The sequence below is a fragment of the Phragmites australis genome, chromosome 4 (genome assembly GCF_958298935.1).
Source record: "Phragmites australis chromosome 4, lpPhrAust1.1, whole genome shotgun sequence".
Lineage (NCBI taxonomy): Eukaryota > Viridiplantae > Streptophyta > Magnoliopsida > Poales > Poaceae > Phragmites > Phragmites australis.
This window is the reverse complement of record NC_084924.1, coordinates 4444609-4497617: the sequence shown is the minus strand read 5'-3', so window position 1 is coordinate 4497617 and position 53009 is coordinate 4444609. Positions and strand designations below refer to the sequence as shown.

The following is a 53009-nucleotide window of genomic DNA, read 5'->3' as shown; positions in this document are numbered from 1 at the left end:
CCTTGAGCTAGCTCGCGAGCTTTGAGCTTTTCATCCGGCTCTAACAATAAATAAACAATTGAACACTTCTCGAGTTGTTTCTGCTGCAAGAGACGCATTGCCGTCAGCTTTATGTACAAGCATCCAAATTACGCTTTTGGTGATGCATTCTAGCCTGGGGAACTCCGCAGCCTAGCCTAATAGATACTTATTTCTGCATCGGATCATATAGATGAGTTTATTTATTAGTGTTATAAAATCATTTATATACGAGTAAATAATCGTAATATCAACTCTTGTATCCGTTCATAACATCTCAGATTCAGTCAACCAAACAGAAACTCACATCAGCCTATCTAGATATATACAACTAACAAAATAATTTTCTTTTAATAAATATGACTCTGTTCAACCTACTTTCGATCCGCTAGACTATACGATACAGCTATACAAAACCTCGTAAAAAAAACCAATCACACCTTATGTGTAGCTCATATAAGGTACGTAGCGGTAATATTTAACTAGCTTGGCCCAAACTTGCGGAATGGCAACATATTTTTGGGTTCTTTTTGGAATTTGAGCTCAGCTATGTATAGCTATGCATACCCTAAACAAATATGAAGCTATTTATTGCAAGGATGAATCTACCGTGGGGCAGGGACTCAAGCCCCTCTAACTTCACAGCCTACTTGCGAGCCTCCAAGCTCCCTCTCCATTTTTGTTGCAAGAAAGGAGAATAAGGGGGAAATGAGGTGGAGGAGGAGAAAGAGAATACTAACTCCTCCTCGCTTTCCCTTCCTCTTCTTGGTGTAGGGATGAACATCCAGGATTTTTCAATGGCATAAGCACAGGGTTTGCGCGTGTGATCTATGTCAATTCGTACACAGCTGGTGCAACGCAACGCACGGCATTAGCCGAGGAAGTCAGGCGCCCAGAACAGTGACGCGTTTTCATGTGTCCGTGTCAAGCTCGCATCTCCTCAGCTGATCTCGATGCGTCGGTTCCGGCAGAATTCGTGCTGCCTCGGTGGAGCGGGCACGGACGACGCGCGTACGTACGAACCGTGCTGTTCCGTGCAATTTTGTAGGACGTCCATCACATGATCGATCGCCGTCGTGTTTGGTCGTTTTCCTGTCTTGAAAGGTTCAGATGAGCCCGTTTCTAGTTCCTTGAAAGAAGGAAGGAAAAAAAAAGTGTCGCTGTTTTGAGCTCAGATCGTCCCAACCTATCAGGCGATTGCCAGTAAAATCTACGCACAAGACTGCTTACATTTTGCTGGTACTTTTCTCACGAGGTGTGCAGAACGGAAAGGGTTGCTATCGTGTCAGAAAACAGAGGGGTTTGACAAGTTCCCAGCTTAATTAGTAGAAACTAGGTAAGTGTTCGTATATTAAAATAAAAATATAAATATTAGGTGTGATAATATTAAATATAAAATAAAGTATAGAGATATAAATATATCATAGAAGTATCGTCGAACGAATACGTTACGAGTGATATCATAATTTAATTTCAGATAAAATTGATAAAAGTAGGAGACTATCGGCTAATTTTTATCCTATTTTTTTATTAATAAAACGAGTTATATATCCGTAGTCGATAACCAAATGAGAAAACTGAAGGACGAGTCTAAATAGCAAAAGTAGATAAATTATTCAAATTTTACAAATTTTTATTAATTAAAAAGAGAGTAAGAGAAAAAAAAAATAGCGCAGGAACCAACTTCTATTTTATATTATACCATAAAAAAGAGGTAGGCATCCCTCCAGGGTCAAGCCTCCAAACTTCCAAAGTGTGTTTGGTGTCTTACGTCGACAAAACTGTCAACGGAGAGGGCCCACGCATGCAGGTAGACCCTGTCGAAAAGACTGCGTGCGCGACTTTCCGCTACCAAATTTCGAGCTGGTTCTCATCCGTTCAAGTGCCCGCGGGAATCGAATTGGTTCACGTGAAATTTTTATTCGATTTCATAGAGCCTGAATATTTATTTGTTCGCACTTGTCAACCCGCCTTTGGAACTTCATGGTGGGTGGACTGGAGTGGCGCTTGCGGTTGCAGCCAATAGTCCACGCTACCGACGCATCCGAGCTCTGAATTCTGACCGAGGGTACGTGCATCCACAGGAGCGTTTCACGGATCAACAGCGGAACATCTCTGATGACCCCGGCTTCGGCCATGGGACTAAATTAAACCGGGCCGCGTTGCGTAAGAACAAGTAGTTTTTCACATTTTCTAATTATCATGTGTCTGAAAATGAGTTTGATCTTGTAGGCGAGGGTGATTTTAAAGTGGTTAGTGAGGAGGATTACCGCGCTAGGGTTTCGAAGGTTGCTAGTGTGTTTTTCAGACTTAGATGGATACCTAGGGAATCAGGTTGGCTCAATAGAGGAGACGAGAGCGATGGTGGGATGGTGAGGTGATGGAGATGCCGCCGGTCGTGGGTTGCGGAGGACGGCCGATGGACAGTGCTAGTAGTGGGGGAGCCAAGGATATGGCATGACAAAGCTGGATACCATGACGGGACAGCGGACGTGGATTCAACCATAAGAACGTTGCTGAAGACAATCGAATGTGGGATATAGGCAGAGACAAACAGAGTACAACGAGTGCAACAAGAGCTGACAACACAAGACATAAAACACACATGAGAGAGAGCACCGGAGGTTGAAGACGCGTTGCCGCTCGTCTGATAGCAATCGAACAGACTTGCAACGTCGATTGAAACAACTTTGATTTTCGGCACCTAAAATTTAGCATTGCTCTAAATTTTTTTTTTTGGGGCCAGATAATCCAATCCATGAATTGAACAGGTTCAATGTCAATCATAAACCCCGGATGTATGTCAACGCCGTGCCGCCATCAGTCGCAAAGTATAAAGAACAGGGGGGCTTGCTGGCAACTTTTTCATAATATTGTGCGGCTCTTGGTTTGCTCTGTGGCCATGTTCAGGAGGGCTTGCAACTCGCATATTGCATGATCCTCCACGTTCCAACATCAGTGTGTAAATCAGCTCCAGAAAAAAAATATTTACATATATAGGGTTATTCTGAGGATAAACCTTCTCTCAATCTCTCTTGGTGTTTGCTCTCAAAAAGCCTATTCCAGATGAGAGCTGTGTTCTTGGCGCACAAGGACGACGAGGAAACTCGGATCAAACTCCCTCGATCTACTCGTCAGTCGTCACCTACCTACTCATCCAAGAATCTCTTCGAGATCGGGGAAAACATTTTAATATGCACGACGTCAACGTTGGCGACCATGGCTGCTCGATCTCCGTATTATGCTCGATGCATCAGGGGGTCATCTTCTCGGTTTTCAAGCTTTCAAGCTTTCAAGACTGTTTGTTTCCAATTGTAAAAATTGTATTATGATCATAATTTAAAAACTGAAACGAATAGTTAGATTGGAAATACTGATTAAAAACTGAAACAAATAGCTAGTTGTAAAGGCTGTATTATTACAATCCAATGTTCATATTGTAACGATTCAACAATCTATTTTTCATCAGATTGTAACAATACACAATCCAATTTTTACAATACATATTTTACAATTCAACTATTTACAATCCACGATATATAAGCTATTTTTCACACTCTCCAGTTGAAACAAACATATGTAAAACATAGCATTTTATCAGCAGGTTACACAGACATGTGGGCCCCAAAGTAGTGCCGGCGAAGTTTAGGCCTCCGACATGATGAATGGTTGTTCAGGATCATGATTGTTCGGATTGGACCATAGATCATATGCTATTGGTCCACCATGGAGCCCCTTTGATTACGTCTCATGAACTTAATCGATCGGCTCCCGTTTCATTTTTTTAAGATTGATGGCCCTTCGAAATGTAAGAAAATGGAGGAATTGACCATTTGCAATTCTAACCTTTTTTTCATTTGAATACTTTTGTAGGAAACTTCCTTAACCTTTTGAAGGATAAAAGCATGATGTACTTGGATATAGCACAGGGAAAATGCAAGAATTTTTGAAGCCCAACTCGTAGTAAGGAGCCTGGACAACTCATAGATCTTCCAAGTATTTCCTGAGATTTGGATTCTTGTAGAAAACTATTAGGCGTGATACTAAATTCCTGTGTTTTGCGTACAACAGATGATGTGTCAAATTGACTGCAGGAACATTATTATATGAATACTACTACAAAGACATCCATGAATGGTCTGGCCTTATTGTATCCAATCATGGCGTGATGACTTGGGTGATGCACAAGATAGCAACATTATTGGATGGGCATGGACACCAATGTGACCATATCCTTAAGAAACTGAAAGATTATCGATTAAGATAAATAAAGGCAGAGGACAAATCGAACTAATTTAGGTCAAAGACCATGGATAGCAATCTTCCCCATTTTTTCCTGCATGTGGAGCATCCATGATTTACTACTTTAAAATCCTGACACGACATAGCTTTCTTTTCTAGAAGATGTGTTAGACTGGTTCTTCTTTGTAGCAAAGCTCAAAACTCAATTATAGATATTCAGTCTATTCAAGGCAGAGACTTATCTCTGCAGGGAAGCTTTGACAGTTCAAGCTCTCCATTTCATTCGACCAGATGCTATCAAGGAAAGATGCCACCTTTGGATCATGGTTGCTTTGGAAATATTTTTTTCCCCGTCTTTCTCTCCTTTGAATGGTTCTGTTCTGCCAATGCGGCGAAGTGCTGGGAAAAGGAGCAAGTGTCAAAAGCCAAATCTATCTATGGAGCAGACAGATATGGAACTTACTACAACCCCATGCCATCATGTTGTTTTCCTCTCCACCACCAAGATGTCCCTCGTCACAGCTCACAAAAGCTTTTGGCCAAAGCATGTACACCCAACTACAGCTTTTGAAGCCTTTTAATACAACCAGGCCCAGCTCCAATGGAGATAAGATTGTACTACTAGTATCCATACAGGTACAGCTGCAACTGTAGGATTTTGTAACCATCCGATCAAGCAGCCAACGGGCCATAAACAGTTTAAAAAACATTACTACTTGCATCATCTACCTTTCCACTATGTTATGCGTCGTCCCTACATGGTAGCTGGTAATTTGGACTTGTGCTCTCTTCTCTGCTTCCAGTTGGACTTGCAGGCCCGGTTCAGGCTACCTTGTCTTTTTGGCAAAGCTTCCTTGTGTCTGTCTCCTTTCTCCTTTGATAAAGAATAATTAAAGTCTGGCACTTTTTCTGTAAGCACATTTGGAGACTGTGTGTAGTTGCAGGCTGCACTGCACATATGGAGCCCGCATGTCCATACGGGCGGCGGTAGACGCCATGAAATTCCATAACTAACTGTGCAAATCAGTATCAGCACTAGACCAGTATTTTTCGAGAGTATCAGGCGCACCATAATCGCTTATGCACATTACACTTACATCCATATACATTTAGTGTGTACTAATATACATCTAAATAAAATTAGAGGTATAATCTTACGTAGCTTGTGCACATGTTTTAATCACCGAACACACCCCAAGTGTGCATGTACTATTCCTCTCAAAATTTAATATAAAAAATCACAAGCACATGTCTAGGACTCAATGGACATGTTTCACCGCAAGGAGCCTAACGGATTGAGCTACGTACTGTAGTGCCAACGATGTAGCTACGACTGTCGATGGTGTAGAATACACTTGAATTCGTCACTTTGTACCTGTACCTGCGACCAAGTAATGCAGATGCAGTGAGTTCGGTTGCACAAAGAACTGAAGAAGTGCTGATCCTTTTTAATCCCAAAAACTTTAGATGCATTATTGTTCATGCTTAAGTACAAGGATGGTATGATTGATGCCTTCCATATTATGGTTGCCTTTGCAGAAATGAATCGAACCAATCATTTCTCGTGTTAATGATTTAGTCATGCCATGAAATGTCCATCAGAGGAATAACCATGTCAACCAGATTGACTAGACTGCAGCTATGAACCCACCAAACATTAGTCAAATGTAGGTCCAAGGAAGGGTTCCCCACACCCAGGGCTCAGAAGAGTTGTTGTGCCTAACGCTGGGCAGCCAGGTCACAACAGCATGTAGACCTTGCAATGCGATGTGATCGTCAATCAGCTCGTGGAGGGTAGCAGTGTAGCGTGTCACTCTCCCAAGTTGCAGTAGAGTATTGGTGAGGTTTTGGGTGAGGACGAGGGCAGTTGGATCTCCCGCGTCCTGAATCTGATGTCTCATTGTGTGGAGCTAATTGGTTTTATTTTGTCATCGCTAAGAGGTGGTTTCATCTTTGCCAGTTTGATTCATAGTCATTCACTCCATGTGTGTTTTAATACCGAATCTGATGCGTCTGAACACCGCGGAATGCTAACATCGGGTGGGGTTCTGAATTTGCACGCAAGATGTCGCAAGTGCACCAAAAACTTCGTCTCCCCGCCGCACCTCGTCGACGCCCGGCGCCAGCTCTCGCCGCCGAAGCTCACCCGCGCCCTGCGTCCGCTGCGCACGCGCGCGTGCCCGGCGGAGTGATTGGAGAATTGGGAGGCAGGTTGACGGAGGAGTCTCAATGTCTCATTACCTCATGGATTGGACTGGGCCCTTCGAAACACACACACGCAGAGATATCAACCGCATAGGCAGCCCAGCCCAGTCACGGCCCATACCCCTTCGTTTCATCCATCGAGCGCGGCCGCGCAGAACCGGTCGAACGCCGCCGTCTTCCGCCGGCCGTTCTTCTGCGCCTCCGGTCGAAATTGCCTGCGGCCGGTGGTGCACGCGGCGGTGTCCTCCGTCTACACGCGGAGTCCCTGTTTCGGTCGCTGCCAACCGTACGTGCAGCAGCGGTTCTAAGTTCTAACACCTTGTTGCTGTTAGCTCCTAGTTCAGTGCAAGAAACTGGTTGCAAACTTGCTATTACTAACTGCTAGTTCAGTCCAGAGTATGCACCAACACATGAATGAGAATCAATGGGACAACTTTTATGGTCATTTTTCAAGCATGATACCGTTAACGATCTTCTTCTTCTTCTTCTTCTTTTTGAAGCAATCCAGTACCTGAAATTTTTCAGGAAACTGACAAGCATTACCTAGCAGCGTGGACTGCACTTGTCAGGCATCAGCACCTTCTAAGAATTGGCACAAGCACAACACAAGGACCACGCACCGCACTGGCTAAAAAAAAAACAAGCACAAACCCCAAACACAGCTGCACTTGCCGGAGGGAGGATCTAGTGAGACAGGATACTGGTAACAGAATTGGCAAGAAAAAGGGTGGAAAAACTGAAGCCAAAAATGAGTTTGACACGCATGCTAAGATGATGCGCCTTGTACCACGGCCAGTGGCAGAGCTATGAATTAGATCAAGGGACTCGTTTATAAGTGCTAACATGAGGCAAATGGACCAAAATATAATTACAACCATTTTTTCATGTAAAGTCATACATACTAAAAGATAACAAAAGAGAAGATGCAACATACCACTAGGATACCTAAGGTGCGCACTAGGGAAGGAGGAGAGGGGTGACCCCCTGCTGGATCCGCCCCTGACCACAGTTGTGGTGCTTTTGTTAGTATATCCTACCCTGATCATGCTCCTATTAAATTGAATCCTACCGTGGCAAGTATATCCTACCCTGATAATGCTCCTATTAAATTGAAGACAATCAATCCAGCAAACTAAAAGTGCACAAACGATCCAGCATAATTCCTTGTTTCAAAGTAGTAACTGTACACTATTATCATAACACTGCTTATGCATTTCACTCCATAGTGTCAACAACATAAGGAAATTTTGTATCATATCGAAACACTAGAATTACTTATTCCAAACTATATAAAGTAGAACGTGCTCAAGGACTTGATGCCTTTCCCACGCTCCTCTCTCTCTCTGCTCCTCCTTTCCCATGCCCCTCCTCTCCCGCCGTCCTCAGACCTCTGCACCGCCAGGGTACATCGGACGTATGTGGTTCCTGGAGGAGGACGCCGGAGCTGGGAGAAGGGTGGCGGGGTGCGGCACTGCGGCACCCTGGTGCCGGTCTCGTACCGATCCCAGAAGAGCCACCAGTCGCCGAGCAGGCCGAGTGGCGCCTCGACCAACACCCCCATCGTGACCATCACCCCAATGACGGCGGGGCTGGCAACCGGATGCGGTGGCTAGACGAAACCTAGAGGCGAAGTCACAGTCACTCCTCCGGTGGGCAGTGCTCCGGTCGACCCCATTCTAAGATTATGAGTCAAAGGGAAGGGAAGAGAAAAGAGAATAGAAGACAGACTTTTTCTGTTCTTCGCCATTGAGCGTACTTATACCCTCAGAAGTGACACGAGTGATTAGAGAAGACGGATAAATCTGGGGGAATTGAGTTGCCTGCACGGTTCTTCAGTCCGTAAGGTAATTTTTGGTTTGTCGAACGAAATTGTACGTGACAGAATAATTTTAGATTGGATGGTGTTATATGGGATAGTATTGAATAAGATGGTACAAGTATGTTATTTGTTTGTATGTATGAAATGTTATAGAAATGTGTTTGATTGATTGTATGTAATGTGACGACTTGATATAAGATTCGGTTTGATGTCTAAATGGGCTGATGTTAGATGGGTTGTATAGTATGATAGAAATGTATATAAATGAAGTATTATAAAGGGAATTAATTTTTTTATCATATAACTTATGACTAAAAATAATATTAGAAATTAGTCCATCATATAAGAAGAATATTAGTGTATTTTTTCAGATTTTTGATAATTTATTTGAGCCTATAACAATTGTTACAAATTATAAAAGTAATTTTTTAAAGAATTTTAGTTCTAATTCTACATAGTTTTTTTATAAATCCAATTAAAATAGGTTCCATATGTATTATGAAACACATACAATAATTTTTAGGATTTTTAAGTAACAGAGAACCACTATTCTGTTTTTTGAGGAGTTTAGTTACTGTTCGCGGTCGATATACTGTTCACCAATCGGTACAACCTATTAATCCAAATAGGTGGATGGCTTCTATAAGGTTCCATCAGTACCTGGACCGGATGGTACCTCCAAGCAAACACTGCCTTAGTTAAATGAACAAAGCATTAACCGTCAATCAAAATTATCAGCGTATCATCCTGTCATACAACGTGCCAAATGTTATTTGATGGACAATCGATCACAGCATTAATTTGAAAGGAGTATATGATAACATATAAGTTTCTACGGTAATATAAGGATTCTTCCATCAATTAATTTGCTTGAGACTTATATGTTATCATATATCCTAGAACATAATACGAAGTAGACTCCTTTTGATATGGTAGGATAGGTCCTCTATACATGTAAAATGGACCGAGTGAGACTATTTCTGCTAATGAGCTTCCTTATTTCTCGATGCTACCTGGATTAATAGATAAGCCAGTGACCATTACTTTTGGTGGCATTGCATATCACAAGAACCCCTAACCAAGTCCTCCAATGAGAATTGGTTATACTCCAACCACTAGTTATACTGCTGCGTCTTTTAACGGTCTCAAACTTATCGATAAAGATGCTAACGACCATATAATTAGCATAGATCTACCGTCGTATGTAGACTATGGTAAGTGTTACCATGTTTCTTACATTGATGTGGCACGCTTCTTTTACGGGGCCCGGTTATTGTGCCGATTAATATAACCTAATATAAAACAATGAGATTCCCAAATAAAGCTACTATTTGTGCCATCATCAATTTATCTTCATTTTGTTAAGAGCGGGTGAAAATTTCAGTAGTAGGTCTTACGTAGATCTGAATATATAATGTCTCTCTACGTCTCCCATTAAATTGTGTAAAATTGTATATGCTACTAACGGAGGAGGATGTTGCTTAAAACTTATATAATAGAGTGTTTAGATAACGTGTTTATGAAAAAAAAAAAATCAGATTTTCTCTCTCAACTGCAATGACATATGTGTTTAGTAAAGGGCAAGTACTTACTTAAGCACTATATTTATATTAGTGTTAATAAGATAATTAATTATATTTAAATATTATAGTCGTTGTTTATATTAAAAATTATAATTTTTATTTTAGTAATTAACGCTTTCTTTATTTAAACACTTAGCAACTTTCGTTCCACCGCTATATTTTTCAGCCGAAATCCTCCCAATGAGTTACGTGAGATGGCATGCGCCCACTAGCAAGCAGTTGCGACATCTGAACTTCACGTCGATAGATACACTGGGCCATTAGTATAAAACAGTGAGCAGCTGCCGCTGTTCGGCCGGCAACGTGACGTCCGCTGGTTTTCCTTCCAAAACAACGGCAGCTCGTGGAACCTGCCGTCACGAGTCCCTTTTCCCGACGAATGCCGTCTCGACTTGTCACCGTGCACCCTAATTGAGTTTTGACTGTAACTTGCTTTGGACTTCGTTGTTATGTGATATTTTGCGCACGGAGATACCTACTGGGCTGTCCCGTCGAGAATAGACAATGGTTTGGACATTCCATGGATGATGGACCTGAATGGTTTGGGAATTACTAACCTCTCAGTCAATAATATTTGCCTTCTTAGCAAATGGCTGTTCAAGCTCTTTAATGAGGACTGGGTTTGGCAAAAAATGCTCAGAAACAAGTATCTTGGTTCCAAGGCACTCACACAAGCACAAGGAAAACCAGATGATTCTCATTTCTGGTCTAGCCTTATGAAGATTAAAAAAGAATTCCTAAGATGGGGTTCTTTTCAGGTACAGGATGGATGGCAGACTCGATTCTAGAATGATATTTGGCTGAGCAATAGTCCATTAAGCTCGCAATTCCCAAATCTTTATAAGGTTGTGCGGCATAAGCAGGCCACAGTCGCGAAAGTAATGCGAAGCATACCGCTTAACTTATCTTTCCGGCGACCAATTGTGGGTGATAAACTAATTGAATGGCAAATGTTAACCTTACAATTAGTCCGTATAAACCTCTCTAATGAGAAAGATACCTTCAGGTGGGTTCTTAATGGAAGTGGATTATATACAGTCAAATCCATATATAAGCAAATGATGCATCAACCCATTACGCACTCCCACAAGTGGTTATGGCAGCTAAAACTCCCTTTAAAAATAAAGATTTTCCTATGGTATATAGGCCGTGGGGTTATTTTGATCAAAGATAATTTGGCAAAAAGAAAGTGGGAGGGTAGTCTTAAGTGCTGCTTTTGTAATCACAATGAAAGCATACAACACCTCTTTTTGGAATGTTCCATAGCTAATACCATTTGGCGCATTGTCACAATAGCCTTGGGAATAAAAAGACCAAGGAACATATCTCATATTGTGGGCAATTGGCTACAAGGGTTGGGATCAAAGATAAAGAAAAGAATTTTGGTCGGGGTTGCTGCTATTTTTTGGGCTATTTGGCTTTGTCGCAATGATATCGTGTTTAACAAAAAAACAAATATGTCATTCATGCAGACTATATTCAGGGGAACCTATTGGCTAAGGTTCTGGAGATTACTACAAAAGGAGGACCAAAAGGAAGATGTTTTGAAGGTGTGCCACACTCTGGAGGTGGTGGCAATGGACATCTTTGCAAAGCATAGGTGACGTTGTAGCTATAGAATACATGCATGACATAATTTACCATGCTTTGCTCTCGATTTGTTACGGGCTACTAGCCAAAACTTTGTAATAATGATGTAGGCTGTATGCATCCAAGATGCAAAAAGCCGGAACGAATTCCATTTTCTAAAAATGGATGATAAAAGCGTAATATCAAGTCATCAATCAAATAAGTGAAAACTTCTCTAGTAAAAACAAGCTGTCAATTCGAAGAGGGCTAAAGTTTACATCATATTCGAAGGGGAAAAATGCAACCCCGAAAAGTAACTTTGATTTTGACTTTCTTCTTAGAAATTATTTTGTTGAAAAAAACTTCTAAAGATTCGGCTTTGTTGCAAACATCTCTAAAAATTTAAAAATTTAAAAAAATTCTAAAAAAAATCTATAAAAAACTAGAGATAATTCTAAGAGCTTTTGTAAAAAAAAATTCATAAATAATATCCTTTGCATCATATTTCATGGAGAGGAAGTTTGAAAAAAAAAGAAAAACATGTAGCTCATTTATTAATTTGAGTTAAATACATAGTTAATTATTTACTAATCCAAAATCATGAAACCAATTTTTTTAGTCTTATTACATGATCTCTATCTTCTAAAAATATATGAAATCTTGAAATAGTTATTATAACGTGCATGATTGAGTAATGTGTTGTAAATAGATTAATTCATAACTAATCCATAACATCCCAAAATTAGCGAAACCACTTTTATTAGTTTACTTAAACAATGATTTGTGTAGAAAAAATAATGGTAGACATGACAAAGTTAAAATAACATGAGTTAATAAATGAGCTGCACATTTTTTTTTCAAACTTTCTCTCTATGAAATATGATGCAAATGATATTATTTTTGAAACAAAAAATTCACAGAAAGGTCTTAGAATTGTCTCCAATTTTTTCAGAATTTGTTTATGATCTTTTTAATTTTTTTGAATTTTTTGAGGAGGGAGGTTTGCAACAAAGCTAAAATTTTAGAGGTTTTTTTTAACAAAAGAATTTTTGAGAGGAAAATCAAAATTCAAGTGATTTTTAGAAGTTTTTTGTATTTTTCTCTATTGGAAGAGACGAGGGAAAAGGGAGAGAAGGGGGATGGTTCAGATTTTTTTAAAAGAAATACAGATCAGTTTAGGTACAGGAAAAAGAGGGCGTTTCAGGTATCGTGAATGATGTGGCATTTCGAGCAGTATCGATGGTAAAGCTGTCCACGATAGGACAAGGATAACATATTGTACATAATTATACTATCTTTATTTTTTTTACTTATCACATTTAATTATTATTTTTTATAACTATATCTTTATAAAAGTCAATAAAATTTTGATGACATGAAAATACTTCTTCATGATAAATTTATTAGTATCTTTTTTTTTCAAATATTAATAGTTTTGTGTATATTAGTGATCAAAGTTTTTAAAATCTGACTTCACCTATTTTAAAATGATATCTATTTAAGAATAGAGCTGGTAGAAAAATGGATTTTTATTGTTGTAAATTCCACAATGTATATTGCCAAAAGGAGACAACGAGGTGGGCCCCACAGCAAAATAAAAAAACCCAAACACTCTGTCCATTTCTCCCACTCCCGACATCTCCTTCACCACAACCGACGTTGCCCATCTCTTCGTCTTACCGCACCTTCCACCTCATCTGGTTCCCCTTCACCCGTGCCTCCGCTTGTGGAGAGCAGATCTCCAGTGGCATGTCCACACTGGGGAGAGGGAGGGGAGGGAGAATAGAGAATCTATTTTTTAGTCCTGGTTGCTTGATCGCAAGTCTACTACCGATTCAAGAAATGTTTTAACTATGATTGACTTCTACAATGCAACTACGTGTTAGATGATCCTATATGTACACATAGCAACCCACGTGATGCTAGGCGAAGTACACACATTCGAGTTCCGACGCCCGCAATTTGTCGTATTGCTTTAGCTCTGCATGGCTGACCTGTTCTTAGTTATCGGTAAAGTCGGTTACATAAATATTTATTTAAAGTAAGTATATTTAGTCATTAACTACGTATATAAGAAGAGAATGGTATCAAATTTTATACTAGTTTAGGTTTACTTTATGTAATAGCTATATGTCCCATTCTATCTTATTAATCTTAGTAAAAGATAATTACAATATGACGTGTTTAGATCTAATTTTAATAATTTTAGTGGGTTATCTCATGTTTTAAGTACTGAAATCTTATCGAATGAATTTAATCATGTCTCAAATTTATTGTAGATCTTCATAGTTTATTTCTACTTCTATTTGATTAGATTTACTTCATATTGCTTCTCTGTCTTCTAATGTGTCTTCCTCTTCTCTAGACGTACCGCCTCCTTATATAATTAGATTGAGAGAAAACATACCATATTTGGAGTTTCTGAGTATAAATTTCTTGGATTGTATTACTTTTAAATATATAGAGCATTCTATCCTAATCTGGCACATGACTTTTTTTACCGTCATATGACGGTTATGAAGCCTTCTGGACAAGACTAAGTACACATGTACATCAAAAATCCGACTATAAATATACCATATATCTAGTAAATCTCCTTAATTATTAAATGTTTTTTTGGCATAGCTCTCCATCCTCCTGATACTATGATGAAAGTGATTCTGTGGTGGAAGTAGATTTTATGGTGAAAATAGATTTTATGGTGAAAATGATTCTATTTGTAAAATTATTTTATATGTCAATGGCAGAAGTGATTTATGAGAGAAGATTATGTTAAAATTAAGTAGAATCAGTCAGAAATTAGTGTAAGCTAGATTTTTCAACTTTTATCTTGCATTACAAAACGTAGGAGTAATTCTCTCTTATTCTAACGTCGAATCGATTCATAGATAGAGCGTTTGGTAATACTCTCATCGATTCTGGCACGAAATCAGCTCACAACACGCTGCCAAACGGCCTCTAACTATCAAATCCTCATTTCTACATTTTAAAACAATATCTGTATTGACATTGACGGCTCCGATCTCACGTTTCGTATCAGGCGCACGCAAAAGCCAACTAGGCGAGTCATACATCCACACCACGCTCCCGGAAGCAACTGATGGAAGTCCAATACAGGTCCTTCGTCGCTGGAATGATCTTTGGAGAAGTATCTTGAGATATTTCCTTGTCGATCTAGACCCGTGGTTTTGCCGATGAGCCTATTGCTGATAACGACCGGTCACAATTCAGGTCTGCAATATAATTCTTCTGCTCTGTAGGCCTTTGAATGCAAGATGTGTACTAGTGCCGAGAAGGTATTAGTGTTGGATCTCTTGTTTGGGGGAAAAAGTAGTAGATCTAGTAACCAATATAAATATTTCTTCCACAACTTATACAATTTGCAGGATGGACGTGGAAATCCGTAGATTCACCCAAGTTCCATTTAATAAACTAACTATTTTAATAAAATAACTAGCTAATTAATTAAATTAAACTAAAGTGCATAAAAAAAATCACTCCACTCCCATCTCTACAATTTGGATTCTATTTTGACAAATGATTTCGAGGTTGTTCTTGGCAGCCGCAAAAGATAGGGCTACTTGCCAAAAAATATATCTCTATGAAGGACCAAACTGCAAAAGGTTTTAAATACTACTCCTTCATGTAAAATATATGCCATTTTTGACTTTTTATAGCCTTCAATTTTAACTGTTATTATCTATTAGAATATAATTATAGTATCTAATAAAAATATAATATTATAAAAATATTTTTAAGATAAATATGTGCATACGATTTTTATACCAATTAAATATTTTAAAAACTATAAACATTCAAAATTTTAATTAAATCTTAATCAAAATAATTAAAACAATATTTATGACATGATAGAGTAATATCTCAGGACTGATTCTTAGATCATTTTCAATGAATACTTAAAAATTTATTTTCTATAATATTATTATAACATTCTCTAACACTATTATAATATTTTTTATTTTTTACATCTTCGATAGCTACCATATTTCTTACTTTTTATTATTTTACTTCTCTTCTCAAACCCACAAATATACTCTTTAAACAATATTAAAAGACGAAAAAAGCAACAAATTTACTTCTTTCGTATCACTGTTGACCTGCAATTATATCACTATAGCTGTGTAAAGGATTCATATCTTCTGATTTTGCTAAAACAATATCAGGAAATGAACAGTAATGCCATGGTAACGAATTATCTGCTACAGTAAATAATGACAGAATACTATTCACTCAGATTCAAATACTGTATATTTTGATGATTTTATTTCACAAAGTAAAGGATACGAATTCTCGTGAAAACCGCTTCTCTGAGACCGATACGGCCAACAGAAGCGGATTTCCGCCTGCTACAGCGATACGGCACCGTTTTGGAGCTCCGCTGTAGCTAGCCTTATCCGTTGTGCTCTGACACTTTCCGCTTGACTCCTGCTATATATATCTCCTCCCGAGCCAATCCTCTCGCAATTTTGATATTTCTCCACACAGAAAATTCAACCGAGCCAACCAGCAAACAAGGACCAAACTGCAAAATGCTGTCCCCCACCGCTCTCCGGGCGCTGGCGCCGGTGCACGCGGCGGCGTCGCCGGCGCACCCCACCACTGCAGCCTCTGCCGCGCGCTCGGCCGCGGCGGGGCGGCGCACGGCGGCGGCGGTTGTGGGCGCGGTGCGGAACTACGACTCGATCCCGAAGCGGGAGCCCTTCAGCTCGAGCCGCAGCATCTTCGACGAATTCCTTAGGCAGGATAAACCCCTCGTCCAGCGCACCAAAGACCAGATCACAGGTACTGTAATCTGCAGGACTCTCAGCTTTTTGCGCCATGTTATTTTCTGAATTTTTAATGCGTGTGATGCGGCGCCCTGCCAAGGTTAACCGCTAAGGCTAGTTCTGGCTTAGTTTTCAGTTTAACTTTGGTTGTAGTGTTGTTGTTTTGTCGATTAAATTGCACTTTGGATGGTACTGGTATACTATTTTGGTCTAAGTTTAGATGGGTTCGTGATCTATCATCTGCTGTCGTTTTAACAATTTTTCATCAAGTTTTGGTAAATTTATATTGCCAGATAGCTAGCATGTAATCATATTTTTGTCTACTGTATAGAGTGTTAGAGTACGTAACAAACTATAGTTAGCGTAGAATCCATCGGAGCTAACAAACTCTTGATCTGTTGAGATACGATCTGTTGTATTGTCATACTATAAATACAAGCAAAGGCCTGCGGGCTCATTACGCCAAATATTTCTCTTCTTTCTTGGTACCAGAGCCTGAAGCTTTCGATCTGATCCATCTTCGTAGCCATGTCGTTCACTTCAAGCCCGCAGCTATCTGGTGTCGCCGGAGCACTTGTTTCCTCGCCTTCTGCCACCGCGTCAGCCTCGCCTACCCTCAGCCCCATTCCCATTCGTCTAGATCGATCCAACTTCCTGCTTTGGAAGACCCTCATCCTACCCAATCTCTCCGGCCAGAATCTCCATGGCTACCTCGACGGGACTACTGCTGCACCAGCCCGTACGATCACCCAGGGAACCGGCGATACCGTCGTACAGGTTCCGAACCCTGCCTACCAGACTTGGTGGCAGCAGGATCAGCGTGTTCTTGGCATGCTGCTCTCCTCGATGACGGAGGACGTCGTCAGCCAGATGATCGGCCGCAACACGGCAGCCCAGGTGTGGGCTGCGGTTCATGCCATGTTCTCGGCGCAAAGCCGGGCTAGCATCCGCCACATTCGTCACCAGCTCCAGACGCTGAAGAAGAAAGACTTGACGGCGGCCGAGTACTTTCACAAGATGAAGAGCCTCGCGGACACGATGGCCACGATCGGCCATCCTCTTGATGACGACGAGATCATCGACTACATCCTTGCCGGTCTTGGTCCCCAGTTCGATGCACTCGTGGCGTCCCTCACAGTCATCAACACTCCTGTGACGCTCACTGATTTTTATGCCTACGTCCTATCGTATGAAGCTGTGCAGGATCAACACACGCAATCCGGGGAGTATACGACGTCGGCCAACTCCGTGGCCCGCCAAGGCGACTTCACCACTAGCAAGGCCCCTCGCTCCCATGATGCCAATGACGGCCGTGGGGGTGGACGCACTGGTGGAGGCGGTGGGCAACGGGGACAAGGTGGCGGTCGTGGTCGTGGTGGCGGCCGCAATGGTGGCAGTCGCTATCGTCCCAGGTGCCAGATCTGCAAGATCTATGGGCACGAGGCTCTCAACTGCCGCAACCGCTTCAACCAAGTGTACCAGCCTGACGACTACCGTTCCGGCAACTCCGCTTCGACCAACCATGGCCACAATGACAACCATTGGTACATGGATACGGGCGCCACCGACCACCTCACTAGCGACTTGGAACGTCTGTCCATGCACGAGCGCTACGGGGGCAAAGATCAAGTCCAAGTGGCAAATGGCGCAGGTTTGTCAATTTCGCATATTGGTCACTCTAAAATAGCCGGTTCTACTGATTCGTTGCTCTTGAAGAATGTTCTTCATGTTCCTCATATCAGCAAACACCTTCTTTCCGTGCATAAACTTGTTTCCGATAATAATGTCTTTATCGAGTTTCACCCTGATTCCTTTTTTGTTAAGGACAAGGTCACGAGGAGAATCATTCTTCACGGTAGGAGCTGTGGCGGACTCTACCCTATTCCGTTTAGCCATGCTTCATCCACTCGTCAAGCCAATTCTGGTGTTAAGATCTCTCCACATCAGTGGCACCAGCGTCTCGGTCATCCCTCAAATAATGTGGTGCAATCCATTGTTCGGGCACATAAACTTTCATGTTCATCAAAATTTGATTCTTCTGTTTGTGATGCTTGTCAGCGTGCTAAGAGTCGTCAACTATCTTATAATATGTCTCATCGTGTTTCCACAATGCCTCTTGAGTTAGTTCATACCGATGTATGGGGTCCTGCTCTTCCCTCTTCTGGGGGATACAAATACTATGTTAGTTTTGTTGACGATTATAGTCGTTTTTGTTGGATCTATCTCTTGAAACATAAGTCTGATGTCGAAACCATTTTTTATGCTTTTCAAAACCATGTCGAAAGACTCTTGAACACTAAAATCCGAGCCATCCAATCTGATTGGGGGGGTGAGTATCATCGCTTACATAAATATTTCCAACGTGTTGGTATTTCTCATCGTGTTTCCTGTCCACATACGTCTCAACAAAATGGGGTGGCCGAACGTAAGCATCGTCACCTAGTTGAGACCGGCCTTGCCCTCTTGGCCCAATCCTCTCTTCCTTTGCGATTTTGGGATGAAGCCTTTCTTACGGCATGCTATCTTATCAATAGGATGCCAAGCCAAGTCATCGACAACACCACTCCCATCACTCGCCTTCTCCAGATAGTGCCCGACTATTCCTTTCTTCGCATATTTGGGTGCGCATGTTGGCCTTGTCTTCGTAAATACAATCCACACAAATTAGAATTTCGTTCTAAGATGTGCGTGTTTCTTGGTTATAGCCCCATGCACAAAGGATATAAGTGTCTTGAGAGATCCTCCGGACGCATCTACATATCCCGAGATGTAATTTTTGATGAGAAGGTTTTCCCATTCGCTACTCCCGGTGTTACCATCGATGTCTCCAGCCTTACTAACCCTGTTACTTTTCCTAATAATGAACCGGCTACACAGAATGCCCATATGCGCAATTACAACCTGTCTTTGTTGCCTCCTAACCCGGCCGAAGCAGCCGATGTTTCATGCATGCAGGTTCCTGACGCTGCGCTTGACATGCCTAGCGGGGGCACCGTGCATGGCACTGTTCACGTAACCCCTGCCTTGTCTCTGCCTCAACCTGGCGCCTCACCCGCTGTTCCATCCTCGCCAGCACTCGAGCCTGCCTCTCGAGCGGACGTTGGGCCTTCCTCCCCAGCCTACTATGAGGGTGCACTTCCTGCGGTCCAGGATGTAGCGCCTGGTGTCCCCGATGCCGCCACCATCGCAGTGCCTGGTGTCCCCGACGCTGCCTCCATCGACGTCCAACCAGCAGTTCCTCCAGCACCCGTTCCTGCTCCGGATGCTCCTCCGCCGGGCCACTCGATGACAACTCGTCTCCGGGACAATTTGCGAGTGCCCAAGCAGTATACGGACGGCACGGTGCGCTATGATCCCCAGCGCCGAGCCTTTCTTGCTGCACCGACGTCGCATCGCGTCGCTCTCTCCGAGCCCGCTTGGCGTGCGGCCATGGAGGATGAGTTCTCTGCACTTTGTAAGAACCGTACATGGACTTTGGTGCCTCGTCCTGTTGGCATCAACATTGTGGGCAGCAAATGGATTTTCAAAACGAAGTATCTTCCGGACGGCTCGGTTGACAAGCACAAGGCTCGTTTAGTTGCTCGCGGGTTTACTCAGCAGCATGGCCTCGACTACACGGAGACTTTCAGTCCAGTTGTGAAGCATGCTACTGTTCGGCTTGTCCTCTCCTTGGCACTTTCTCACGGGTGGTGCCTACGGCAGGTTGATGTGAGCAATGCTTTTCTTCATGGCTTCCTCGACGAAGACGTCTACATGCAGCAGCCACCCGGCTTCGAGGACCCGCGCTATCCCACATATGTGTGCAAGTTGCAGCGTGCTTTGTACGGTTTGAAGCAATCTCCTCGAGCCTGGTACGCCCGCCTCAGCGACAAGCTTCATCAACTTGGCTTCACGTCATCCAGAGCAGATACATCTCTCTTCATCTTTGCTCGTGGGGGCATTACCATTCTTATGCTAGTATATGTTGACGATATTGTCATTGCCGGGTCCACTCCTCAAGCGGTTGATCATCTTGTTCACTCTTTGTCCAAAGCATTTCCCATCAAGGATCTTGGCAGATTGGAATACTTCCTCGGTCTTGAAGCTGCTTACAATTCAGGGGGCATGTCCTTAACCCAACGCAAGTATGCACTTGATTTGCTTCATCGTGCTAGCATGGAGAATTGTAAAGCAACGTCAACCCCGATGTCTGTGACCGATAAGTTGACGCGGGACTGCGGCCATATCCTCAATGCCGATGATGCTTTCAAATATCGCAGTATGGTGGGCGGTTTGCAGTATCTCACATTGACACGTCCTGACATATCTTTTGCTGTGAACAAAGTGTGTCAATATCTATCGCAGCCAACTAATGTGCACTGGGAGGCGGTCAAGCGCATTTTGCGGTATGTCAAGGGCACAATTAATACCGGACTGCATTTTCGCAAATCTCCATCAACGCGCCTTAGCATCTTCACTGATGCTGATTGGGCCGGGTGCACGGACGACAGACGGTCGACGGGTGGCTTTGCCATCTTTCTTGGTCCCAACCTTGTCTCCTGGAGCTCGAAGAAACAGCCCACTGTCTCAAGATCGAGTACCGAAGCCGAATACAAGGCGTTGGCAAATGGGACAGCTGAAGCTATTTGGATTCAATCGGTTCTCAAGGAACTAGGCGTCGTCCAAACTCTACCACCAGTGTTATGGTGCGACAATCTGGGTGCAACTTACTTGACGGCTAATCCGGTGTTCCATGCCCGCACAAAACACATCGAGGTCGATTTTCATTTTGTGCGAGAGAGGGTTGCACTGGGAGCGCTTGATGTCCGGTTCATCTCATCAGATGATCAACTTGCCGATGCCTTCACCAAGCCAGCTACCCGGCAGACCCTTGATCATTTTCGACGCAATCTGAACCTTGTACACAGCGGTCCAGATTGAGGGGGCGTGTTAGAGTACGTAACAAACTATAGTTAGCGTAGAATCCATCGGAGCTAACAAACTCTTGATCTGTTGAGATACGATCTGTTGTATTGTCATACTATAAATACAAGCAAAGGCCTGCGGGCTCATTACGCCAAATATTTCTCTTCTTTCTTAGAGTGCGGTGATGAACAAGGACAAGGGAGAAGAAATGCTCTAGTTAGAGTGTGTACATTATTTAGAGGCACATAACACTTAGTAGGTTCAACTCAGTCTTCAGTATATTGTTTTAGGCCATTGGATCTCTGAATTAATCAAGAGGGGTATGCTGTTTACATACACATTAAGTCTCGTTGTAAGTTGAAATTTGCGCTTCCGAGGTCTGTAAATAGGTACTCTTCACTACCGGTCGAGCCCCACTTCTGTTAGAATGATTGTCAGCTGTTTCATAAGAGGCAGAATTTAAATCATGATGTCCAACTGTGAAATTTGATGCATCGCAAAATTAGCCAACTATATTGCTAATGGAGCAAGATAAACATAATCTGGACTAAATTTTATAAACATTTGAACGCTAAATCATAAACTTTTTCAGTTGCTTTATTTGTGACTTATGTGATTCAGATGGATCTCAGTTTGACTAAGTTTGTGCCTGTTGGATCAACTACTTAATAATGGTTCTTCTTTGGGTGCAGATTATTGCACGTCGGTTGAAGGTGATGAATGTTGCAGCTGTTGGGATGCGTACTTTGAGCTGAATAAACTTGAGGTATGTGCCAATTAAATCCATCATCACTATTATAATCCGCAAGAGATGTAGTAATTCTGTGTGTTATATATGTTGGAATTGGACTCATTTAACTTCTTTGTTTTCTCCATCTGTTCAACAGGAAGAGCTACCCAAAGAGGAAATCGCAAGGATGGTGAAGGATTCAGAGGGAGATGTGAGGTACCTGATTAGTAGCATCCATCACCGTTCAAATTTGCGGAAGAAGATGGCTGAGAAAGCTCCCAATTCAGTTTCGTCAAGCTCCCTGGAGCAAAAAGCGAAGCCAAGACCTTTCCCTGTGCCTGACGGATTGCCGAAAACACAGGAAGAGCTCGACGAAGAAGAGGATGCGCTGATGCCAGAGTCTCCTTATACAAGGTTGCTGAGGAGAATGGGGAGATATCCTGATTGGTACACTCCACGCCCAGATCATGAAACGGACTGAATCAAGTCGATCAACTATCCAAATTGGACCATAAGAAAGAACAAAACTATCCAAATTTGGACCATTTGGAAATCTTGGGGCAAGATAAGTACGCGTCTTATGCAGGCTGAAGCTCTGTGTGGCTTATGCTAAGATCAGTATTGCAGCTATCCAGACAGGATTGTGGTTTCTTGCGTTTTTTTTTTTGAAGGACAATGGTTTCTTGCTTTTGCTTAATGAGTTGTATAATGGTGTCTGTTTCGTGGTTTCCAGCTCTTGCCTCCAGAGTTCAGATAGGTTTTATATTCACCTCGAGGTCTAATGTACTGATGTATCTATGTATATATTCTGCAATAAAATCTATGCGTTTGATGAGATTTTGATGAGAGTTTCTGGACTTCATTGTTAAGAGCTTCATTCTGCCTATAGCACAGGCTGCTCGACGTGCAGCTCAGGTGCCATGGCAATCCGATTCGATGTCCGATTCAGTAAAAAATAAATAAAATGAACACGTGAAATACAACTTGTGATTCAGTAAAAAATAAATAAAATAACACGTGAAATACAACTTGTGTCGAAATCCGATTCAATTTGAGGATCCGATTCGATAAAAAAGAACGTCTCCTGGAAGGGCAGATCCGTCCACTCCCCCCGCCCCGCCGCGCGCGCTCTCGGTTCCCTCGTTTGGGAGAAAACCGCCATGCCGGGCTTGGATTGGGACTTGAACTTGGAATCGGACCTGCAGGCGACGTCCAGGCGCCTCAGCCTCTCCGACTCCCCCTCCTCCTCCGCCTCGCCGCCCCGCCGGGGCCGCCCGACCCGGAGGGGGGAGAATCCGACTAAACGCTACGAGCGCTCGCCCCCGAGGGAGCCGCGTCTCCCGCGGATTGAGGAGGACTCCGAGGAGCAGGCGGCGGAGACGCTCGTCCACTTCTCGCGATACACGGCGCCTCCGTCGTCGCGGGGGGCGTCCGGTGCGCTATGCCCGGCGCCGGGAGAGATGCCGCCGCCGACGGCCATTGCTCCCGTTGCGACGTCGCTGGTCCTTGCGCCTCCTGCGCCGATGCAGTTTCAGCAGCCGCAGGAGGCGGTAGCGGCGGCGAGGAGGGAGGAAGCGTGGGCGTTCTTGAGGGAGGAGTATCAGCGGCAGCTTCAGGCAGCGTTGCAGCTGCAGCAGCAGCAGGCGTGGACGTGGGCGGCGGCGGCGCGGTCGCAGTCGCAGCAGCTGAGGATGTACACGGTGGATGGGGGTCCGGCCGGGTACGAGACCAAGTGGGAGGAGCTGCATCCGGTGTCCCAGGGGCTTCTTCTCCAAATCGAGTAGGGCGTTGCTCCGCATTCTTTCTTGCTCTTCTATAATTCAGAGATTGGTGACAGAGGTGTTTCGTTCCTGCGTTTTGCGGTCAGGGTTGGGATTTTTCTTTGAGGTTGGTTGCATTGCGTTTTCTTGATTTCTTTAATATGGTGAATGGAGGGCGCATTGTGTTATGGAGATCAGAATTGTGGGGTTCTCGGGTCACATTATGTTGTTTTTGATTTATGTAGGACGAATGAAGGGCACATTGTGTCGTTGAGATCAGAATTGCGGGTTTCTTGGGTCACATTGTGTTCTGGGTGTCGTTGGAGATCACTTTGCATTCCTTTCCGAATTTGTTGCTGGTGGTTTTCGGCTTCAAATGTTGTGGCATTCTGGGGGTTCCGACCAGGTTGTGGTGGTGAATTTTAAGATTTTGGGATTGACCTAGATGGAATTTTCGTGGGTCAAGCTTTCATTGTGCATTTTTGAATTGTTTTGTGCTAACTATCCTACGATGGTCACCTAATTCATGCGTGATTTCAGGGACAGAATTAGGCAGTACAGGGACGAGTGCGAGCGGTTGGGTCAGTGCAGCTGCCTTGACGACCTATCACTGTGCAACAAGAGTTTGGAACTTAATGCTAGTCAGATTTCCCAGGTTGGTTTTATTACTTTTGGTTCACTAAATGCATGTTTTGTGAAGTAGCAACTTCGGTATATGTTGCAGCCTTCACTGACTAGCGTACTACCAGCTAATATTAAATGTTCTTGACTATATTCATTTGCAATTGCATGTTTGATAGTCACGTCAGTTATATTTCAGCCTTCACAGATTAGGGTACTACCAATTTGTATTAAACGTTATTATAATCTGAATTTCACTGGTAGAGTTGTCGTTACTTGATTCAAATGTTGGCACTGCTGTCACTTGAATGTTCTCTTCAACGTGGACACTTTTCTGAGGTTAATGAGGGCACTTATAAGCATGTAATGTCAAATAATTGGTGTAACATTGCCTGAATGAATGGAATGTTCGCCAAAGTTCTGGCTCTGTTTTGGATAGGTTTCTTTCCAAAACTTCAAACCGAAAAGGTGCTTGGAGATATAGGAAGCAGGGGTAAATTGTTTCACATAATGCATGAGTCCAGCATCTTCCACTTTGAGTGGTTGTTTTTCATAGGAAGATTTGTCTTCTTCCTGTAACAGGAGGCTGGTTCTATCTCCACCATCATGGACAGAGAGAAGGTTTCCATTGAGAGCTTAACAGCTGTTGTCAAAGAAATTATGTGGAGCACAGATTTTGCTATTCGTTCATATGTAAAGCTGGGACCAAGGTTTGTCCATCGAAGTGCTGGAAGTGCAAATGCTGGTTATGCAATTCACTCCGGATCTTGTGGTGCTCATACTGATTTCAGTCAGCTCTTGACCATGGCACCAACCTTTCATTGTTATGGTGGTGCTCCAAGGAGGCCTTCTCCTTTTGTGCAATACACAGTTGCCAGGTTTGAGGATCATCTTGGAGAATGCTGCAAATGGATTCTAGAACTTGAACAGCTTGTTCAAATGAAGAATGATAAAACATTTGCAGAATCCTTGGAATCTCTGTTGAAAGTTATGTCTAATGTGCATGACTATCTCATCCATGTGGCTGCTAAGGTAATTTCTCATACATATAGTTATTCAACGCATATACTACAGATTTTGACACAACATATGTTTTTCTATCATGCTGACAAAGTTCACTCATCAAGTTCTTGAGTCACTAGGGACTGCAAAATCTCACTCACTGTTGTGTATATTACTTCCCGTTTTGAGCTTCTGTTCTAAGGGTAGCCAGCTCTTGTCCATTTTTTTTAACTTCCTGTTGCAATTATGAGGAAAATTTGACCTGATATAACTTTTGATTTAGTAAAAGAACATATACTAGGAAAAGGTTGCTCTGTATATGCTGACGACTTAGCTTGATGATATTATTGTTTCGTAATCTCCTGCTAGTTTTATCCCTGACACTGGTCAATGCCTTGTATCTTGTACTTTCTCCATTCTAATATAATGACCGCCGCTATTGCTTCCGGCTTTGCAAAAAAGATAATGTTCTTGTTTGGGAACTATTATCTTGGTACGTTTTCGTTGATACTAAACTTATTTTTTTGTTTGTCCAGGTGGAAGATATTCACCAGTATGTTGAAACAATGAAGGCTCAGTATCTAATTGATCAGCTACGCAGGGGTGCGAATGATCCTTTTCTCGAGGCAGATAGAAGAGAGGCAGCTATACAAGAAGCAACTGCCAGAATAGTCCATCCGATGTTGCATCTATCACCTCCAGGCCAACGAACAACACCGGTTGCTGCACCAATGATGGCAAGCCAGCTACAGCAAACTGCATTGCCCACTGTAGCAACTTCCCCAAGCTCTTGTCCAACTCTTCCACTGCCTTCTGTTTTGCCTCCATCCAGCACACAAACAAATCCTGCTCAATTAACCAACTGTTTCATTTCATCCGGGTCTGTGTTTGTTAGGATAAACACTGCCGGGAGGATAGCCGAGCGGCATTGGCTGCTAGGGGAGGAATTAGACTATATATTTGGGAGACTTAGAATATTAGGGGAGACATAGATTAATTCTTCTTTACTTGACTACAATCCTAAATCAATTCCAACTGCTAACTTATCTCCTACCAAATTTATCTCTAAGCAATCTTAATTTAATCCGACTCTTAACTTATCTCCTACCAAACTTATCTCTAAACAAACCAACTCGAATCCTAACATACCTAACCTATCTCCTAAATGCTATCTAATCTTTCCAAATAACTAACTAAAAGATAAAGTTGATACATTGCTACAGTAACGACCATACCAGTGTTGCAGTCCACAGCATTTGGTTCACCCTCCACACTTACACTAGGATCCACGCTGGCAACATCTTTGCATGGGACTAGCATCCCTTCTCCTGCTACTTCACTTTTCCCAGTACCATCTGGAGGGATACATCATATGCTATATGCAACTGGATAGAATCAGAAAAAAAATAGCCTGCTGATTCATAAGTTTCAATCCGTTTCTTGAAGTTCAATATGGACCACCTTCCCAGAACCACCAGCAAACACAAGTTTATAAACATGGTCAATATCATGTACCTTCTCATTTTAATTAGTAGAAATGAGTGCATTCTGCTGTTGAAACATGGCGGATAAAATGCTACATGCAGATCTTTGGCATATTTGATATGAATCTTATATGAATTCAATAAGCCTTGTATGCTGTAGTACGGCATGCATTCAGCTGCATGCATTGAAACTGGTCAGAATGAGAATGCATCGACACTTTTTTTTTCATGCTATTTGCAGCTTTGAGAATCTTTGTTCGTTGTGCCTGATTGTTAATTTCCTTACTGACAGGATTCAATTTAGTCCTGACCCTTTATAGTTACTTTCGTGTTAATGTTTCTGATAATTTTTATCCTGGTTCCTCTTATTTGTGAGAATTACCTGACGCTGTGGCTTTGTGTTCATTTAGGTGGAACAACAGCTTCAAGCATCAACAGGGTACCTACTACTGTAATTGAACTTTGGATTTTGCAGAGTCAGAGCTGATATCTCATGCCATCTTGTCATGCTCATTGCTTTTCATTTTTCATTTATTTGATGTTACTTTCCTGCGTATGTCACAGAGAGGGAGGCCACTCAGAAGGAGCAGGCGCTAGCTGCGTATTCGATCCTCTTGTATGCCCTTTTGACTCCATCCCTCTTACCTCCCTTTTTTTTGACACAGCTTTTGGTCAACTTGTTACCCCGTTGTTTCTTTTGTGTCTGCGTGGCATACTGGCATTCGGAGTGCATGAGGCAATTTTAGTTTTTTACGCTTTGGCACAAGCTGAAAGCTTTGACTATTGCACATTCTTATATTAGATACCAGAAAAAAGTTCAGCTTCTTTCATTGATGTTGTAGTAGTATATTTTAGAGAAATTCACGCTCTCAGGATCACCTTTGCCGCGCACCTGTATGCTTGTTTAGGAGCATTGGCTTATGTGAACTTCTGAAGTGGCACAAGCAGCCACATTGGCTACATGCTTCTTCTATATTGTTAAAAAATGCCACAAGCAGCCGAAGTGTGGGTTACCAAACTTATCACCGAGGTTCCTCACTTGGTCATGGCACACTTCATTTTTTATTTTTATTTTTTTAGAACAGGGCCTCCTAATGCCCGGTTTTTATTGGAGGCCTAAAGAGAAGTGCGAGACGGGGATCGAACCCTCGCCGGTTTGGCACGTCATTTCATTATCGAAGTCTGGTGCTTTGCCGAGTCTAACTTAGCCCCCTTGCTTTGTTATTGCCTCCTTACCCAAATATTTATGTATTTGCCTGTGTGTTACGTCAGTGCTTACGGCAGTTCCTATGTCAGATGCCCAAAAGAAAATAGTGCAATTTCAGCTGCTGACGTTCTGTTCTCTGACGATTTCTTTCTCGTGTTTGTATAGAAAAGCTGTTAATGATCCTCGCTGGTCTGTTAATGACGCTGTGCTATTGATCATCTATTTTATTCATCTTTGGCCTCTGCATCGTACTAACTAACCATGGGATGCCCATTCAGATGTTGTTTAATCCTATTGGAATCTGGACTTGTTCAACTCTAAGACGAACCTAATTGTATTTCTTGCATTCCCTCTTGCAGTTTGGAGATCATGGCTGTGCACTGCTCTCTCTTATGGCTCGTGGGCGGCAACCATGTGAGATAATCTGTGACCTGGACTGGGGAAGCTGCGAAGAAGCATCGGCCCGGCAACCAACAACTTGGGCTGGTCAATGTTAGCGTTGCTTTGCTTCTAGGTGTAGGAAAGTGTCGTCACAGAACTAGCGGGAATGTGCTCCAGGTCGTTGTCTCCGAAGTAGAACAGGTTCCGGTCATCCAACTTGCTGGGAAGCGCAACAGTGGGAGGTCCAATTTGATCTGTTCTCCCTGATGGTGGGATGCTCTGAATTTTGCTCATCCTCTCCCTTTTTCTGAGTACTGTGGACTGTAGTTTTGTGATTTTTGGAGCCCTGTATATGCCTTGGTATTGCTGTGAAGATGATGACTATAGCAACGATTCTGGATAGAAAGTGCATATACCACATAGAACTGTAGAATTGACCAAGCTCTGTCAATGTTTAGGGTTAGAATTGACCAAGCTTTTGATACTTGATCATATCTCACAAGTGTGTATTTACGAAAAAAATCACTTATTGTAATTGTGGTTTATCTCATAGCTTCCATTAAACTCTATCGTGTGGCCTTTTGTTTGATTAAATCTCCACAAACTCTTGTGAAAAAAGCCATCCGAAAAAAATCAAGAATAGAGATGGAAGAAGATATAACATAAAACAAGAAGGAAAGTACAATCAAACACCAAAAGGATCGAAGCGTGAAAAGAAAACCCCCTAAAAAGTGCCGCTTTTTCTTTCCTTTTCGGCCCCCCACCCCAACCTTGCTCCACCCACCACACTCCGTAGAAAATCCGAGCGGCCTCCACGAACTCCACCGCAGCAACATAAAAGAGCCGCGTCCTCAGTTCCCTTCCAGCCTTCCAGGCTTCCATCCTCATTTTCCCCTTCCTCTCCCACATCGCCGCCTCCGCCGTTGACCTCGGCGGCCGCCGCCGGCGAGGCACCACCTCGCCGGGCACCTGCCCCGCGCTCCCTGATCTCTCCTTCCTGCCTCACACGAGCTCCGTAGCCGTCGTTGACCGCCTGCCCGCGCAACCCTAGATCTCCGATACCCCGCACGCCCTCCTGCCGCCGCCCCCCCAATCGGAATGGGCCACGATCACCAGTAAGGTCCAGCGACCCAGGACCAACCTCCTCCTTCGCGCGGGTGCGACGCGCCGCCGCGATGGCGATCCGCATCACCGTGTCCTACTCGGGCTACGTGGCCCAGAACCTGGCCGCGTCCTTCGGCCTGCGCTGCACCTCCACCGCCGCTGCCGCAGCCTGCGCTGGCGTAGCGCCGGGCGCAGGGTGCCGCTTCCTCCAGGACGCGCTCTCCCGCCCCTTCTGCCTCTTCGCCTCTTGCCGCCGGGCCGACTACCACCATGACGCCGAGGATCACAACCACCCGAAGCCCAAGCCCAAGGCTCTGCCCTCCGCAGCTGCCGGAGGCGGCCACTCTCTGGTGCTCCCGCCGTCGTGCTCCACGAAGGCGCCGGTGGATGAACCGCCATCGTCGCTAGCAGTGGGGTTGCTGTCGGTGTTCGCATCCGGGATGGGTTCGACTGGTGGCATTGTGGGCGCCTCCTCCCTCTCCGCGTCGCCGTCAATATCTGCTGGGTTCAGCCCTTCGGCGCTCCTCCCATTCCTGCAGGCAACCAAATGGCTCCCCTGCAGTGACATCGTCACCACCAAGACGTCCCACAGCTCAGGACGCCCAGCGGCTGCAACAGCGGGAGCAACAACGGCGCCTGCACCCCGCACAGCTGCGCCATCGCCCCGTCCTTCGGCTGTGCCCTCACTTGCAGTGGCTGCGCCGTCCAAGGTGGGCATACAAACGTTGGTCGGTAGTGCCAGCATCGCCTCAGGTTCAGCTGGGATTGCTAGTGGCGCCATCGCCACTGGTGCTGCTGGGATCGTGAGGAAGACTAGCGCTAGTCTTTCTGGTGGTGCAGTAATGAGCAGGAAGACCAGTTGGCTATCGAGGTGGGTGAGCTCATGCTCGGATGATGCAAAGACTGTGTTCGCTGCAGTGACTGTGCCACTGCTCTATAGATCATCCCTAGCTGAGCCGAGGTCCATACCATCTAAGTCAATGTACCCAACATTGGATGTTGGTGACCGAATCCTTGCAGAGAAGGTATAGTTGATTTTGATTCCCTGTGTTATATGACTAGCAATATTTTGTGATGTATGCCTTGATTGCCGATGTTGGTGAACAAACATTTAACTTCATGTGCCTATTGTGATTGTAGGTTTCGTACATTTTCCGGGAGCCAGAAATTTTGGACATTGTGATCTTTTGTGCACCTCCAGTCCTACAGGTATGATATCCTTTTTCTCCATTTTGTATTCTCTAGTTCATCAAAATTGTTATAATAAGACCAAATTTTGTTTGCAGGCATTGGGCTACAGCTCAGGTGATGTGTTCATCAAGAGAGTAGTGGCGAAGGGTGGGGACATTGTTGAAGTAAGCTTTTATCCCAATGGTATCGACCTCTATATGTTTTCCTTTATTTGCTTTATTGCTTGATGAAATTTTTGGTCATAGGCATTAGTAATGAGTTATAACCATTGGTGCTCCCTGTATTTAATAGGTGCGTGATGGTAAACTGTTAATCAATGGAGTAGTCCAGGATGAGGAATTCGTGCTGGAGCCAACTGATTATGAAATGGATCCATTGGTATGACAGCTCTTCTTACCACATACTACTAAAATCCATCCTTTGTAGTTTCTACTTTGCGTTAAGTTAGACACATTATAAGTTAGATGACATCAATTCTCACTGGTTAATTTTTTGAACCTGTTAGAGCAGATGTTAAGGTGTTAAATTTCCTGAATTATTATTAAGTTGCTTGAAATGTTAAATTTGCTGCAACCTCAAATTTACTCTGGCGGTCTGGCCCTATCTATTGGTAGATGGTTCATATGGGCTGGGGCTGTTATGGTTAATCACATGTAAAGCTTACCACATACTAATCAGTTGTTGTTGCTTTTGCCAGACTGTGCCTGAAGGGTACGTGTTTGTTCTTGGGGACAACAGAAACAACAGCTTTGATTCACATAACTGGTATGCTTATATTCTAATAGAGGATTTGTGACCCCAGTTGCCACAACAATAGCTCATGTGCTGTTTGTGTCACTGCAGGGGACCACTTCCAGTGAAGAACATCCTTGGGAGATCTGTGCTCCGATACTGGCCGCCATCGAAAATAACTGATACGATATATGAGCATGATATGGCACAGTACACAGCGAGTGCCTCCTGAGATGTACTTTGTGTGGCAATACCACAAGGCAATTCCAGTCCCATTTTTTCCGGCAGAGCTTTACTGATGAGCTGAGCCGTCCTTTTCTCGTTTTCTTATTTATTGGATATCGCCTTGCCTCAAGTGCGCATTGGCAACTTGGCTGACTGGTTAGTTTTTCTCTGTCCTACGGGCAGATGCTTGTTTGAAGGCAACAATTCTTGTACTCTGTAACCTAAGAAGGAACCCCCCTATACATATTCATAAAAGCAGATGAATGAGCATCCATGGCTGTAGGCTTAACACCGCATGGTAATTCTCTTCTGTTTCTGAGACATGGATATGGTGTTCGAAACTTGGGTGTAAAGGAATCAGAAAGCATGAAAGATTGCTCATCCTACAGCTGTATTATGGCTCTCATTTCAATTGCGAATCCTGGATCAAGGCCAGCATGGTAAACTCTAGACTTGTGTTTGAAATATTTTGTGTCTGAGTGCTGAGTGAGGGCAACCATACGGTTTGCATGAATTCGTGTATTCTGCTTGACAGCGCATTGTATGATAATAAATTTTTTGCCCCAGTATCTTGTGTGTTTTGATCCTATATTCATGAGGTAATGTTCACGATCAACGGTGTTTAATTTTTTTTTTTTTTGTGGTGCTGGTTCGTTGCTACCTTACCTGATATTTTCACCCTGTTTGGTCGATGGACCAGAGCCGTCCGATGCCTAACGGACGCCATCCCTTCATCTTCTTCCTCTGGCTGCAGTTGCTCCCACAAATCTCTCCTCTTTGTGAAGCTCGCCATGATCCCTGTCTCACCTGCCTCCTCCCCCGCCGCTGGATCTGCCTTCTCCATCCGTTGCCGCGCTAATCAAGCTTTGTCATTTCCTTGCTTTCCTGTTACCGCCGGTTCGGCCACCATCCTAGACCTCCTAAGCCCAATGACCTTTACAACCTAGAAATTTTTTTATTTTTATATTTTCTAATCTAGCACCGGCTTACCGTCACTTTAGAGGGTTGTAAAGCCTACCCGCCCATAAAAGGATGGTAAGAGTATGTAGGACTGCTTACCATACTCTTAGGGGACGGTAAGGTCTAACCGTCCCATAAAAAGACGGTAGGCGTTTATTTTTTAAATATTTTTATCTGAGATATATTTAAATAAATTTTTATATTAAAAAATAAAAAAAACTCTATAACCTAGCGTTGTCGGGCTGTTTCTTTGCCTCCCCTTCCGCCGGTCCGACCACCATCCTGGGCCTCTTAAGCCCAACGACCTCTAGAACCCCGGCTCCACTAACCTCACCGGCGGTTGTCGCGGTTTCGTAACTGCCATGCGTAATATTTTGAGAGCACAGCAGCACAATTAAAATCATACACTATTATTCTTGTAATGAAACGGGTAATACCAGACCTGATGGGAGCACGCTTCTTCAGTCCATCTTTAATTCTTTGTCAATAGACACGAATAGAACCATTGTCGAAGGTACAACTACAAATGCTCATACATAGTACATGCTGAAAAACCAACAAATCTGACAAGAAGGCAGATATAGCTCAGAGCAGGCAAGGCACTAAGGCTAGCCATTGCAAGGGCACTATGAACAACGAAAGATAGTACTCATACAGTTGCCAGAAGCAATACAAAATGTTAACAAGATGTATACACGAAATCGCTGTATATGTGCAATTTCCTATCAGCCCTATGAGAAGTAAATTAGAGCAAACGCTATCACCACTTTACATCCAGCGACAGCGGTTCTGGTGGTAAAACTAATGACAAAAACTTTGTGAAAGAAACATTTGAAGTTAGGCTGCTCCACGAAGTAGCATCCACTGTAGGGAACGGTTTTCTAACCTTCTTCACGGAAATGGCCTTCAGCCTACCGTTGTCTTCCACCCTAACTATAATGTCAAGTGTGGCTCGCTGGACCGTAGGTTTCGTTTTCCACTCTGAAACATTTTCCCAGATGATATTGTCTTCAGCAAGGTCCCTTTCAAGCTCCAAGCGGAATTTTACCAAAGGTATTGATGTCACTTTAGCTTCAATGAAGTGCATTGAGCTATTCCCCTGGTTTCTTTTGCTAAACCAAGTCTTCAAGATTTTTTCAAGCTTTATCAGTCTTGGGCTAATTGAGCAGAACAAACATGCTGAGATCAACCGATTTGATATGTTCACTTGACACTTGTCAGACAATAACTCCATAGTGTCACGTGACCTCAACAAAGTTTTCATACGGCCTCCAGACACACTGGTTTGATGCACAACAATTACCACTGATCCTACAACGCCCACTTGGAGTAATGGGGCACAGGTTGAGTAGCTCAGAGGCCATATTCGGCTTAGGTCGTTGTTACTAGTCAACAAGCTTCCGTTTACTAATAGACCTATATCGTGAGGGTGGGCTAAGGAAACTTTCTGCGCACCAATAACCTTTAATGCAATGCCATCAGCGACAAGTATACTCTTCAACCTTGTATATGTGGCATTCCGCTGCATAAGAGGAGCAACATAAGATTCTGCAACAATCAAGGGAGAAATTATAGCATAGATTTCCTAATGCTAAGAGTTGCTGAAACATGTCCAGTGAAACAGGATGGCCATAAATATACAAAAGATAGACAAAATTTAGCCTATGAAGTTTGTTGTAGATTCATGAAAAGATGCTACCACAGAATGCGAAGTGGTAGAGCTAGCTAATTTGTTTAAGACTGGGTAACTATATACGGTGAATCAAGAAAACTGAAAGCTTTTTGTCTCATGCTCAGCACACGACAATTGGAAAGTGAGTTTAGTAACAAAAGAATTTGAAAACAACATTGATAGCACAACTCTAAATAAAATATCTAAAACATAATCTAGTAATACAATAGCTTGAAAACGACATTGCTAGCATTACTCTAAACCAAATATCTACAACTACCCAGCAAAGTTCTAAAGCAAGAAGCATTAATAGTGTTGTAACTTGTAACTTGTAAGTGTGCCTTTATGGGTTAATAATATCACGGTGATCTAAATAGGTTAATAACCTTTTGCGAACTGCTCAATACAGTTCCCTATCAAATAGAATAAAAAATCAATGAAATGCTACTTGGCACTTGCATAACTACATTCTCCTTATAAAAGAATCGATAGAATTCACAGCTATACAGCAGTAAACAACCAAAGAAAATCCACATATCTAATTATCCTATTCATTCATGTCCTTTTCCGTTCCAGAACAGCCAGCGATGCCCACATTATATGGCAAGACAGAACAAAATATCTGTTTTCTGTTTCACGGTCACTCATCTTATCTTTTGTCGTTAAGCTACATTCCATTCCACCTCAAACAATCAGAAAGTAACATTCAAGTCAACTATATAGCAGGCATTGAAAAGAAAGAAGCGCCTAAATTTGAATATCTACTAAACTAGACACTGATATGTACCTGTTAATAACAGATTTCCATATAATGTACGCCAATGAATACCTACAACACTACGGTTACCCTTCACCGTACAACAGTCAAATACTAGATAGCACCAGTAAATCAAGCCAAAAAAGCACCTCGAACCAAGCCGAATGTTATGATTCTAAACCATAAAAAAATGTGACAAAATTGTTCCAATGTCATCCTAAGACATCACACACAATACAAATTAAAATAGAGACCCGTACTGTTTTAGCAATTCAAACAGTACACCTCAGCGAGAAATCTAAAGACATCAACAGCACTTAATGAGGGGGAAACACATTTTGATGTAGTAGTACTTCTACTATAGCACAACTACTACTCAATTAACTCAACTATTGAAAGCTAAACATCCAAACTTAAAACTAACAGCTTTATTTGAACCCTAACATGCAAGGAAACGATCTGAAGCGAAATCTCGAAGCAGCAACAAGTCAAAGTCAACCCACTCACCGACGGCAACTGGAGGTCGACGAGGCCGCCGAGTAGCCTCACCTCCACCGGCCCGAGCAACTCCACGTCCCTCACGCCGGGACCGAACCCGAACGCGCCGTCGCTGGGGACGACGTCGATCCCGCCCGGCCCGTCCACCTCCTCCACCGCGGGCGCGGCGGGGCGCCTCCACTCCACCGCCTCGTCGGCTAGCCGCGCCAGTGCCACCGCCCCACCCGCCCGGGCGCGGAACTCGTACCGCTGCACGGCGCCGACGCGGACGGCGTCGGCGTCGAGCGGCCAGACCCTGACCTCGGCGTCCGGGTCCCAGTCGTACTTCTCCGAGACGGCGTCGATGACCTCCTCGAGGAAGGTGGACTCCGGGGCCGGCTCCCCCAGGTCCGGATCGGCGGCCGCGGAGGTGGAGATGGAGCCGTTGGAGGAAGCGGTGAGGAAGGAGAGCGAGGCGGAGGCGGACGGGGAGGGGGAGGAAAGGAGCAGCGCGAGGATGAGGAGGGAGATGAGAGGGATGGGTGAAGAGGCCATGGGGGTCGGAAGATTGGGGTTCCGAGACGGGTAGGTTTCGAGGCTTGGGTTCCTTCCCCGAAGGGATCTCTTCACGGAGGGAGGCGCGGAGACGATGGTGGTGGTGGGTGCGCTCGTGGGGATGGTTCAAGGCGTAAGCAAAAGTCTGACAGGTGGGCCCGTTGAGCGAGGGCATTTGGGTTTTTTACCGGCTGTGTCAGTTAAGCGAGTTAATAACTCACCGGTGGAGTCGGAATAGCGGCGCCAAACCGGTGCGACACTCGAGTTGGCAACTTGGCACGGGACGATTTTTTCTTTTCTTTTTTTTTCAAATGAAAAGAGAGCTTTATATTACTCAGAAATATTATTACACTCCTGAACAACTAACAAATGAACACATACATGCACACGCAATCTCCACACTGCTAAGTGCTTCGTTCGCTTTGCAAGCTGTGCAAGTTTATAGGTGACGTAGTTCGGCTCTCTCTTCATATGGTTCACGGCGAAATCAGGGAGTCTTCGTGCCATGTCTAACATGTCTCTGATAAGTAGGCTCACTTTTGATCTTTGTTTCTCTGGCTTCTGCAAATATTTGATCACCGTATCATTGTCGCAGTCTAGGATCACAGGTTCTTTGCACCAATCTGCAGCTAGAGTGAGTCATTCTCTGCACGCCAACACCTCGACTTCTTCTGCATCTGTAGCCGAAAAAATTGTTTGCCGGGCTGATAGAACAACCTGGTCTTTATGGTCCCTGATGATCATTCCAATTCCAGCTTCATGGGATTGCATATCAAGAGCCCCGTCTATATTTATCTTGGGCCATCCATGTGTTGGTGTTGTCCAAGTCTTTATCATATCTTTCTGTGTACGTACTCTTCCATCTACAACACTTCAGAATACACTGATTTTTTTTACTTTTTGCATCTTCCACATCGTCACCATGTCTGATGTTGGCCAATTCATCCTAGTAGCTTTCCAAGAACTTAGGGAGCGTTTGTTAGTTTTGCTGCGGCTGCCTTGATACCCGTGCTTGGCGAAGCAAGGAATCGCACGTTTGGATGCTTTGCCAGCTGTCTTTATACCCGTGCTCGCCTTGCGAGCGTGAGAGAGCTAAATCATCTCCGGCGCTAGCAAGCTAGCAAAAGAACCAAACACGTCCTTAGGCTATCTTCAGCAAATACTCTAAAAATTCATCCTCTATAACGCTATTATAGCATCCCCTAATACTATTACCGTATCCTCTATTTTTTCATCTCCAGCAGCTACCCCATTTCCTACATTACATTACTCTTCTCCTTCCTTTAAACCCACGTTCACGCACTATCAACAGTGTTACGGCTCCCCTTTGCCTTCAGCAAATTTGCTGCCTTTTGCTGCCATCCGCTGGCAATCCGCTTCACTGTAGCGGTGGAAAGCGAGTCCGCTGGAGATCATTGCTGGACGGCACCCATCGGCATATTCACTGTAGCGGTGGATAAAGGCAGCGATAAGGAGTTTGCTGGAGGTGGCCTTAACTGATGCATGTATTGGTGTTCTTCTAGCTTCATGTATGAGTCTGTTCCGCACATGCCAAGTACGCCAAAGCAGGAAATGGAATTTTGCTCCCTCCTCCTCCTTTAGCTTGGACAAAGTCAAAATAAGCCAATCCAGTCCTGAATTTTGTAGCTATGTCTTGCAGTAGTGACCATACCTCACGCATAGCATTCCTCAGGTCACTTGCATGAGGACATGTAATTACAGCATGATAACCTGTTTCTACTTCCAGTTCACAAATTTCACAAGTGTCAAATTGATCAATTGAACGTCTTTTCCCTGCTATTTCGTATTGCTAATCCCTCCTGTGAAAGTCGCCATGCAGAAATCTTAACTTTTTGAGGAATAGGAGATTACCAAAGATTGAGCCATGATGTCTTTGTGCCGTCCGTTCTGCTACTACTCGAAGCGAGACCCCTTTTGTGTCCTGTAAATTCAACGCCAACCGAGAACAGATCCGACTGTTCAAAATGCCAAGCGATAAAATCTTCATAGATCTGTCTTGAAAGCTTTAAACTCAGGATGATTTTTTTTTCATGACTGGTTAGGATCCAAAGGGAAGAAACTAGCAGCAAACATATGTATTGGAAGTTATTTTCTTAACAATAATTTCTTATTCTCTCTATTTTTAGACATCATCTAAAAATAAGACATTATGAGTGGCCTAATGGTACCATGTTCATCCGGGTTCGAGTTACAAACTCAATCCGGTGCTCACCTTTCTCATAAAGTATTGTATGCACAGGTTGGTACGTTCAGTGGTAAAACATATGTGCCCGCACTATATAAGGGTAGACCTTTAATCTTGTTAAGACTTTTACTTAGGACACACTCACATAGTGGGTGTGGGCGTGCATGTGGTGAGTGTGTGCCCGTGGTGTGTGTGTTGACTGCATATGTGTCAGACTTGCAGTGGAAAAAAAAAAGAACACAAGAAGCTGCAAGTTCAACAAAGAGAAATAAAGTCGCCACAAGTAACACCACATTCCTCTTCCATCTAAAAAACATTCCTCTCCATTGACCAGCTTCGACTTAGAGCAAACACTAAACAAAACGTAAGCCTACCTCATACCCACTCCAGAAAGACTAGACTAGAAACACCCAAAGCGGCATCATGTTTGTCCTCCAGAAGCGACGAGTTCGGCTACTGGCAAACAAGTCTTTCGCCAAAAACGGGCCGATTCCCAGGAGTACAGACTGTAGAGAAAACCAAAACAAAACTTAGCAGAACATCGTAGTTATAGATACTAGTTATGTTGGACCAAATATGGACTGATTCCTGTGAGTGCAGTCAATAGTTTTATTCTGCATTTGACAGCTAATTATTCAGATATGAAAAAAAGAATATGTGAAGCTAAACAAGAATACCACGTCAATGGGGCCAAAATAAAAACAACTTATAATTTCCATGATCAGCAGAGAGTGCTGGAGTGAGTGTTGATCACAAGATGTCATGTGTATTCACTTATCATTTACCTTAGTTTCTTGAGGTGCCTTTTTGCTTAACGCAACTCCCTGAAGGATCTGAATTCTTTATTATCCATGGATGCTTCATAATGTCTTCAAGAGAAAGTCTCTTGCTTGAATCCTTTACTAGAAGCTGCATATGGTTCACACTTAAAATTCAGAAGTCCAACCCACTTCAATTAATCTCTTATTTAGGATATAACCAATACTTTTAGATGTTACCTTGGAAATGAGATCCTTAGCCTCTGCAGATACGTAATGAGTTGAAGGGAATGTCAAATCCACTGTAACTATCCTGCTCAGAATTCATGTGGCACAGAACATTAAGGAATGAAGATCGGGGCCAAAAAAACAGATGTCTTAGCTCTTACCTTCTCAAGGTATCATCCTGTTCATCAGCTTCAAAAGGTGGTGAACCATATAAGAACTCATAGCACAGAATTCCTAAAGTCCAGTTGTCAACGGCATGGTCGTGAGCTTTTTTCTCTACCATCTCTGGTGCCAGATAATCGATTGTACCACAGAGTGTGTGTCGTTTAGCATTTGATCGAGCTGCCCATCCAAAATCTGCAATTTTCAATCGGCCCTGGAGAAAAGGAAGTTAACTAGTTATCCCATTCAACACACAGCATAACTAACAAGAGTTCAAGACAATGTGGCATGGGCCATCAGCCCCGACATGTCGACGTATCGATTTCAATTTTTGTTGACTTCTCGGAGGTGGGCAGCATAAGTAACAATTTTGCTGCTAGCATTTAATAATACCTGACACTAGAAGTTCTCCAGTAATATTGAGAGAATTAAGAAGCACTTGCATTTACATTATAACAGTTTCTCCATATATGTTACACAAATCAGCAACATCATATATGAGTTTTCAAATTTATTCGCAGAGGCATGATATATATCCTATCCAGCGTGATTTACATGCAAGATGAATTACCATTGTTCAGACATAATGACGCCTATCATCCGCATTGTACATATAATACAGTGCCTTGTATTTCAAATTTTAATGGCTAAGGCCCTTCCTAGACAACATTTTTCAGTTTTTCCACTTCCATAGAGTCAATTCTTACACTCTGCATTGTTTACATGTAAAAATAGAAATACTTTTATAGCAAACCATTTAGAGAATAAAAAATTGCCCTATGATGTGCTATGAAATCAGCTATAGATTAGATTCTTGAGCAAACTTACAGCAATGATTTTGCTGGAATCTATGCTGTGCATAAATAAGACCATCAGCCTACTAAAATTATAACAAAATGGAATTATGAATAGTTGAATACAGGCGCTACCCTTGAGCGAAGTTTACAGCAAAGGTTATGTTCGATGCCATGTTGTGGATAAATAAGACAATCTAGTTAAAAAAAAATCATAACAAAACGAAAGAAAGCAAAGTACAAAGACAGGCACCATTAAATTTACTTGCAGCAATAGATAATACCAGCATAAACGCACAAATTAAAGATGCCGGTAGAAAGGATAACAGTATTGAGGGGCAAAAACTGCATAAAGAAGAACCAACCTCGATATCAAGTAGCAAATTCTCTGGCTTGATGTCTCTATGAATGACCTGCTTCTTGTGACAGTACGCCAGTGCAGCGGCGAGGCTCGCGACATACTAAAACACAAAAGGTTCAGCGTCATCATAGAAACTAACAAAAGAATGGAAAATCAGAAGGAAACCTGCACACGTATATCATGTTCTAGGGCCTGATATGGCAATGCCAGCACAAGTTCTTGGCCATTAATGGGCATTATCACAAGCTGAGAGGAGTAAATCTCAGAGTGCAGAGCGCGTGCCACACATGAGTCGCAATTTGTGAAAATACTTTGTTCCAGTTTATTTTGTAAAAAGGGACTGAACCTTTGCCTTGTATTTCTAGAAAATGTTTTAGAGTTTCCAAAGAATACTTAATGTTACAATGAGATGATACAAAGATCCATCAAATCTAGCTACCATTTAACAGCTTATAGAAATCGGCACTAAGATTTTCAAATATCGGAAATTTTACTACTTCAACACCTTTTTTTCCTGAACTATTGCTTCAACTTGTAACTAAACAGGAAATCAATATGAATGTATCAGCAATTAATGAATTATACATAAGATCGGAGTAAGAGCAAGTTGGGACACTTCTTACGACCTCTTGCTGCCTCTCATGGCTTGAATAGCAGTAATATCTTACTATCGCTGTCATAAAAGGTTTGCTACGAATATTATGGTTCGGATTTAAGATAATTTAGGTCATAAACTGTAAAAAAGGAATGACAATGGGCCTAATCCAACCGGATGCACAAAAGTTGGGGGGAAAATAACAGGGAAGAAAAGGGATTGGAGCAGGGGGGCGCTTACGGTGGCGGCAGTGCGCTCGGTGAAGTGGCCAGAGGCGCGAAGGACCTTGTACAGCTCGCCACGGGCCGCGTACTCGAGCACGAGGACAACGCGCTCGTCGTCGTGGAACCAGGCGAAGAGGCGGAGCACGTTGGGGTGGTCGAGGCCGTGCTGGATCTCGATCTCCCGTCGCAGGTGCGCGTGGAAGCGGTACTTCTCGAGCTTCGCCTTGTACATCACCTTGAGCGCGACCACGTACCCGCTCTGGATCGCCGCCGCGGCAGATTAGCCTCCGGGGAGGCGGTAATTTGAGCAGATAGAAAGGATTGGAGGGCAGGGTTTCTGGGTTTGGAGGGCCGACCTGCTTCTCGCGGGCGAGGTAGACCTTGCCAAACTTGCCCTCGCCGATGTACTTGCCGATCTCGAAGTCGGACATGCTCCACTCCGGACGCGCCATCGTAGGCGAGGGTATCGTGGGTCGGTGGGTGGTGTTGGGAGAGGGGATTCTCGGCGAGGAAGCTGGCGACGAGGCGTCGACACGTCCAAGAATTGGAGGAGGCGATGAGGGGTTCGAATTTTGAAAAGGGGAGCGGCGGAACGGAACGGAACGGAACGGAACGGAACGGACAGGTGGCACTAGTGTTTAAACGGGGATGAAAACCGTTCGAATGGGATTGTGGCATTTGGGGAGATGATTTTGCAAGCTGGCCCTCTCGAGTCCCAGATGTCTCATGTATTTGCGATCTATCCCAAAAAAAATATTATTCTTCTCAACGACGTTTGCATGTATTTGTGTAGCTTCAAGTGATATCCTTAAGGAGAGAGTATGTCACCTCATCTTTTTTTAAGTATCTAGAGCTTCCATTTCGATTAAATAGTTACAATATAACGACATAGTCTGATGAGTAGCACCATGATTTCATTACGAGCAACCAAGTTCACATGTTGAGTTACTGACTAACACAAACATTGGCCAAAGAAAAGATGATCATACAAAAGCCTTCTGATTTCGGCCAATATAGGCAAAATGGTGTTCGACGATCCTGGCAAGTTTTCCACGGAGCAGGAACTTTTGTGAGTCTGTCTCCGCAAAACACGTAGAGTCACCTAGTCCTAAGATCATTATTAGCACGATTTGATGATCATAGTGCCTCCATTGACTCATCGGTTTCGGCTCAAATCATTGCGCCAAATGCGCCTTGCAACTCCTTGTATCAAAAGTGCCATGGTTCGCTTTACTAGTTGTAAGGAGTAAATATTGTAACATTTTGAGTTTTAGCATGTAAATTTATTATAAATTTCACTCCAAATTAATTTTTTTCTTATTTAAACCAATATAAAACCAAAAAATATATATTATAAGTATATATACTCGTACATATATATTCGAATATATTATTTGGGCTAAGTATTCCAAATAGCACTAAGATAATTTCTGAATTAATCCTTGCTTTAAACTGGTTTGTATGCTTTGGTTTGAGATCTTTATGGTTCTTTGTGTGGAAATTTGAATTTGAATGTCTCTCAAATTCAAATCTACTCTTAGATTCTATTCGGCTCAAATCCATTTTAAATTCAAATTTCTTGATTCAAATCATCTTAGGAAGCTCAAGATTCAAGTTTAAATCATAATTCAAATATATTTATTTGAATTAATCCAAATCCAAAGTTAAATTCAAATTCAAATCTCTCATTTGAATTTAATTCAAAAAACCAAATTCTTTTTCCTTTTTCTTTCTTACACGGGCCGGATTCCTCTCTCCCCACTGTTTTGGCCCAAAAGTTAGCCCAGCCTCTCCTCTCTCCCTCCCACGCGCGCTCGGCCCAGCTCATGTGTCGGCATGTGCTACGCGTGTTCGCTTGCACGCTCCCGACCGCGCTGCTTGGCCCACTCGGTCGCCCGCGCCTCTCCCCCCTTTCTCCTCCCTCCAGCGCAACGCGCCCATCGTCAGCCGTCGATTTCCCCTCTCCGGGAAATATCCCGCGCACCTGACCGACCTCCATTTCTCCCGCTCTCTCCTTTCCCTCTCACTCTCTCTCCGCCCATGCCTGCGCGCCCATATCATGCCACGCCGTGCGACTTCCGCGCCCGTGCACACGCATGGCCGACGTAGTCCAGCCATGCTTAGAAAATAAAGGTGGGCACCACCTCGCCACCTCACCGCCGCTCATCTCACTGACGATCACGTGACACGAGCAACCGCACTGCCTCACTGCTCCCTTCCCCCTCTATAAATGGCATAGCCCTGGCCCCCTCTCCTTCCCCTTTTTCCGATTCACCACCGCCGCCCTAGCTCACCGTCATCAATCAGCCGGCCACGTGCTGCACAGGAGCTCAAGGAGGACGTCGTCATCCATGTGCCGCCGTCCGTTCACCAGAAGCCCGACGGGAGACCGCTCGCGCCGGTAGCCAAGCCGCCTCCACCGCCACTGCTTTGTCGCATCACCGGTCGTCGTCCAGCTTCTCACCATTTCCGAGCTCGGTGAGCTTCCAGTCCCCTCGCGCAACCCCCTTAGCTAGCATGTCGTCGCCTCCATGCTTCCTTCTCGCTCATAGCCGCGTCGCCAAGCTTTTGCTCCGCCGCCGTGTTTTAGCTCACCGCTGATGTGCTTGTGCCTGTGCTTGTGGTCCGGCCATCGGGTCATCTAGTCCAGGAAGCCTTAAGCTCCTTTTTCTTGCAAGGAAATCACGCGTAGGCTAGGGGAAAGGCTACCCAATTTCTGTGTCGCCGCGTAGACCACCTCTGACCGTCATCTTGTGCCGCTCCGGCCCCAGCTCGCCTCCGATAAAGCCCCAAACGAACTCGCCGTCGCATGTAGAAACCCGACGACCATCTGTCGTCGTGGGTGATTTCGGCGAGCCCTCCGGCGTCGCTCTGCCGCAATCGCTCATCATCGATTTCCCCCCCTTCGCCGCTCCGCTCGGGCCAGCGCGCGTGTGGCCAGGCCATCCTCGCGCCTGCGCAGCCGAGTCGAGCCGGCCAGCCTTGCCACGCACAGGTCGTGCTCCAGTGGGCTGGCCACGCTTCTCAGTCCATTAAAGCTAGCCATCCCAATCTGAGTGGGCCAGTACTATGCAGCCCAAGCCTGGCCTATCTAGGCCCGGGCTCGGCCCAATCTAAGCCCATTTCGACCCAACCAGTTACTGTTCATATGGGTCCCATCGAGTCATTGTTCATGTGGGCCCAGGCAATTGTTTAGTGGGGTCCCACCAATGAACAGTATCATTTTGTAATTTATTGATTTAATATCTAATTAAATCTTCCGGGAGTGATAATTTCTCCATTCTGACTCCGATTTAGGCGACTCTTCCGCTGAAATTCATCTGAAATCAAGGTCTACTCATTTTTCATAGTGTGATATCTATTAGGGCTTATTTGGCTTCCCATTTAGTATTATTTGATTCTTCTCTAGTATAGCCATTATTGATCGTAATCGCAATTGCAGAGCAACCAGAGTTCTGCGAGTGTTGTGCGGGAAGTGTTAGGAGAGACGAGGATCCTGACTACAACCAAGAACTCGAAGAGAACTTTGGAGAAGGCAAGTTCTATATCCTTGATCATATTGAACCTTTGTTTTCAAATAATATACATTATCAACTTAAAATTAGACTTATATCGCATTTGCTATGTATTGCACTTTTACAAACTATTTGTAGTAGTTAATCCTTTTAAATACTTGGCATGCCATATTTTACATGTTGTTATCTATATTAATGATAAACGACGTCTTGATATCTAGCTTGCTTATGATTGAATACGTCTCCTCGAGGACGTTGCTTTGAAAATACCTCTCCTCGGAAATAAGTTTTATTGTTATCAATGATAACTCATATACCATGAATCCTTGATGGTTGTTGTCGGTGTATCAAGAACCGGGGGTCCCTGAGTCCCGAGGCCAGGCTAGCCGTCCGCCACGTGTCACCATCTCGCGAGGTCCCTCCTGCGAGGTGAGGAAAGTCTAAATTCTGGGAGAAGGTGCTCGGGGCCACAGACCCTGGTCCCTGAGCACCCCAGTTCCCCGATGACCCATAGAGTCTAAGTACCGGGAAGAAAATGCTTGAGGAGGTGCCCGGTCACCCCCGAGCACCCTAGTCCCCCGACGATCAGAAGAGCTAAGTTCCGGGAGAGAGTGCTCGGGGACTGCGCGCAGCAGTCCCCGTGCGCACTGTTCCCCAAGGGTCAGTGTGAAAGTGCTCGGGAGAGAGTGCTCGGGGTGGCGCGTGGCAGCCCCTGGGCTCTCGGTTTCCCGAAGGTTCGTACGAGAGTGCTCGGGGAGGAAAACAGTACCCCCGAGCACCCGGTGCCCCGAGGACAAGGATAAGCATTCTCGGGAGAGAGTGCTCGGGGAAGTGGACAGTACCCTCGAGCGCTCGGTGCCCCGACGAACCGGAAAGGCCCCCGAGGGGCCCGCCGATGAGGTGTCAATCAGTCAGAGGCCTAAGGCCGCATTTAATGAGCGTGCGCGATCTGACATTCCCAACTGCTCCCGCCGCAGTGTCAGCTCCTGCCACGTTTTGGCAGAGAGGCGTGGGGCTATTAATTGCACGGGTCCCGTCCCGTATCATCCGGTTTGTCTCGGGATAACATCGCCGGGACCAAGGCATTCCGCCTGCCGCCCTGCCGTGGCAGAGGAACAAGACAGGGCGGGCACGCCGAGTAGCTCTGTGGTTGCCCGGTGGGCCCTCTCAACGGCGTCCGTAGCTAGGGCGTTTATGGTGACAAGTGACCGGGCATGCGCCGCGTTTTCCACCTCCCCGGTCACTTCGCCCAGAGGAAATGATGACGTCTTTCTCAATCATGGCATCTTGGAACTTGTGCCCCCTCCTTCCCGTTCGGGGCATGTCGCAGCCGGCGAGTATATAAAAGAGTCGGCGCACATAAGAGAACGGGCAATGAACGAACCACCCCCCAATCAACCAAGAATAGACCGAAGAGAATCCGACCAAGGATACACCCGCGACGTCCAAGAGACCGCAAGCATCGAGCACAGAAGCACCAAGAACCAAACCGTAGTCCCTGCCCAAGAGCAAGGGGCCTCAAGCTCTTAGTTAGACACAATATTCTTGTAACCAGCAACATCCTTGAGGGACTTCCTCAGGACAGTTATTACATCCACACAGGAGTAGGGTATTACGCCCCTGCGCGGCCCGAACCTGTCTAAACTCCGATGCATTCACTTCCCTTTGCACTAGGTCGATTATCCCCCACCACCGGCCGTTGCATTTACTTCCACTTCCATTTATTTCTCCGACGAACTTATTCAGGATCATCCCCCCGGCCGAATCTCTAAAAAGGGGTCTCTCGGGATCCCTGCGACAGGAGTTAATCCTCCGACAGTTGTGAATTCCGTGATGGCTGTGAAATCCTTGATGTCATGTGGGATATGGTGGGAGATGTGTAAAAATGGGTGAAAACTATTTTAGCGGGGGCAGGTGGAGTAGTGCTCTGTTTGAACGTGCAGAGACCAGCAATTGTTTAAAAAGGGAACCTAGCTTTCAGTACAAGACCACTAGTACTTGGGGGTAAATCTCGTAGAAAAGCTCGGCAGGGAAGGTGATTGAAGGGTCTTGGTATGATTCGCACCTCCGCTTGCAACGGTTGGAGGCTGAGCATATCGCATGGGTAAAGGCATTACAACCTCTGCAGAGTGTAAATATATTCGAATAGTCGTGTACACGGTCATGGACATGCGAAGGCATGGTCATGCTTGAATAGACTCCGGGTGCGTGTGTCTTGATGAGTGAGTGTGTGGACTAAATGTCCGTGTGATGAGATTGCTGGCTGAATCCACCAGGATCTGTGTGTTACTAGAGGTACACCAGATGTGATGTAAGGTACTGCGGAGTGAGGTTTAGCCCCTCCCAGGACAGAGAAAACCCTAGATATAGCTTGTTACCTAGTTTTGAACTATTTAAACTATTTTAAAGTCAAGCATGGATAATACAATTGGATACCTGCATAAACTACTTTACGCTTAAAACTAAACCATAAAGCCCTATCCTTAAAACACCCTTTATGGTAGTGGCGGCATGTACTTTTTTGGTGAATGCAATCAAGAAAATCTTTACCCAATTTGGATGACAATCTATATTTTGAATTAGAGATGGCAATGGGTACTCGTCACCCACTACCCGACGGGTATTTACTCCATTAGGGGTCAGGTTGTGAGGAACCGTCCAGATAATATTCTAAATAATCACCAGGAGGGTTATTATTCATAATCACAACCTCGATAATTAACGAAAATATCATCCTGGTAGTCCCGGCACGTGTTTTGTGTCCAAAATCGGAACACATGCCTTTACAGTATTTAGCATCACAACACAGCTTAAGAAAGAGCAAGTAATTAAAGTTATATTAAAAGTTCTTAAGCATCAACCATTTTCAACAATTTACAACAAAAGACAACAACATCTACGCAGCGGAAACATAAACATATACAACAAAAGAGAATAGAGTCACATGCCCTTAGGCTCCACCCTAAAAGCACGACCTCCGAGAGTAGGATGAACTACTCTTGCCAGCCACCCTGATCGGCAGGCACGAAGTAGCCAAACACCAGCTCTTCCTCACTAGCAGCACCTGAAAATGCAGGCATGAATACGAAGTTACTCGTAAGACTTGAACCATATAGAGCACATATACATAACTCAACTCCAAAGATTATGTATTAAACTATTAGCAAGGAAAAGCCACATGATTAAGTTAAACATAAGCGGTAAGCAACCTAGACACATAGATGTGAGCAACTAACTTAACCAACAACAACATAATTCCACCCGACCATAACCAATTGAACATAAATAACTGGAACCGTTGAACATATATGTAACAAAGACCAACTCAACATTCTCCCACATATCCAACCATCAACCATAAGTGAAAACTCTATGACCGATGCAGATGGATAAAAGCATGCTCATGACCGAGAATGCGACATTTCAAAATATTTTTACACCCTGCAGGGGATACTCCTGGACCCACACAACTCGAGGACCATACGGTTTGCGTGACCACATAGGTCCATACAAGGGGTACTCATGTCAACCTTTCCCAATAAACCCTAACTATTTGGATCATACATCGCTTGGCGCGAAGCTACTAGAACTACTCCCGGAGCAAACTAGCACCTCTTACAAGCCCGCCCGCTCACATCGTTGATGTTCACACCCAAATGATCACAGCTACAGAGGTAATCGGCTCTTCTTACCATTAGATCGACATGTTGTGAGTAATGTAAGTGCTAAAGCCGACTACACCGGCGATCGGTACTTAAACGATGCAAGCGGTCTACGGTGTTCGGATTCCTCTCCTGGTCTGCCTCAGGACTTTCCTCCGGAGCAGATAACACCCCTAGCACCGCTCACATCTCGCCTCATACTCACCACTTATCCAACCATCGTCAACACATATCCAACATTGTGATCATTATGGAAGTAAATATCACCTATGCTCGCGAATAATGAAACAATCACCGCTCGACTTCTACCGAAGACCTATGCATTGCTAAGTATTTCGATTTGACTTGTAACCTAGACATCAGCAACATACTCAGGGCGACAAGAAAAAGATGAACAACAAATAAAGGTAGGAGTGATACGTTCAACATAGGATCTACCCATTTGTACCCGATCTCAACTCAACACATGCAAACATACATAAAGCATAATTTATCAATTTAGACTCCACAGTTCATTCAAATGGTACAATATGCTCAGTTGCTTGCCTTGCTGCACTTGGGTTTGCCTGACACTCCCCGCAAAGAATTCATAGAAATACGGGAGCTCATGCTGCCTTCGCTCACACCCGCATCACGCTCTGGTTTTTCGTTCACTAAAAGGGAGAGCGCGTGCAATGATGAGTACGAATGAAGTGTAACAATGCATGCCACAATATGCATATGAAGAAAATCCATGAAAATATACTTTAAATTGATGAACATCTTTTCCTAGTTAGCACAAGTCATGAGAAGACTAGCAAAATTGGATTCACCCATTTTGGACTTGTAAAGAATTAACGCTGAATTAATGAAGTCTTAACATAATTAATTTATTTCAGAAAGTTAATTCACTATTTCATGGCTGGGAACATTTTTAATGCATAGAGGAGGTTATTATGAAACCAACAAAATTGGTTTCATAATTTTTGGATCTATAAAGAATTTATTATGAATTTTACAAGCCGCAAACCGCCTCATGAAGAGTAACTGCAGATTATCCGCAAATTTCTGCGGATACTCTGCACTTTTGCGGAATATCCACGAATTTCTGGGAAATATCCAAACTATCCAGAACTGCTCTAAAAAATGGAAAACTTTACCAAATCGACTTGCTAGTCTCTCCGATCAAAGGGGATGTTTGATGTAGTTTATGAAGTCTAGATCTCACTCAGTAACCCAACAACTCTATTCTTAACTCTCATCTAATCCTCATTTTGGTCCAAAGCATTAAGAACTCATGAACTTTGCTTTATCAGGAAATCGATCAACCAAATCATGAATTCATGCCATGGGGAGCCTAAGAGACTTACCTACGGTACTTGTGGAGGTTAGTGACCACCGATTGATGAAGGAAACGGAGTGAAACGCTCGCGAGACGAAGAAATCTGGTGTTCCTCACGTTTCAACCCTAAACACCAAAAGATACCAAAATCGGCTCGAATCCTTTGGAAAAATGAAAATAAATTGGAGGGATGGATAGCTTACGAGCTAGTGATCGCGTAGACACCACATCCACACCTTGATTCCTTATCTTGAGGTGGGATTTTGAGGGAGAAGGAGTGAGTGTGTGAGAGAGAAATGGAGCAGCAGTAGCTGCTGCTGCCGTGATGGAGAGGGAGCACGAGTGAGGGTGGGTGGGAGCAGGTGGGAGAGTGTGAGAGAGGGAGTGGGCTGCTGCCCAAAGAGAGGTGGGGTGGTTGGTCCACATATGGGGCCCACATGTTAAAGAAAAAAAGTTTGTTTCAACTATGAATTCAATTCTTTCCTCTCCCGAATTTCTTTCTCTCATCCAAATGACTCAGAACGAAGTGCTCTAGTGTGCCAAAATATTTTACCTCAAATCTAATTATTACGCTAATAACGCATGATTAAGCTTAATCATGCAATTACGAAATTTGTGACGTGACATAGGTATAGGGTATTTTTCATACCCACGGGTTTGTTAAAGGGAAAAAAAGTCACCCATCGAGTAAACGAGTTCGAGTACGTACTCAAACCCGTTTACCCGATAGGTCCCCCACCAAGCCACAAGCCCACCTCTATCTCCATTCGTTTCATCCAATCATCCATTCATCCAGCCCATGTAGCCCACCTGGCCCATGTAGCCAACCCCTAATTGGAACTTGTACTCGCATTCTCTCCAATCGCATTCCCATATGCGTGCGGGCATCGACCGTCGCACCATCCAGTCACTGTCGCTCTATCAGCTGGCTGCTGCACCCTCTAGACGCTTCGACTGTCGGCTGCCTCAACCCTTCAGTGCCCCGGTTGGTCCTTGCCTCTGTTTCCCTGTCGCCCTCGCTGCCCGAGGCCTTCATCAAGTTGTCGGTTGTCGCCAGCCGCTCCAGCCGCCGGTCGCGGACCGCGGCACCATAACCCGACCGTTTGTCATTGCCTCCACCCTCTAGTGTCCTAGTCGGCCCTCACGTCCATCGCCCAATCACCCTCGCGGTCAACGCCAGCCACTCCAGTCACTGATCGTCGCTAGCCACTCCACCTATCGGTCACCGTGCCTATGTTGCCCGTGCTCCTCTCCTAGGCCTCGACCAGCGATAGCTGCCTCCCAATCACCGTAGGTAGATCACAAACGCCGTGGCAAGATCGCGGTTGCTGAAGTGGGTGTGGGTAACCCGTCAGATACTCGTTACCCACTCGGGTATGGGTATGGGTAAAAATTGTACCCATGGACAAGTATGGGTACTATAGCGAGTGTGTTCGTTTGAGACGGGTATGGGTATGGAGTGGTAAATCCTGACGGGTCTGGATCTATTGCCATCCCTAGTTTGGATTGGAGGCCCATCATAGACTGCTAGTTGGTTGTCTTTCTTTTTGGTTCCTTTTCTTTGTTTTTTCTTTATGTGGCTATGTGCATTTATAGAAGTCAAAAGTGAATTCTTATGTGCTTGTATTATTTTGATGTAACGTTAAGGTTCAATAAAGCTACCTTTATCAGAATAAAACAAGCATATCGCTTTTTTTAAGAGAAAACCACTACTACAGAAGGGGTCATCCGCATCGTCTCATCAGTGCCGGTTAGTTCAAAACCGACATTGATAGTGCATTAGTGTCGGTTCATAACACAGTTAGGCAAAAACCCATCCAGAGTAAAAACTGGCACTGATAAGTATTACCAATGCCGGTTTATAACAAAAGCTGGCACTAATAGTATCAGTGCCGTGCTTCTTTTATGAACCGGCATTGAAAGCGGGAGTTGGACCCAAATTTTGTATTATATTCATTTAATCCTTCGTGGCTCGCATCCGCTCTCACGACTCTCTCTCATATACTCCTGCGGCTCTCTCTCACGCACTTATCTCTCGGTCTCTCTGTCCTTGAGCATCCTGGCCTCCTCACCTCATCCACCCTCACCGCCCTCGCCATCCTCACTGGCTTCACCTCCCTCGCCATCCTCCCTATCCCGGCCCTCACCCTCCTCGCTAGCCTCACTGCCCTCATCCTCCTCCCTATCCTAGCCTCACCGCCCTTGCCCACCTCCCTATCCTGGCCTCTCCGTCCTCGCCCTCCTCTGCCCTCACCGCCCTCCCCATCTCCTCCAGCTCGATCTTGTTCTTTCTCTCTCCCTTATCTCTACACCGGCCTCTCTCTCCCCTCATCGGCCTCCTCCCACCCTCCCCACCAGCAACTCCGTCCCTTGTGAGATCCACGGTGGGATCTGACGGATCCGGCCATGGATCTCGCTAGGGTCAGAGATCCACGTTACGAGCGGGTATCCATCGCCGTTGAAGCGATGCCAAGTATGCTCCAGCGTGTGCGTGTGTTATGGGCCGCCGTTGAAGTGTTTTGAGGCTCCAGTGCGTGAGTGATGCCAGGTATGCTCCAGTATGTTGTGCGTTATGTGCCAACGTGATGTTTTCTGCCATGCTTGCTGATGTGTGGGTTGTCGTTGCCTTGGTGTGCATGCTCGATTAGTAGGCCACCGCCGTTCTGATAGTTGGCCGATGTGTCTGGATGGCTAGCGTGGTAGTGCCATTGTTGTTCTGCGTGCGCTTCTGTTGTTCTGTCAACGGCCGAGGTGCTTGCTCGCTAATGATTTGGCTCCCAGTTGATGTCATCGTTCATGTGTGCTCTGGCTGGTCATATGTGTATTAAGCATTGTTGAGATGATATCGTTGTCCATGATGCCGGTGGGCTCCGATGTGGGGTAGCGGTGGGCTCCAGCTCAATGCATCGAGCCAGCTCTTTTTCTATTTTTTATTTTCTAGAAAATCTCAACAGTGTCAGTTGTTAAGCCGGCAATGATAGCTCTCGACTATTAATGCCGACTATACAGTGCCGGTTGCAAAACCAACACTGATAGTGATTTTCAATTGTCACTATTGACCCTTTTTGTTGTAGTGAACATGTCTATTTTTCATTGATGAACCATGAAAATTACATAACACCAATTACACAGGTCCCTTGAAGAAAATGAACATAGTAACGCCAACCCTGAGAGGTGTTGTTCTTCTGGTTCATCTC

The 53009-nt window shown here is 44.3% G+C and overlaps 5 protein-coding genes across 10 annotated transcripts; 3 read left to right on the top strand and 2 right to left on the bottom strand.

The window, feature by feature from the left end:
• The first annotated feature begins 15908 nt into the window (after positions 1-15908).
• LOC133915333 (CCG-binding protein 1-like) lies at positions 15909-22695 on the top strand. The gene is made up of 3 exons (XM_062358455.1): positions 15909-16239; positions 21821-21894; positions 22016-22695. The coding sequence occupies exons 1-3, from the start codon at positions 15987-15989 to the stop codon at positions 22337-22339; spliced, it is 651 nt and encodes a 216-aa protein (XP_062214439.1). The 5' UTR covers positions 15909-15986; the 3' UTR covers positions 22340-22695.
• A 285-nt stretch (positions 22696-22980) lies between these two features.
• Positions 22981-28795, top strand: LOC133915331 (nuclear pore complex protein NUP58-like). Of its 3 annotated transcripts, XM_062358454.1 has the most exons (7): positions 22981-23638; positions 24159-24273; positions 24822-25271; positions 25778-26011; positions 27136-27201; positions 27290-27341; positions 28292-28795. In XM_062358454.1, the coding sequence occupies exons 1-5, from the start codon at positions 23019-23021 to the stop codon at positions 27178-27180; spliced, it is 1464 nt and encodes a 487-aa protein (XP_062214438.1). In that variant the 5' UTR covers positions 22981-23018; the 3' UTR covers positions 27181-27201; positions 27290-27341; positions 28292-28795. The 3 variants fall into 3 exon arrangements, with proteins under 3 accessions (XP_062214438.1, XP_062214437.1, XP_062214436.1); XM_062358453.1 differs by having other exon boundaries at positions 25778-27201; XM_062358452.1 differs by having other exon boundaries at positions 25778-27341.
• Positions 28796-29128: 333 nt separating this feature from the next.
• LOC133915330 (uncharacterized) lies at positions 29129-32134 on the top strand. 2 transcript variants are annotated; one of them, XM_062358451.1, is made up of 6 exons: positions 29131-30442; positions 30558-30626; positions 30704-30772; positions 30900-30986; positions 31306-31373; positions 31452-32134. In XM_062358451.1, exons 1-6 carry the CDS (start codon positions 29489-29491, stop codon positions 31570-31572), a joined length of 1368 nt encoding a protein of 455 aa, XP_062214435.1. In that variant the 5' UTR covers positions 29131-29488; the 3' UTR covers positions 31573-32134. The 2 variants fall into 2 exon arrangements, 1 of the variants encoding a protein (XP_062214435.1); XR_009909317.1 differs by lacking the exon at positions 31452-32134 and having other exon boundaries at positions 29129-30442; positions 30704-30791; positions 31306-31356.
• A 972-nt stretch (positions 32135-33106) lies between these two features.
• On the bottom strand, positions 33107-36103 carry LOC133915329 (protein TUNICAMYCIN INDUCED 1-like). Its single transcript, XM_062358450.1, has 2 exons — positions 35462-36103; positions 33107-34047 (listed from the first exon to the last, which is right to left on the bottom strand). Exons 1-2 carry the CDS (start codon positions 35984-35986, stop codon positions 33286-33288), a joined length of 1287 nt encoding a protein of 428 aa, XP_062214434.1. The 5' UTR covers positions 35987-36103; the 3' UTR covers positions 33107-33285.
• Positions 36104-38428: 2325 nt separating this feature from the next.
• Positions 38429-41910, bottom strand: LOC133914098 (serine/threonine-protein kinase Aurora-3-like). 3 transcript variants are annotated; one of them, XM_062357254.1, is made up of 7 exons: positions 41671-41910; positions 41331-41573; positions 40500-40595; positions 39340-39554; positions 39191-39263; positions 38978-39101; positions 38429-38698 (listed from the first exon to the last, which is right to left on the bottom strand). In XM_062357254.1, exons 1-6 carry the CDS (start codon positions 41764-41766, stop codon positions 38979-38981), a joined length of 846 nt encoding a protein of 281 aa, XP_062213238.1. In that variant the 5' UTR covers positions 41767-41910; the 3' UTR covers positions 38429-38698; position 38978. The 3 variants fall into 3 exon arrangements, with proteins under 3 accessions (XP_062213238.1, XP_062213236.1, XP_062213237.1); XM_062357252.1 differs by having other exon boundaries at positions 38978-39089; positions 41671-41833; XM_062357253.1 differs by lacking the exon at positions 38429-38698 and having other exon boundaries at positions 39046-39101; positions 39191-39213; positions 41671-41835.
• Positions 41911-53009: the final 11099 nt, after the last annotated feature.

Bases quoted from the DNA above. Each gene is read 5' to 3' on its own strand.
- LOC133915333 (XM_062358455.1), top strand. From the start codon at position 15,987: ATGCTGTCCCCCACCGCTCTCCGGGCGCTGGCGCCGGTGCACGCGGCG. The intron at 16,240-21,820 runs GTACTGTAATCT...CTTTGGGTGCAG, and splicing joins CACCAAAGACCAGATCACAG to ATTATTGCACGTCGGTTGAA. The intron at 21,895-22,015 runs GTATGTGCCAAT...TCTGTTCAACAG, and splicing joins TTGAGCTGAATAAACTTGAG to GAAGAGCTACCCAAAGAGGA.
- LOC133915331 (XM_062358453.1), top strand. From the start codon at position 23,019: ATGCCGGGCTTGGATTGGGACTTGAACTTGGAATCGGACCTGCAGGCG. The intron at 23,639-24,158 runs GTAGGGCGTTGC...GCGTGATTTCAG, and splicing joins GGGCTTCTTCTCCAAATCGA to GGACAGAATTAGGCAGTACA. The intron at 25,272-25,777 runs GTAATTTCTCAT...TTGTTTGTCCAG, and splicing joins TCATCCATGTGGCTGCTAAG to GTGGAAGATATTCACCAGTA.
- LOC133915330 (XM_062358451.1), top strand. From the start codon at position 29,489: ATGGCGATCCGCATCACCGTGTCCTACTCGGGCTACGTGGCCCAGAAC. The intron at 30,627-30,703 runs GTATGATATCCT...TTTTGTTTGCAG, and splicing joins GTGCACCTCCAGTCCTACAG to GCATTGGGCTACAGCTCAGG. The intron at 30,773-30,899 runs GTAAGCTTTTAT...TGTATTTAATAG, and splicing joins AGGGTGGGGACATTGTTGAA to GTGCGTGATGGTAAACTGTT.
- LOC133915329 (XM_062358450.1), bottom strand. From the start codon at position 35,986: ATGGCCTCTTCACCCATCCCTCTCATCTCCCTCCTCATCCTCGCGCTG. The intron at 34,048-35,461 runs GTGAGTGGGTTG...CCTCTTATGCAG, and splicing joins TCGACCTCCAGTTGCCGTCG to CGGAATGCCACATATACAAG.
- LOC133914098 (XM_062357254.1), bottom strand. From the start codon at position 41,766: ATGGCGCGTCCGGAGTGGAGCATGTCCGACTTCGAGATCGGCAAGTAC. The intron at 39,555-40,499 runs GTTGGTTCTTCT...CCTTTTCTCCAG, and splicing joins ATTTGCTACTTGATATCGAG to GGCCGATTGAAAATTGCAGA. The intron at 39,264-39,339 runs GTAAGAGCTAAG...AATTCTGAGCAG, and splicing joins CAGGATGATACCTTGAGAAG to GATAGTTACAGTGGATTTGA.